The sequence below is a fragment of the Oncorhynchus clarkii genome, chromosome 17 (genome assembly GCF_045791955.1).
Source record: "Oncorhynchus clarkii lewisi isolate Uvic-CL-2024 chromosome 17, UVic_Ocla_1.0, whole genome shotgun sequence".
Taxonomy (NCBI): domain Eukaryota; kingdom Metazoa; phylum Chordata; class Actinopteri; order Salmoniformes; family Salmonidae; genus Oncorhynchus; species Oncorhynchus clarkii.
In genome coordinates this window covers 7150737-7222825 of record NC_092163.1, presented here as the reverse complement: position 1 = coordinate 7222825, position 72089 = coordinate 7150737, and the positions used below count along the sequence as shown (strand labels likewise).

General features: G+C 42.6%; 1 protein-coding gene and 1 pseudogene across 1 annotated transcript in view; both read right to left on the bottom strand.

Annotated features, from left to right (window-relative positions):
- Positions 1–26669: 26669 nt before the first annotated feature.
- LOC139370447 (uncharacterized) lies at positions 26670–49239 on the bottom strand (annotated as a pseudogene).
- Positions 49240–62929: 13690 nt separating this feature from the next.
- The window catches only part of LOC139370443 (B-cell receptor CD22-like), a 15257-nt gene continuing 6097 nt past the window's right edge, over positions 62930–72089 (bottom strand). The window contains 13 exon segments of the mRNA XM_071109919.1: positions 62930–63128; positions 63359–63423; positions 63605–63685; positions 63817–63856; positions 63951–64050; positions 64342–64605; positions 64940–65194; positions 65342–65497; positions 65539–65676; positions 66574–66792; positions 66900–67259; positions 67412–67630; positions 67793–68140. Of these exon segments, the coding sequence (XP_070966020.1) occupies positions 62930–63128; positions 63359–63423; positions 63605–63685; positions 63817–63856; positions 63951–64050; positions 64342–64605; positions 64940–65194; positions 65342–65497; positions 65539–65676; positions 66574–66792; positions 66900–67259; positions 67412–67630; positions 67793–68140 (2444 nt within the window).

The window sequence follows — 72089 nt, the reverse complement described above, 5'->3', positions numbered from 1 at the left end:
CCTCTCTCTCTCTTTCTCTCTCTCTAACCCATCTCTCTCTCTCTCTCTCTCTCTCTCCCTCTCTCTCTCTCTCTCTCTAATTCATCTCTCTCTCTCTCTCTCCCTCTCTCTCTCTCTCTCTCTCTCCCTCTCTCTCACTCTCTCTCTCTAACCAATCTCTCTCTCTCTTTCTCTCTCTCTATCTTCCCGCTCTCTCTGTCTCGCTTTCTCTCTGTGTCTTTCTCTCTGTGTCTTTCTCTCTGTGTCTTTCTCTCTGTGTCTTTCTCTCTGTGTCTTTCTCTCTGTATCTTTCTCTCTCTCTTTCAATTCATCATAAAGAAATCTTTATTATTCTGTTCTATTTTCCTCCCTCAACTTTCTCTGAATGTTTGGAGAGGTCACCCTCAGGGGTGGAATCCTCTTCCACTCCTTCACTCCTCTTCTCCTCTTCTCACCCCTCTCTTCCTCTCTTCAATCGCTCTCGCTTCTCTCTCCCAAACATCAATCCATCCCTTGTCTCCTCCTCTGATCCATTCCCAACATAAATAGAAAGTGTCCTATAGGTTCCTATAAGGTTTGTGTGTGTCTCTCTCAACCTTTCTGCCAGAATACATAGCCCAGGGTGCCAAGAAAATCCCCATATCCTTCTCCTCTCTTCTTTCCTCCATCTTTCGCTACACCCTTTCATGAGTGAGAGAAAAAGAGAGAGAAAGAAAGAGGGTAAACTTGTTCACAAATTGGTGCGGTTACATTTCCACAGGTTTTCTGTTGTTAAAACAAATCACTGCCTTGTGAAGAGAAAACCACCTTCCTGCTGGACCCCCTTACATACACACACACACACACACACACACACACACACACACACACACACACACACACACACACACACACACACACACACACACACACACACACACACACACACACACACACACCTGTAATTGTAGGGACCAGGGACTTGTCCATATGTGGCCCCAGGCCTTCGACTGAGTTTTACTGGAAGTACCTTAGAATATAGGAAAGAGATGGCTGTTATAGAAGTTATGTTCCTTTGTTTTGTCTGCTGTACAGTTAGTTGTTCCTAAACAGATGACCATAGAAAGACAACTTTGACAGAAATAACTGAAAGTACTTTTCAAGAATTGAGTAAATGCATAAGGGAAAGTTTAATATTTCTGCAAGCAAATTTAGGAAAATATTCCTGCAACAGAGTAGAACAAATTTCCCCAAACTTAGTTTTGAGTTGAGCCCACAACTCTTTCCTGTGAGAATATTTGCTCGACTCAGAGGTAAATAGAAATGTCTTGTTGGTTTTTCAGGGGTAAATTAACAGAAATGTGGTTATTTGCAGAAATGTGACTATAATACTAAGAATATAGAGATGTACTGTACATGAAATGTGTCATGGGGAGAGAATACATACACATATTGATGGGGGGTGACAGGGTATGACTGGAGGAGAGGGGAGGAGGGGGGTCAGGGTATGACTGGAGGAGGGGGGAGGAGGGGGTTGACAGGGTATGACTGGATGAGAGGGGAGGAGGGGGGTGACAGGGTATGACTGGAGGAGAGGGGAGGAGGGGGGTGACAAGGTATGACTGGAGGAGAGGGGAGGAGGGGGGGACAGGGTATGACTGGAGGAGGGGGGAGGAGGGGGGTGACAGGGTATGACTGGAAGAGAGTGCTGACAGGGTATGATTAAAAGTGAGGGGAGTAGGGGGGGTGACAGGGAATGACTAAAAGATAGAGGAGGAGGGGGATGACATGGAATGACTGAAAGAGAGAGGAGGAGGGGGGACAGGAAATGACAGGACAGGGGATGACTGAAAGAGAGGGGAGGAGGGGGATGACAGGGAATGACTGAAAGAGAGGGGAGGAGGGGGATGACAGGGTATGACTGAAAGAGAGAGGAGGAGGGGGGGCAGGGTATGACTGGAGGAGAGGGGTGGCAGGGTATGACTGGAGGAGAGGGGTGACAGGGTATGACTAAAAGAGAGAGGCTGTGAGAGAAATATTGAAAAGGGGAAACAGGTGGAGTGGCTAAAAGAGAGAGGAAAACTGAGAGATTGACTGGGAGGTGGAGGTATCTCTGGAATGCACCTTCACTTACATACAGACCAGGAGAGAGCAAACACACACATAACCCACACACACACACATATACCCACACTTAACCCACACACACACACAACTCTGCTTACTCTCTCTCTATTTCTCAATCTCTCTCTCGCTCCCTTTCTTTCTCTCTCTCTCTCCATCTCTCTCTGTCAAATTCAAATTCAGATTTCTTCATTGGCATGAAATATAATTTGTAGGTATTGCCAAGGCAGTATAGTTGTACAGCCTTTCAGTGAATACAGTACAATGCAATGAGGATAATGAAATCCATTTCATTTCAGTAGTAATTATAATAATACATATAATCATATATACAGGTACAACACTACTGCTGTTGTATTGTGGAATCTACAGTCCACACATTTAATTTAAAAAAAATAGATTATAAAAAGAAAAATAAGACTACACAAAAAAACCCCACTGAAATACCTTATTTACATAAGTATTCAGACCCTTTGATATGAGACTCGAAATTGCGCTCAAGTGCATCCTGTTTCCATTGATCATCCTTGAGATGTTTCTACAACTTGATTGGAGTCCCACCTGACAGGGCTTGAGAGGATCTGCAGAGAAGAATGGGAGAAACTCCCCAAATACAGGTGTAGCATCATACCCCAAAAGACTCGAGGCTGTAATCACTGCCAAAGGTACTTCAAAAAAGTACTGAGTAAAATGTCAGAATACTTATGTGAATATGATATTTGTTTTTGCAAAAATGTCTACAAACCTGTGTTTGATTTGTCATTATGGGGTATTGTTTAGATGGATGAGGGGGAAAAAGGAGTTCATCCATTTTAGGATAAGGCTGAAACATAACAAAATGTGGAAAAAGTCAAGGGGTCTGAAAACTTTCCCAATGCACTGTATGCATGTACTGTATGTACAGTACCAGTCAAAAGGTTGGACACACCTACTCATTCAAGGGTTTTTCTGTAGTTTTTACTATTTTCTACATTGTAGAATAATAGTGAAGACATTCAAACTATGAAATAACACATATGGAATCATGTAGTAACCATAAAAGTGTTAAACAAAACAAAACATATTGTATATTGACATTCTTCAACCTTTGCCTTGTTGACAGCTTTGCACACTATTGGTATTCTCTCAACCAGCTTGATGAGGTAGTCACCTGGAATGCATTTCAATGAACAGGTGTGCCTTGTTAAAAGTTAACTTGTGGCATTTACTTCCTTCTTACAGTTTTTTTCAATTGCTAACAAGCATCGGTCAGTACTGAAGACCCTTTTTCATAACTCCTCACACAGTCTGCATTACTAACATGCATCTTGGCCAAACAGTTAATCTCAGATCCAAAACTCACTCAAACCACCAAAACACTTCATACATGTCTCAGCTTGTTCGACCATAACACTGGAAACAAATCTCACTCAGAAAGCATACATTGTCACTCATACCACACTGACCTAAAAAGTTTGAATGATTTTTCACATAATTCAATATTTCATTATTGAATAAGAATAACACTTTTTCACTTTATTGACTGTACTAAAGTTTATGGAACAAGAAGGAATCAGAAATGCAGCAATTTGCTTCAATAACTTTCACTTTTTCTATATCTTTGCATTTAGTAATTTACTTGTGAAAAATACAAAGTATAAACAAAATGCATATTCCTGATCACTCATACTGTACAGTACTGTGAGGGTTCTAGTTCTCATCAACATGTATAGTATAATCACTCATACTGTACAGTACTGTGAGGGTTCTAGTCCTCCCTCTCTCCTGCATTTGACCACAAGTTCTCATCAACATCACATCTTATGTCTTCTCTGGCGATGCATCTTCTGGAATGTCTAATCCAACCCTGGCCGTTTTCAGGAGAAGTGTCTCCACACCCCACATTCATGGCATCCAGTAACGACATCTGGTCATGTGGATAGTGGTCATAAACCGTCCTCCTCCAAGCAGACAAAAAGGAAGGGGGAGTATGGAGGCAGGAATAGTACTGACATCCTGGGATGTGTAGTAAACCAGTCTGTGACGGCAGCAGAGTGGTGGAAGGCCACATTACCAACAACAAAGGTAGGGGAGTTTCTTGCCCCTCTCTCTGCTGGCACAAGTAGATTATGCAGGTCACCCAGAAATGAAATTAACCTCTCTGTATTTTAGGGGCCAATGAGTGGTTTGTGTAACAGCAAACAATCAACATGGTCAATAATTGTGGCCCATATTTCAACAGAGACCACCGCTCTTGGTCTTCCTCTCCTTTGACCTCCACGCATTCTCCCTCTCGCTCCCTGCCACTCTTCTTTCCCCACCAACCTGTCTTCCTTGATCCATGTTTCCAAATTAAATCATTCTGAAGCCGTCCTCTTTTTGTCTGTTTGGTAACCAGACTAAAAACAGGACACTTCGGTAGGCTTTCAGCTGAAATTGCAATCAGCTGTGTTCTGGAATGATTAAATATTCTGCTGAGATTTTCTAAACGTTTCAACCTGGCTACTGCTGAAATGCAGGACATTTACCGTCATTCTGTTTTGAATGTGTTTTTAACAGTTTTGGAAACAGTGTGTCAGCATGCTGCAGATATATAGTTTTGCGGGTGGTGGAATGAGAAAAGAGTTGATGGATTTCAGAGAATGTGGTCATTGAACGCATTGTGTGTGAAAGCAATGAAAAATGATTCACAGTTTGGTCCACATACACTTCTGTTTCGCTGACTGTGTGAAGAGTTTTGACAATGTGACTTCAGTTTCGTCCAATGGATGTTAGCAATTGAGAAAAACTGTAATGCATTTGAGCTAATCAGTTGTGTTGTGACCAGGTAAGGGAGGTTTACAGAAGATAACTTCCCTTGCTTGGCTAATCAGTTGTGTTGTGACCAGGTAAGGAGGGTATACAGAAGATAACTTCCCTTGCTTGGCTAATCAGTTGTGTTGTGACCAGGTAAGGGGGGTATACAGAAGATAACTTCCCTTGCTTGGCTAATCAGTTGTGTTGTGACCAGGTAAGGAGGGTATACAGAAGATAACTTCCCTTGCTTGGCTAATCAGTTGTGTTGTGACCAGGTAAGGGGGATAACTTCCCTTGCTTGGCTAATCAGTTGTGTTGTGACCAGGTAAGGGGGGAAGATAACTTCCCTTGCTTGGCTAATCAGTTGTGTTGTGACCAGGTAAGGGGGGTATACAGAAGATAACTTCCCTTGCTTGGCTAATCAGTTGTGTTGTGACCAGGTAAGGGGGGTATACAGAAGACAGCCCTATTTGGTAACAGACCAAGTCCATATTATCGAAGGAACAGCTCAAATAAGCAAAGAGAAACGACAGTCCATCATCATTTTAAGACGTGAAGGTCAGTCATTCCTTCAAGTGCAGTCGCAAAAACCATCAAGCGCTATGATGAAACTGGCTCTCATGAGGACCACCACAGGAAGGGGAGACCCAGAGTTATCACAAGGCAGAGGATGCGTTCATTAGAGTTACCACAAGGCAGAGGATACGTTCATTAGAGTTACCACAAGGCAGAGGATACGTTCATTAGTCATTAGAGTTACCACAAGGCAGAGGATGCGTTCATTAGAGTTACCACAAGGCAGAGGATACGTTCGTTAGAGTTACCACAAGGCAGAGGATACGTTCATTAGAGTTACCACAAGGCAGAGGATACGTTCATTAGAGTTACCACAAGGCAGAGGATACGTTCGTTAGAGTTACCACAAGGCAGAGGATACGTTCATTAGAGTTACCACAAGGCAGAGGATACGTTCATTAGAGTTACCACAAGGCAGAGGATGCGTTCATTAGAGTTACCACAAGGCAGAGGAAACGTTCATTAGAGTTACCACAAGGCAGAGGATACGTTCATTAGAGTTACCACAAGGCAGAGGATATGTTAATTAGAGTTACCACAAGGCAGAGGATACGTTCGTTAGAGTTACCACAAGGCAGAGGATACGTTCATTAGAGTTACCACAAGGCAGAGGATACGTTCATTAGAGTTACCACAAGGCAGATCATACGTTCATTAGAGTTACCACAAGGTTAGAGTTACCACAAGGCAGAGGATACGTTCATTAGAGTTACCAGCCTCAGAAATTGAAGCCCAAATACAGTTGAAGTTGAAAGTTTACATACACTTAGGTTGGATTCATTAAAACTTGTTTTTCAACCACTCCACAAGTTTCTTTTTAACAAACTATAAATTGGGCAAGTCAGTTAGGACAACTACTTTGTGCATGACACAAGTAATTTTTCCAACAATTGTTTACAGACAGATTATTTCACTTATAATTCATTGTATCACAATTCCAGTGGGTCAGAAGTTTACATACAATAAGTTGACTGTGCCATTAAACAGCGTGGAAAATTCCATAAAATGATGTCATGGCTTTAGAAGCTTCTGATAGGCTAATTGACATCATTTGAGTCAATTGGAGGTGTATCTGTGGATGTATTTCCAGGCCTACCTTCAAACTCAGTGCCTCTTTACTTGACATCATGGGAAAATCAAAAGCATCATGAGGCAGGAAAATGATGTGGATATGATGAAGTAACATCTCAAGACATCAGTCAGGAAGTTATAGCTTGGTCGCAAATAGGTTTTCCAAATGGACAATGACCCCAAGCATACTTCCAAAGTTGTGGCAAAATGGCTTAAGGACAACAAAGTCAAGGTATTGGAGTGGCCACAAAGCCCTGACCTCAATCCTATAGAAAATTTGTGGGCCGAAATCAATAAGCTTGTGCGAGCAAGGAGGCCTACAAACCTGACTCAGTTACACCAGCTCTGTCAGGAGGAATGGGCCAAAATTCACCCAACTTATTGAGGGAAGCTTTTGGAAGGCTACCTGAAACTTTTGACCCAAGTTAAACAATTTCAAGGCAATGCTACCAAATACTAATTGAGTGTATGTAAACTTCTGACCTACTGGGAATGTGATGAAAGAAAGAAAAGCTGAAATAAATCATTCTCTCTACTATTATTCTGACATTTTACATTCTAAAAATAATGTGATCTTAACTGACCTACAGTAGGGAATTTTTACTCGGATTAAATGTCAGGAATTGTTAAAAACTGAGTTTAAATGTATTTGGCTAAGGTGTATGTAAACTTCCGACTTCAACTGTAAACGCTTCACAGAGTTCAGGTAACATACACATCTCAACATCAACTGTTCAGAGGAGACTCCGTGAATCAGGCCTTCGTGGTCGAAATGCGGCAACGAAACCACTACTAAAGGACACCAATAATAACAATAGACTTGCTTGGGCCAAGAAACATGAGCAATGGACATTAGACTGGTGGAAATCTGTCCTTTGGTCTGATGAGTCCAGATTTGAGATTTTTGGTTCAAACCTATGTGTCTTTCTTTGTGATACGCAGAGTAGGTGTACGGATGATTTCCGCATGTGTGATTCCCACCGTGAAGCATGGAGGAAGAGGTGTGATGGCGTGGGAGTACTTTGCTGGTGACACTGTCATTTATTTATTTAGTATTATTTAGGCACAATTAACCAGCATGGCTACCATAGGATTATGCAGTGATACTCATCTGGTTTGCACTTAGTGGGACTATCATTTGTTTTTGTAACGTGTACACTGGCAGTCAGGAAGCAAGTACAGGAAGTGAATAATTTAATAAATACATTAACATGGAACAAAACAAGAAACACGAAAAGCGTAGAGATATGAATCACGAACAGAAACAATAACGCCTAGGGAAAGAACCAAAGGGAGTGACATATATAGGGAAGGTAATCAGGCAGGTGATGGAGTCAAGGTGAGTCTGATGAGGCTCTGATGCGCGTGATGATGGTGACAGGTGTGCGTAATAACGAGCAGCCTGACTACCTCAAGCGCTGGAGAGGGAGTATACGTGACAGTTTGTCAACAGGACAATGACCCAAAACACACCTCCAGGCTGTGTTAGGGCTATCTGACCAAGAAAGAGAATGATGGAGTGCTGCATCAGATGATCTGGCCTCCAAATTTACCCGACCTCAACCCAATTGAGATGGTTTGGGATGAGTTGGACCGCAGAGTAATGGAAAAGCAGCCAACAATTGTTCAGCATATGTGGGATGTCCTTCACGACTGTTGGAATATCATTCCAGGTGAAGCTGGTTGAGAGAAGGCCTAGAGTGTGCAAAGCTGTCAACAAGGCAAAGGGTGGCTACTTTGAAGAATCTAAAATGTGTTTAACACTTTTTTGGTTACTACATGATTTCATGTGCGTTATTTAATAGTTTTGAGGTCTTCATTATTATTCTACAATGTATAAAATTTTTAAAATAAATAAATTTGTAGGTGTGTCCAAACTTTTGGCTGATATACATATATATATATTTTTTACTCAGTCAGGGTCTGAACTTACTGTTGAGAGTTAGAATAGTAGAAAACAAGTCACTGACAGTCACCCAATTAGCTATGTCAGCTAACAAGTTCTAGATTGGTAAGTTAGTATAGCCAGCTATCTAAATTTGTAGTAATCATGACTGATTACCGACCAGGCACACAGGGCATGTGCCTCTAGGGGTCCGCCATTGATTTTGTTAGTCACTTTCACGCAAAATGTATAGAATTGCAGGAAATTAGCTTTAAAACATTATTTTCCTATCTGTCATCAACAAGGGGCCACTAAATGACCCAACCAAATCTCGCTTAGGGCCCACAAAAGGCTAGAGAAGGCAAAGAGTGTGCAAAGCGCGGTGGGAGATTGGGGTAGAGAGAGAGAGAGAGAGAGAGAGAGAGAGAGAGAGAGAGAGAGAGAGAGAGAGAGAGAGAGAGAGAGAGAGAGAGAGAGAGACAGACAGAAGGAGAGGAGAGCGAAAGCACATCATTGACCCTGACAGACAGACAGACAGACAGACAGACAGGAAGACAGACAGGAAGACAGACAGACAGACAGACAGACAGACAGACAGACAGACAGGAAGAAAAACAGATAGATGGAAATAGACACAGACACAGGTGTGTGTGCAAGTGCATGCATGCATATATGTTTGTGCGGAAATGTGTGCGTGTATGAATGTGAGTGTACGTATGCGTGCATGCATGTATGTGTTTGTGAGTTTGTGGATGCTTGACGCGCGTGTTCTCTGTCTGCATCCCCCCTTACACAATCACATCTCGCTGTCCTCTCAACTTCCTGTTTATACTCAGTCACTTCCTGTGGATGGTGTGCGTGTCTTCACACCACCACTGAGTGTCTGGGTAGCAGGGAGAACAGTCTATGACTAGGGTGGCTGGAGTCTGACAATACAGTAACATAGATCTGTTTCTAACTGAAGAAATGACTAGATATATGTCTGAGTCATTAGTGGGTTTACCAAACAGACTGGCTGCATCCCACATGGAATTCTATCCCCTACAAAATGCACTACGATTTATTAGGCTCCATAGGGCTCTGGTGAAATCTAGTACACTGTGTAGGGAATAGGTTGGGACACATCCTCCGAGACAATGGAACGAGGGAACAATCTAACTCCAATGAAATAACATCACAGTAAGGCCTCCTGAGGAACGAGGGAGTGTTTAAAACAGCTGGAAAAGAGAGGTGAAGATAATGACATACATAGAGGGAATAATGAGATCATTGGATCATGCTGGACCTGGAGGAGGATACTGGTGGTTTAGGTGTTGGTATGGAAGTGCCGGGGCTGTGGTTGGAGAAAGAGAGGGAGGAGAGAGAGACAGAAAGAGAGAGAGGAGAAGGAGAGAGAGAGAGAGGAGGAAGAGAGAGGAGAGGGAGAGAGAAAGAGAGAGATGAGAAGGAGAGAGAAAGAGAGAGGAAAAGGAGAGCGAGAGAGAGAGAGGGGGAGGAGAAGGAGAGAGAAAGAGGGGGAGGAGAAGGAGAGATAAAGAGAGAGGGGAGGAGAGAGAAAGAGAGAGGAGAAGAGATAGGGAAAGGGAAAATCCAGGCTTCCTACTCAAACCACAATTGAGAAAGTGGACCTGGAGGCTATACCTGGGATAACTGTGTGCGTGTTTATGTGTGTTGTGTGTGTGCATGCATGAGCAGACATGACAATTAGTCACTCAGTCAGTCATCCCTTTAGGCAGAGTGGTTGACACACACACACACAAACTCTCTCTCTCTCTCTCTCTCTCTCTCTCTCTCTCTCTCTCTCTCTCTCTCTCTCTCTCTCTCTCTCTCTCTCTCTCTCTCTCTCTCTCTCTCTCTCTCTCTCTCTCTCTCTCTCTCTCTCTCTCTCTCTCTCTCTCTCTCTCACACACACACGGCAGAGATGACATAATCCAGGATGATCCCTGTCCTGTTTTCAGAGAGATAAATATCAACACGTTTAGATTACTCTCCTCTCATCTGAACCATCTCTCGCTCCTACTACCTAATCCCTGACCTCCGCTCACATGTCTCGCTCCTACTACCTAATCCCTGACCTCCGCTCACATGTCTCGCTCCTACTACCTAATCCCTGACCTCCGTTCACATGTCTCGCTCCTACTACCTAATCCCTGACCTCCGTCCACATGTCTCGCTCCTACTACCTAATCCCCGACCTCCGCTCACATGTCTCACTCCTACTACCTAATCCCTGACCTCCGCTCACATGTCTCGCTCCTACTACCTAATCCCTGACCTCCGTTCACATGTCTCGCTCCTACTGCCTAATCCCTGACCTCCGTTCACATGTCTCGCTCCTACTACCTAATCCCTGACCTCCGCTCACATGTCTCGCTCCTACTACCTAATCCCTGACCTCCGTTCACATGTCTCGCTCCTACTACCTAATCCCTGACCTCCGCTCACATGTCTCGCTCCTACTACCTAATCCCTGACCTCCGTTCACATGTCTCGCTCCTACTACCTAATCCCTGACCTCCGCTCACATGTCTCACTCCTACTACCTAATCCCTGACCTCCGCTCACATGTCTCGCTCCTACTACCTAATCCCTGACCTCCGTTCACATGTCTCGCTCCTACTACCTAATCCCTGACCTCCGTTCACATCCCTCACTCCCTCATCTTTGTATTCCCACACCACACCAGCCATGGCCAGCCATTCAAATCCATCCCTAGCTCCCTACCTCAAATCAAAATCAATTTTGATTAGTCACATGTGCCGAATACAACAGGTGTAGTGAAATGCTTACTAACGAGCCCCTAACCAACAATGCAGCTAAAAATAAATATGAAAAGAATAAGAAATAAAAGTAACAAGTAATTTTAGACCAGCAGTAAAATAACAATAGCGAGACTATATACGGAGGGGGTACCGGTACAGAGTCAATGTGTCGGGCACCAGTTATTCGAGGTAATTGAGGTAATATGTGCATATAGGTAGAGTTTTTAAAGTGACTATGCATAGATGATAACAACAGAGAGTAGCAGCAGTGTAAAAGAGAGGGGGGGGGGGGGCAATGCAAATAGTCTGGGTAGCCATTTGTTTAGATGTTCAGGAGTCTTATGGACTGGGGGGTAGAAGCTGTTTAGAAGCCTCTTGGACCTAGACTTGGCGCTCCGGTACCGCTTGCCGTGCAGTAGCAGAGAGAACAGCCGATGACTAGGGTGGCTGGAGTCTTTGACAATTTCTATGGCCCTCCTCTGACAACGTCTGGTGTAGAGGTCCTGGATGGCAGGAAGCTTGGCCCCAATCATGTACTGGGTCGTTCCCATCTTGCGGTCGGAGGCCGAGCAGTTGCCAAACCAGGCAGTGATGCAAACAGTCAGGATGCTCTCGATGGTGCAGCTGTAGAACCTTTTGAGGATCTGAGGACCCATGACAAATGTTTTTGTCTCCTAAGGGGGAATAGGTTTTGTCGTGCCCTCTTCACGACTGTCCTGGTATGCTTGGACTATGTTAGTTTGTTGGTGATGTGGACACCAAAGAACTTGAAGCTCTCAATCTGCTCCACTACAGCCCCGTCGATGAGAATGGGGGCGTGCTGCAGTCCTCTTTTTGCCTGGCCATGCAGTCATGAGTGAGCATGGAGTACAGGAAGGGACTGAGCACTCACCCCTGAGGGGCCCCTGGGTTGAGGATCAGAGTGGTGGATGTGTTGTTACCTACCCTTACCACCTGAGGGAGGCCCGTCAGGAAGTTCAGGATTCAGTTGCAGTGGGAGGTGTTTAGTCTCAGGGTCCTTAGCTTATTGATAAGCCCCGAGGGCACTATGGTGTTGAACGCTGAGCTGTAGTCAATGAATAGCATGCTCACATAGATGTTCCTTTTGTCCAGGTGGGAAAGGGCAGTGCGGAGTGCAATATAGATTGCATCAGCTGGAGGCAGGGCTTTCTCCTATAGAGCTCCATTTTTATGGAATGGTCTGCCTACCCATGTCAGAGATGCAGACTCGGTCTCAACCTTTAACTCTTTACTGAAGACTCATCTCTTCAGTGGGTCATATGATTGAGTGTAGTCTGGCCCAGGAGTGTGAAGGTGAACGGAAAGGCTCTGGAGCAACGAATCGCCTTTGCTGTCTCTGCCTGGCCGGTTCCCCTCTCTCCACTGGGATTCTCTGCCTCTAACCCTATTACAGGGGCTGAGTCATTGGCTTACTGGTGCTCTTCCATGCCGTCCCTAGGAGGGGTGCGTCACTTGATTGGGTTGAGTCACTGACATGATCTTCCTGTCTGGGTTGGCGCTCCCCCTTGGGTTGTGCCGTGGGGGAGATCTTTGTGTGCTATACTCGGCCTTGTCTCAGGATGGTAAGTTGGTGGTTAAAGATATCCCTCTAGTGGTGTGGGGGCTGTGCTTTGGCAAAGTGGGTGGGGTTATATCCTTCCTATTTGGCCCTGTCCGGGGGTATCATCGGATGGGGCCACAGTGTCTCCTGACCCCTCCTGTCTCAGCCCCTCCTGTCTCAACCTCAGTATTTATGCTGCAGTAGTTTATGTGTCGGGGGGCTAGGGTCAGTTTGTTATATCTGGAGTACTTCTCCTGTCTTATCCGGTGTCCTGTGTGAATTTAAGTATGCTCTCTTTAATTCTCTCTTTCTCTCTTTCTTTCTCTCTCTCGGAGGGCCTGAGCACTAGGACCATGCCTCAGGACTACCTGGCATGATAACTCCTTGCTGTCCCCAGTCCACCTGGCCGTGCTGCTGCTCCAGTTCCAACTGTTCTGCCTGCGGCTATGTTACCCTGACCTGTTCACCTGACGTGCTACCTGTCGCAGACCTGCTGTTTTCAACTCTCTAGAGACAGCAGGAGCGGTAGAGATACTCTTTATGATCGGCTATGAAAAGCCAACTGACATTTACTCTTGAGGTGCACCCTCGACAACTACTGTGATTATTATTATTTGACCATGCTGGTCATTTATGAACATTTGAACATCTTGGCCATGTTCTGTTATAATCTCCAACCGGCACAGCCAGAAGAGGACTGGCCACCCCTCATAGCCTAGTTCCTCTCTAGGTTTCTTCCTAGATTTTGGCCTTTCTAGGGAGTTTTTCCTAGCTACAGTGCTTCTACACCTGCATTTCTTGCTGTTTGGGGTTTTAGGCTGGGTTTCAGTACAGCACTTTGATATATCAGCTGATGTAAGAAGGTCTATCTAAATACATTTGATTTGATTTGATCATCTGTGGATCTGTTAGTGCAGTATGCAAATCGGAGTGGGTCTAGGGTTTCTGGGATAATGGTGATGATGTGAGCCATGACCAGCCTTTCAAAGCACTTCATGCCTACAGACGTGAGTGCTACGGGTTGGTTGTCATTTAGGCAGGTTACCTTAGTGTTCTTGGGCACAGGGACTATGGTGGTCTGCTTGAAGCATGTTGGTATTACAGACTCAGACAGGGAGAGGTTGAAAATGTCAGTGAAGACACTTGCCAGTTGGTCAGTGCATGCTCGGAGTACACGTCCTGGTAATCCGGCAACCCTGCAGCCTTGTGAATGTTGACTTGTTTAAAGGTCTTACTCACATCAGCTGCGGAGAGCGTGATCACAGTCTTCTGGAACAGCTGGTGCTCTCATGCATGTTTCAGTGTTATTTGCATCGAAGCAAGCTTAGAAGTGGTTTAGCTCATCTGATAGGCTCGTGTCACTGGGCAGCTCTCGGCTGTGCTTCCCTTTGTAGTCTGTAATGGTTTCCAAGCCCTGCCACATCCGACGAGCGTCAGAGCCGGTGTAGTACAATTCTATCTTAGTCCTGTATTGTCGCTTTGCCTGTTTGATGGTTCGGGATTTATTATAAGCTTTGGTTGGGGTATGTACGTACGGTCACTGTGGGGACGACGTCATCTGTGCACTTTTTGATGAAGCCAATGACTGATGTGGTGTACTCCTCAATGCCATCGGAGGAATCCCGGAACATATTCCAGTCTGTGCTAGTAAAACAGTCCTGTAGCTGTAGTCTCTGTGTGTGGAGTAAAGGTGGTCCAGAGTTGTTTTCCCTCTGGTTGCACATTTAACATGCTGATAGAAATTTGGTAAGACGGACTAAGTTTCCCTGCGTTAAAGTCCATGGACACTAGGAGCGCCGCCTCTGGGTGAGCGTTTTCCTGTTTGCGGAATGCAGCTCATTCAGTGTGGTCTTAGTGCCAGCATCAGTTTGTAGTGGTATGTAGACAGCTATGAAAAATACAGATTAAAACTCTCTAGGTAGATAGTGTGGTCTACAGCTTATCATGAGATACACTACCTCAGGCGAGTAAAACCTCGAGACTTCCTTAGATATCTTGCACCAGCTGTTATTTACAAAAATACATAGTCCGCCGCCCCTTGTCTTACCAGACGCCGCTGTTCTATCCAAACGATACAGCGTATAACCAGCCAGCTGTATGTTGATAATGTCGTCGTTCAGCCATAAGATATTACAGTTTTGTATGTCCCGTTGGTAGTTTCATCTTCTGCGTAGGTCCTCAATTTTATTTTCCAAAGATTGCACGTTTGCTAGCAAAATGGAAGGCAGTGGAGGTTTATGGGATCGCCTATGAATTCTCGGAAGGCAGCCACACCAGCCATGGCCAGCCATTCAAATCCCTCCACATCTCCCTCCCTCCATCCCTTCCTCTCTCCCTACCTGCACATATATGTAATGAAAACCTCTGGTTCCTAGTTATAGACCAGTTGTATGTCATGAAAACCTCTGGTTCCTAGTTATAGACCAGTTATATGTCATGAAAACCTCTGGTTCCTAGTTATAGACCAGTTATATGTAATGACAACCTCTGGTTCCTAGTTATAGACCAGTTATATGTCATGAAAACCTCTGGTTCCTAGTTATAGACCAGTTATATGTCATGAAAACCTCTGGTTCCTAGTTATAGACCAGGTATATGTCATGATAACCTCTGGGCCATGCTTGTTTAAATGTCCTCTCTCTCCTGTTGTACATCTTGGTAGTGGGTTATGGTTAGGGTTGGGAATTTCCCCCACAGTCTCACCTGGGATAGTATTGAAGCCTGTGTTATCATTCCAGACCACATCACACCAGATAGAGAGTTGTATCCGCTACTGTATGGAATAGAAAGAGAGAACACTACTACACACACACACACACACACACACACACACACACACACACACACACACACACACACACACACACACACACACACACACACACACACATTCACACACACACACACACACACTCACCCACGTGCACACACACACACCCACGCACCCACACACACACCTCCACACCTCCGGTCTGTATCCCATGTCTTAAGCGATCACCCTTTCCTCTCCCCTCCCTCCTTCCCTCTGTTTTCATTCTCATTCCCAGGTGTCTTCCCTTTCCTGTTCCGACCGGCATGTTCTGACGTTCTGGCTTCGGAGAAGAATCAACTAAGTCTCTCTTCCGATGTGACTCAGGTACTGGCAGTATCCCCACAACCCCCCTCCTCCCTCATCCAACCCACCATCATCCCCCTCTCTCTCCCTCCATCCTTCTCTCTATCCGGACTTCAAAACCTAACGCAGTACGACTTCTGTTTCTCCTCAGAACAAGGAACAATAGAGAGGTTAAGGCTTTGATGGTGGGAACCAAGAGGATGTTGTAGGATCTAGATACTCTCACACACTACCTGATCTGGGTACAGCCACACCTAGAGAAACACACTGAATGCTTTCACAACTCTGACCACAGTGTCTTTTTAATCTGTTTTCAATCTGATTGCAGGGGTATTCATCTCACTGCTTTAGCAGCACACACACACACACACACACACACACACACACACACACGCACACACACACACACACATACACACACACACACACACATACACACACAGACACGGACACGGACAGACAAACACACACACACACGCACACGCACACACAGACACACACACACACACACACACACACACACACACACACGCACACACACACACACACACAGACACACACACACAGTTATCTGTGTGGTCTTGTTTGATAAAAGTGTCATTTGAAACAGAGTCAACAGAGAGTAACAAGTGCAAATCGGAACAATAACAACAGCTGCTCGGCATCATGGATAGGTGAATTTACTGTATGGTGTTTCCACAGAGACCTGGGAGCAATATTGCAGAAGGGGAAGAGATAAGAGAGATAAGGAGAGGTGAGAGACAGGGCAAGACTTGGGACGTGGAGAGAGAAGGAGAGGTGAGAGACAGGGCAAGACTTGGGACGTGGAGAGAGAAGGAGAGGTGAGAGACAGGGCAAGACTTGGGATGTGGAGAGAGAAGGAGAGGTGAGAGACAGAGCAAGACTTGGGATGTGGAGAGAGAAGGAGAGGTGAGAGACAGGGCAAGACTTGGGACGTGGAGAGAGAAGGAGAGGTGAGAGACAGGGCAAGACTTGGGACGTGGAGAGAGAAGGAGAGGTGAGAGACAGAGCAAGACTTGGGATGTGGAGAGAGAAGGAGAGGTGAGAGACAGGGCAAGACTTGGGATGTGGAGAGAGAAGGAGAGGTGAGAGACAGGGCAAGACTTGGGACATGGAGAGAGAAGGAGAGGTGAGAGGCAGGACAAGACTTGGGACGTGGAGAGAGAGAGACAGGGCAAGAGGGGATATAGAGAGAGAAGGAGAGAGAGAGACAGGGCAAGAGGGGACATAGAGGTGAGAGACAGGGCAAGAGGGGATATAGAGAGAGAAGGAGAGAGAGAGACAGGGCAAGAGGGGATATAGAGAGAGAAGGAGAGAGAGAGACAGGGCAAGAGGGGATATAGAGAGAGAAGGAGAGAGAGAGACATGACAGGACTTGGGACATAGAGAGAGAAGGAGGTAGAAAGTAAAGAAAGAAAATGATAGACAGAAAGACAACAAGAGAGAATTGATGGAGGAAAAAATGAGACAGAAAAAGGAGAGAGAATTGAGAGGAGAGATAGATATGTTATAGAAGGTTGCCTATAGAGAAATGGCAACAACTCTGATGTCATCCTATTTAAGTTAACATTTTAAATAGTTAACGGTAGGGGTCAAGGCTAGGGTTTAGGGATGTCCCAAGGATCCCGGATTGCACTAACCATCGAGAAATCGCTCTCTTTTGGAGGTCGCAACCTTCGAACACCGACAAACATGACTCTGTGAACATTGTCTGTCTGTACATCTGTCTGATGTGTTCTCATAAATCTCTTGCTCACACACACGCACACGCACACGCACACACACCCTTCTCATCTATCAATGAATCCTTTGATTGTATGGCATGAGTCTCTTCAGTCTGCTAAGTTCTGTTGTAGTTAAAGTCTCACCTAGCAAGTAGCCTAGTGGTTAGAGTCTTGAACTAGTAACTGAAAGGTTGCAAGATCAAATCCCAGAGCTGACAAGGTAAAAATCTGTTGTTCTACCCCTGAACAAGGCAGTTAACCCACTGTTCCTACGCTGTCAATGTAAATAAGAATTTGTTCTTTAACTGACTTGCTTAGTTAAATAAAGGTACAAAAATAAATAAATAAATAGCAACTCTGACCCACTCTGTCTGCAGTGTGTGTGAGGGCTATCTGTTTTCCTTGTGTCACACATTAACCACCCCCCCCCCCCTGCTCTCTCACCGGAGGGGAATTCCTTATCTGTGACATCACAGGTGTCCAGAGTCCCTGAGCAAGGCAGTTAACCCTCAGTTCTCCCGGGCGCTGATGATGCACCTCTCTGATTCAGAGAGGTTGGGTTAAATGCGTAATGAATGCATTCAGTTGTACAGCTGACTGGGTATCCTGCTTTACATGGGGGATGTTTCTGACGGAACACCGCCAGATAAGGACATTGGTGAATCGCCTGCTTTAACTCTCACGCGTGTTTGTAACCACTTCCTCGTCCTCACATTGTATCAGATGAGTAGTCAGCCGATGGTTATTCTGAGAGCAGAAACTATGTGATGTATTTAAAGCTGCAACATGTAACCTTTTGGACCAAAATCACATAGAAATGTGAGTTATAGATCTGTCATTCTCATTGAAAGCAAGTCTAAGAAGCGCTAGATCTGATGTATTTGCGCTATTTCTATTAAGTTCTGTCATCTTTTACACCAGATTCAAACAGTAGAAAATACCATATTGGTTCTGGAAAATGTGTTTCACCGCAGTTTAGACGGTGCAATGATTTTCTACACTATAATTTCTTGTTTTGTCAGATCAACTGAAATTAGGCCGACTTTGGCGACCAGGAAATGACGGAGTGATTCCTGCATAGTGCATCTAATGAAACCATAACTCATACTGTCCAGTCCACTGATAAAAATATCACTGGTCTACGGTCAGCAGTAACACTGATACACAATAACCCTCACACTGGTCTGAGATCAGCAGTTACACTGAAACACAATAACCCTCACACTGGTCTGAGATCAGAAGTAACACTGATACACAATAACCCTCACACTGGTCTGAGATCAGAAGTAACACTGATACACAATAGCCCTCACACTGGTCTGAGATCAGAAGTAACACTGATACACAATAGCCCTCACACTGGTCTGAGATCAGAAGTTACACTGATACTATTAACCCTCACACTGGTCTGAGATCAGCAGTAGCACTTGATACAGAATAACCCTCACACTGGTCTGAGATCAGTGACCTAATGTGTTTGACAGTGGCTTTGGTCTAAGTCCCTATTCCCTATATAGAGCACTACTCTTGGCTAGCCCCCCATGGGTCTGGTGAAAAGTAGTGCACTATATAGGGAATGGGGTACTGTTAGGGACTCAGCCTTAGTCTGAGGTATAGTCGAGTGTATAAGTAGATAATTAACACAGTGGATCAGTGAATGGTTGTAGAATGACTCACTAGGAGTGTTATGACTGTGTGTGTCACCGTCTGTGTGCTTGTGTCACTGTGTCTGAACGTGCACGCGCATGTGTTTGTGTGTACGTGTGCCAGGGTGTATATGTGTGTGCATCAATGTGTGCCAGTGTGTGTGAGTCAAGCACGTAATGTGTCTGAAATAACAGTCTGTCTATTTCACCATGTCTGTGTTTCTCTCTCTATTTTCACTCTCTCCGTCCCCCTTCCTGATTTTAAAAACAAACATCCTCTCCTCTCCTCTCCTCTCCTCTCCTCTCCTCTCCTCTCCTCTCCTCTCCTCTCCTCTCCTCTCCTCTCCTCTCCTCTCCTCTCCTTATCCCGTCCTACTCCTCTCCTCCCCTCCTCCTCCCCTCCTCCCCTCCTCCCTATGACATCACGTGTTTGTGTTTGCTGGCGTTAGGTCTGGGTCAACCAACAGCAACCAACAACAAAATTTACTTTGTAGATAACTCACTTGCCCGTAGATAAAAAATGTAAAACATTTTTTATGTGATGTTACTTTCATAAAAACTTTGTACTGTCAATTTACAGGTAACTTCCAAAATAAAGGAAACACCAACATAAAGTGTCTTTATAGGGTGCTGGGGCACCACGAGACAGAACAGCCTCAATGCACCTTGCCATAGATTCTACAAGTGTCTGGAACTCTATTGGAGGGATGCGACAACATTCTTCCACAATAAATGTGGTGTTTTGTTGATGGGGGTGGATAACACTGTCTCAGGCACTGCTCCAGAGTCTCCCATAGGTGTTCAGTTGGGTTGCGATCTGGTGACTGAGGCGGTCATGGCATAAGGTTTACAAACCATTCAGTGACCCCTCGTGTCCATGAGAAAGGGGACATTGTCATCCTATGGTGGCATAGCCATGGTAGCCAAAATTATGGGCAAAATAATGACATTTTTATACATGACCCTAAGCATGATGGGATGTTAATTGTTGAATTAACTCAGGAACCACAGCTGTGTGGAAGCACCTGCTTTCAATACACTGTGCCCCTCCCTCATTTACTCAGGCTAATTTTATTTTGTCAGTTGCCTGTATATGCAATCTGTTTATCTAAAATGTGTATTCCAAAGGTCTACAATTTGGTTACTATTCTTATTAATCTCTCTCTCTCTCTCTCTCTCTCTCACTCTCTCTCTCTCTCTCTCTCTCTCTCTTTCCCTCCCCCCCTCTCTCTCTCTCTCTCTCTACATCTCTCTTTCTCTCTCTCTTTCCCTCCCCCCCTCTCTCTCTCTCTCTCTCTCTACCTCTCTCTTTCTCTCTCTTTCTCTCTCTCTCTCTCTCCCCCCTCTCTCTCTCTCTCTCTACATCTCTCTTTCTCTCTCTCTTTCCCTCCCCCTCTCTCTCTCTTTCTCTCTCTCTTTCCCTCCCCCTCTCTCTCTCTCTCTCTCTACATCTCTCTTTCTCTCTCTCTGTCCCTCCCCCCCTCTCTCTCTCTCTCTCTCTACCTCTCTCTTTCTCTCTCTCTTTCTCTCTCTCTCTCTCTCTCCCCCCCCTCTCTCTCTCAAGTCTGCCAGAGGAAACTGCTGTATAATGATAACAGATTCCGAGACAATGGGCTCGAGACACACACACACACACCGAGGACCAGTTTAGCTCATAGGTCATGGGGTCTGGTCTGCACGGCTGATAGGCCTTTATTTATCAAATATGGAACAACCAGGAAATACCAAGCACTTTTCTGAGCGCTTAAAAAAAAAATGGCTCCCAGAAAATCCCCTGACGTCTTAGTCCTGTTGTCTGGATGTATTCTGGACGTTGAGTTAGTAGTCAGTGGGATTTGACTGTAATGTCTTTGTTATGATTTCATAACTGATAACAATGATAATCCTAACTCCAGATTGATTCATGGAATCAGGTGTGTTGGTCCTGGGCTGGAATAAAACCATATTGTGGGTCTCTAAGACCAGGATCAAAGAACAGTGGGTTGGATTATCTTACATAATATACCAGTCTTCACAAAGTTCAAAGGTCACCTCCTGAAGGTAAAAGGGAACCATAATAGAAGGTCATTGGAAGTTCATCTGAAGGTCATCTGAAGGTCGCGGCTGTGACCGTTGGGCTTTCGAAGGACTAGAGTGTTTGGCCCACCAATGGAATGAGCCCGGTACAATAGAATCTGAACGACCAAAGTGCATTGTTGGTTTGTCTAGCCTGAGGTCTGTGTCCAAAACCTTAGTTAGGGAGACTTCACTTTGTAGACTGTCCCAAAATCTGCCTTCATGTACATATCTGCCTCAAATACCTTGTACCTCTGCACACAGATATGGGTACTCCCTGTATATAGCTCCATTCTTGTGTATGTTACTATTGTCATTGTTATTATAATTGTTTAACTCTGCATCATTGGGAAGGGCACGTAAGCAAGCATTTCACGGTTAAGTCCACACCCATTGTGTTCGACGCATGTGAGAAATAAAATAAGATTTCGATTGATTTTGACTTGATTTGATCTAGAAGACATAAAATGCTCTCTTATAAGACATTTGTAGACAACATCGATGTGGTCTACACAGGAGGGAAATGTCTGGGGAAGTCCCCTCTCATGTAGTGAGACCTCAGGTGCATTGTGCAATATGGCTTCTGTGTATCAACCTTGTGTTGCTGGAGCAACACACGAAGGGTAGAAGAACCAGTGATTTATCACAATCCAACGCAGAGCAAGGCACTTAACCCTAATTGCTCCTGTAAATCGCTCTGGAAAAGGGCGTCTGTTAAATGACTCAAATGGAAATGTAATCCAGCCAGGTCCTGGACTAAAAACCGTGTTCTACAGAGATTTAGATCTAGGACTATGCAAAATGTGTGTCTGGGAAACTGGCCCTTTGAGTTAGTTTTGAGTTAGATGCCTACTGTAGTCACATAGATTATTGTATGTACAGTATGTATGTATGTATGTATGTATGTATGTATGTATGTATGTATGTACGTATGTATGTATGTATGTATGTATGTATGTATGTATGTATGTATGTACGTATGTATGTATGTACGTATGTATGTACATACTGAGGACTACTGCACAGTAGGTGACATAGATTATTGTATGTGTTGAGGCCTACTGTAGTAATATAGATTATTGTATGTGTTGAGGCCTACTGTAGTAATATAGATTATTGTATGTGTTGAGGCCTACTCTAGTAATATATATTATTGTATGTGTTGAGGCCTACTCTAGTAATATATATTATTGTATGTGTTGAGGCCTACTCTAGTAATATATATTATTGTATGTGTTGAGGCCTACTCTAGTAATATATATTATTGTATGTGTTGAGGCCTACTCTAGTAATATATATTATTGTATGTGTTGAGGCCTACTCTAGTAATATATATTATTGTATGTGTTGAGGCCTACTGTAGGTGACATAGATTATTGTATGTATTGAGGCCTACTGTAGTAATATAGATTATTGTATGTGTTGAGGCCTACTCTAGTAATATATATTATTGTATGTGTTGAGGCCTACTGTAGGTGACATAGATTATTGTATGTGTTGAGGCCTACTGTAGTAATATAGATTATTGTATGAATTGAGGCCTACTGTAGTAATATAGATTATTGTATATGTTGAGGCCTACTGTAGTAATATAGATTATTGTATGAATTGAGGCCTACTGTAGGTGACATGGATTATTGTCTGTGTTGAGGCCTACTGTAGTAATATAGATTATTGTATGAGGCCTACTGTAGTAATATATATTATTGTATGAATTGAGGCCTACTGTAGGTGACATGGATTATTGTATGTGTTGAGGCCTACTGTAGTAATATAGATTATTGTATGTGTTGAGGCCTACTGTAGTAATATAGATTATTGTATGAATTGAGGCCTACTGTAGTAATATAGATTATTGTATGAATTGAGGCCTACTGTTATAATATAGATTATTGTATGTATTGAGGCCTACTGTAGTAATATAGATTATTGTATGATTTGAGGCCTACTGTAGGTGACATAGATTATTGTATGATTTGAGGCCTACTGTAGGTGACATAGATTATTGTATGAATTGAGGCATACTGTAGTAATATAGATTATTGTATGAATTGAGGCCTACTGTAGGTGACATAGATTATTGTATGAATTGAGGCCTACTGTAGTAATATAGATTATTGTATGAATTGAGGCCTACTGTAGGTGACATAGATTATTGTATGAATTGAGGCCTACTGTTATAATATAGATTATTGTATGAATTGAGGCCTACTGTAGGTGACATAGATTATTGTATGAATTGAGGCCTACTGTAGTAATATAGATTATTGTATGAATTGAGGCCTACTGTAGGTGACATAGATTATTGTATGTGTTGAGGCCTACTGTAGTAAAATGTGAGTAACCAATGTGACAAACAGTGACACATTCAATAGAGCTAGGGTGATATAATTACATTTGACAAATTCAGGTCGTACCATCCCCGTTTCATTCCGTTTACTTTAGTTTAACAAATGTTAAACATCGTTGTCAACATATTAGCTAATGTCATAGTCAACATAGCTACTCAAACTGACCAAGAATCAATGTGTACAATCACACAGTATAGTGTACAGCAAATAGTTAAGCAGTTAACACACACAGTTGACACACACAGATGCTCCACTGCCCCCCCCCCCCATGATCCTTGATGGGTCTAGGAGCCTTAGAAGAGCCCTAGAAGAGGATGTATACCACAACAATAGCAGAAATCGGTTGGGTTGTTCTGTAGTTCCGACCAGAGAAACCTCTTCAAGGGTAGAGGTTTGTATCTGGATGGCCCTAAGTGTAGTTTATACACATATGAAAGATCTCTTTCAAGATCAAACGGAAGTCTCACAACCGTTTTGTTATTCTTTTGTTTGAAAATTGAGATGCCCATGTAGATTGGGCAGTGGGAGATAAAGAGGGAGAGCAGGGGAGGAGGAGGAAGAGGGGAGGAAGAGGGGAGGAAGGGGAGGAGGGGGAGGGGGGGAGTAAGAGCAGAGGAGGGGGAGGAAGGAGGATGAGGGGGAGGAGGAGGAGGAGGAGGAGGAAGAGGGGTGGAAGGGGAGGAGGGTGGGGAGGAGGGGGAGGGGGGGAGTAAGAGCAGAGGAGGGGGAGGAAGGAGGATGAGGATGAGGGGGAGGAGGAGGAGGAGGAAGAGGGGTGGAAGGGGAGGAGGAAGAGGAGCAAGAGGAAGAGGAGAGGAAGATGAGGAGGAGGTGGGGTGAGGAGTAGGAGGAGGTGGAAGAGTGGAGGAAGGGGAGGAGGGTGGGGGGAGAAGGAGGAGAAAGAGGAGGTGGATGATGAGGATGAGGAAAAGGACGAGGGGAGGAAGGGGAGGAGGAAGAGGAGCAGACAGACAAACAGACATTCATTCTTGGCTCTAATAGACTGCTAAGTGACTAACAAGTCCTGAACAATGAAAGTATTCAACTTAATTCTCTATATCTACCACCTATTACCAAGCTTCTACACTTTGTGTCAGTGTGTGTGTCGGGGGACTAATTTCTAATTGTTTTTAGTTTCTCTGTCATCAGAGTCTAACTATAGCCTATGATGTGCTGCCCTGGCTGAGGGGGCGGCACACCCATTACACACACATGGACGCACACGTGTGTGTGTGCTGATGAACAGTTCTAGGTAAGGGCAGTGGAGTATCCCTGGCTAGCATACAGCCTAGCCACTCAGGCTTATATGGTTCAATGGTGACATCATGTGTCCAATAGGCAGAAATACAAGAAACAACAGCAGAGTGGAAATAGTTATGAATCAATGTATTAATAGTTCATCAAATAGTCCATTTATTGTTTGGTTCATTTATTGTCTTACTTTGAGCTGATTTACAACATTATGTTTATACTCTATTGACAATTAACCACAATGTAAGAAATGCACATGTAAAATTGTCTTTAATGTATCTAAAATAGGTAATAATTACAAATGAGACAATAAAACAAGCAATATCATGACACTGAACAATATGGTATTACCTAATATAAAATATAAAATGACCAGTAATGACTGACAGCAATACAAAGTAAAACATATTTTAACACATCAGGAGAAACTTGGTCCAAGAGCAAAATATATTAAAAAAACTGTTATCAATATTATCCACATTAATCACTGAGAATGTGATCACAAATCATGAAATTGGTAAAATCACACAGAAAAAGAGCAGAAGCATAAACCAACCCATTTTTCACCAATATACAGAATTATAATTACAAGTTAAGAGAATTCAACTGAAACGTTAAAGTCTGGAAAATATGAGGCTGTAAGGGATGAGAGAGCCAAGCCTATGGGTTCGTAGCTTCAACCTCACAGCAAACACACACACTTACTGATTAATGGACTGCTGAATGTCATTTATTTTTAAATTTAGCTTTGTTTGCTGTTTTCCATATTATGTCTATCTCTGATAAGCTACCCAGGAAAGGGCTGAAAATAGCCCATATTAATATATGTAGCCTTAGAAATAAGGTTCATGAAATCAATAACTTGCTACCATCAGATAACATTCATATATTAGCCATTTCTGAGACCCACTTAGCTAATTCATTTGATGATACAGCAATAGGAATAATAGGGATATAGCATCTATAGAAGAGACATGAATGCTTTTGGGGGAGGTGTTGCTGTATATATTCAGAGCCATATCCCTGTAATGCTAAAAGACGATATTATGTCAAGTGTTATTGAAGTGTTGTGGTTGCAGGTTCACTTGGCTCATCTAAAGCCTATTCTTCAGTAGGTGTTGCTATAGGTCACCAAGTGCTAACAGTCAGTATCTAAATTATATGTGTGAAATGCTTGATGGTGTATGTGATGTAAACAGAGAGGTCTACTTTCTTGGGGAACTGAATATTGACTGTTTTTCATCAAGCTGTCCACTCAAGAGGAAGCTTCTCACTGTAACCAGTGCCTGTAGCCTGGTTCAGGTTATTAATCAACCTACCAGGGTGTTTACAAACACTACAGGAACAAGATCATCCACATGTATCGGTCACATTTTTACTAAAAGCGTAGAACCATTGGCTGCAGAGTATCCGTACGCTTTGGCTGCAGTGATCACAATATAATGACTATATCCAGGAAAGACAAAGTCCCAACAGCTGGGCCTAAAATAGTGTATTAAAGATCATACAAAAGATTTGCTGTGACGTGACTCTTATAAGTGTAATTAACATAATACCAAAATCCCCATCAAAATCCATCTGTTAACAATAGAGATATCTTTTTAATGGGCTGCGTCTCAATCCACCACATCCGCCGATATCGCCCTTCCGCATCTGTGCTGAAAGGTGGCAGAGCTAGAGTGGTGTTTGTCAGATCATGGGACATCCCGAAAATTGGTCTTCTCACAAAATCGTATGTACAATAGCATCCGAAGGGTTTGGCCTTTAAACTCTGACCTCTCTGGGGCTCAGACTCTAGAGGGTTTTATTAACCTGGTTGATCATCTCATAAGTCCCTATACAGGAGTAACTGGCTGAATAATAACTATTGACAGAGTATTGTTGGGAAGTGGGCTCATCTAGACGTTGTCCGTTCTTGCACCAGATGTAGGTGGGGTTGTCAGTCAGAGTACAGGTGGTGATACAGGTCAGTGTCTTCTGTCCCTCTGCAGCAGGAGTCACCTTCACCTGCAGACCTGAAACAATATGTATAAAACCACATACACCTCTGTGTTAACAGGATGGTTAATATATTTTCTCCTGTAATTCATTATGATTTACAGTTGTATCATACCTGTGACAGACAGAGTTGTTCCTGGGAAACTATGACCCCATTCAAAGTTGTGAGTTTTAAAAGTGAAGCTATACTCAGCTGAGTCCTCCTCTCTCAGATCTGAGATTCTCAGGGTGGAGCGACCTCTCTCCTTCTCTTCAGCATACTGTATCGAACTTCTTCTTCGTCTGATGAGGAGTAGGAAGGATCGGACCAAAATGCAGCGTTGTAAGTGTCCATGATAATTTATTATCTCAGAACACGAAAAATAGAAAATAACAAAGTGAAGGAACGTAATGAAAATCGAAACAGTCCTGTATGGTGCAAACACTGAAACTGAAAACAACTACCCACAACCCATAGTGGGAAAGCAGGCTGCCTAAGTATGGTTCTCAATCAAAGACAACGATTGACAGCTGCCTCTGATTGGGAACCATACCAGGCCAAACATATAGAAATATAACACACAGAACAAAACAGAATGCCCACCCCAACTCACGCCCTGACCAAACTAAAGAGATACATAAAAAAGGAACTAAGGTCAGGACGTGACACAAACCAGAATGATGATGTGACGACATCATAACCACTGTCATAAGTACAGGATATATCCACTGTTGACCCCTTCAAGGCACATATTCTCTTCCTGGTGTAAAACACTCTGACCCTGAACACCTGTAATATAATGCCATGAGGACCTTGTCATAGTTCTTTCTAGAAATGCTAATAGTTGTCAAATGACACAGAAGTTATACAGTATATACAATTCTGAATTAAAGAAACACTCACACACTGCAGGAGAGAGGAGATCCTCAAGACCTTTTACAGCACAGGAGTAGCTGTCTTCATAGTTACTGGAGACTGGGTCTTTGTACTGGGGGGAGGTGCTCTCATCTAGATGTTGTCCGTTCTTGTACCAGATGTAGGTGGGGTTGTCAGTCAGAGTACAGGTGGTGATACAGGTCAGTGTCTTATCCTGATGTCCACCAGTCACCTTCACCTGAAGACCTGGAGAAAAACAATATCACTGTAAATCCCTTTATCACTGACTTATCACTCTAATACAAAGATGGAGGAAATCCTATGTTATACAGACATAAATACAAACCAAGACAATTGTCCTGAACTAAATGGAATTCAACAGTTTAACTATATTTAATGTTACTGTACACGTTATAGTGATTATACATTACAGACCCATTTCCTCACACTAACAGCATTTGTCCACACTGTGTTGCCGTACTCTACTAGCTGAGTGTGAATGGAAACCACAGAAAGGACCTAAGTGTTACTCAGTGAGGTGTGAAAGACAACTATTCCAGAAAAGAAGAAGCCCCTAGCAGACGATGTCACTGAACACAACAGAATAACATTAAGATAACATTACTAAAACATTATGAATGAGACCAAACCTGTCACAGACCAGACAAAGACCCCCAGCACACTTCCTGCTGTTCTCAAGGACATTGTTGCATCTCCCACCCTGCAGTCTTAGAAACATAAACAACAACTCACTCTATAGCTGGTGAATAACTCCACCTGATACATTGAAGTATAAACTGTAAATGGGGTCCAGGGCCTCATCACTGAAAATGAACCAGACTCATATTGTGTTGTGTTGTATTGTGCTATATGGTTGTCTATGTGAATACTGTCTGTCTGTAAGTCTATTCCACTATGTATGTAATGTGTGTGATGTGTTGCATGTCTGTCTACATCTGTCTATTTAAGATGATATGCTGTATGATGCAAAAATCATTTCCGAATAGATACAATAAAGTCATCATCATCATTAACAACAACAACAGATCTGTATAACTGTAAACACATATTTCTACATTGATTATTCTGAAGCTGTTTCATTCTCAGAACCCCAAATATGAGAGGATAAATGTTCAATCCTCTACGGTCCGTCAAGCTGTACAGCAGCCTAAAGACTGACCACCAGGTTCAATGATAGCTCCTACCCCCAAGCTGTGAGGCTAAACAGTAAGTGACTCTCACACACACACACACACACACACACACACACACACACACACACACACACACACACACACACACACACACACACACACACACACACACACACACACACACACACACACACAATCTGTATTGAAGGCCCATAAGGCCCATGGAGTCTGTTTCAAAGTCTAGAGAGCTGGTTGTTATGGATGTAAAAAAGTTAAAACACACATCCTACACAGTATAGATGTCAACCTTACTCCCTGTCAGTCTGGTCCTGAAGGGCCCTTAGCTAAATCCACTGCGTGCAACACACACACCCTTTTATTTCTGAATTATTTGGACCAGGAGCCCTGAACCGAGATCAGCGCTCCTACTCTGAGACACTTTGTGAATACGGACCCTGATATAACAACCTGTTATGTCCGTTGTTAGAAGGAGACCAAGGTGCAGCGTGGTAGGCGTACATTATACTTTCATTTTAATTGACTCCAAAAAACAATAAAATATAAACGACCGTAAAGTTCTGCAGGGCTAACAGCAACTGTGCAAAAACAAGATACCACAACAGAAAGTGGGAAAAAGGGCTGCCTAAGTATGATTCACAATCAGAGACAACGATAGACAGCTGCCTCTGATTAGGAACCATACTCGGCCAAAAACAAAGAAATAGACAACACACCCTGACTTAACCAAATAGAGAAATAAAACGTCTCTCTAAGGTCAGGGCGTGACACTGAGACAGTGTTTACTGCATAACTTCCGGTGTTTCAAACAAAGTCTCTTGACATAGATTGCAAGGTTAACCAATGGCCTGATGTCCTTGTTCAACTTCAATGGCCATCAGGCAAAGCGGGGATTAGGAAACAACTGTGTACTCTGTCAACGGTACTGACAAACATGTCATTATTCTGTAGTATATTTTGTAGTAATAACTGGACGGTTTGAGCCCTGAAAGCTGATTGGCTAACAGCCATGGTATATTTAAGCAATATTGCATGAGAGCCCATGTGTTATGATGACATTTTTATCATGGCTGTGAGTGTCATAACCTTAAAAGCAAAGTCCTCTGGGTTTTGTTGTACCGTAACCACACAATACATGATTAATCTGTATCCAGGCATGCTGAGTTGCGTTGTGCATCAAAGCCTGTACTACACCCTCCACTTCTTAAGGACCGAACCTCTTTTTTCCATTTTCGCCTAAAATGACATACCCACATTTAACTGCCTGTAGCTCAGGACCTGAAGCAAGGATATGCAGATTAGATTTGGTAAAAGATACAAAGAAATAAAAATCAGTTTTTTGGTGTTTTCTTTGTACAATCATTATTGAAATGCAAGAGAAAAGACATGATGTATTATTCCAGCCCAAGCGCAATTTAGACTTTGGACACAAGATGGCCGCAGTGTATGTGCAAAGTAGACTGTAGACTGATCCAATGAACCATTGCACATCTGTTCAAGATGTTGTATCAAGACTGCCCAAATGTGCCAAATTGGTTTATTCATACATTTTCAAGTTCATAATTGTGCACTCTAGCCTTTAGCACAATGCAGATGTTGCCTGTAATCCATGGCTTCTGGTTGGGATATGTAGGTACGGTCACTGTGGGGACAACGTCGTCGATGCACTGATTGATGAAGACAATAACTGAGGTGGTATACTCCTCAATGCCATTTGATGAATCCCGGAACATATTCCAGTCTGTGCTAGAAAAAAAGGTCCTGTAGCGTAGCATCCACGTCATCTGACCACTTCCGTATTGAGCGAGTCCTGGGTACTTCCTGCTTTAGTTTTTTCTTGTATGCAGGAATCAGGAGGATATAATTATGGTCAGATTTGCCAAATGGAGGGCGGGGTGCTCTACTCTACTGTATTGTGGGATACTTGTATAAATTCATCTTTTTAAGATTTTCAAGTTAACAGATGATAAAGACAGACTAGGCTGTAATATTTAAAGCAAAATTTTATTGCTTTAAAGTTTAAAACATTTTATTGTCCTAAACTTTGAGCTAATTAACAACAAAATGCATAATTTACACTGAATCACACTGTATTGGAAATAATCATAAAAATGTCACCATAAATCAAGTGTGATTGTGATATTATTAATATTCATAAATGCCATGGCACAATAATGTCTGACAGCAATACAAAGTCAGTCAATTAACACATCAGGAGCAACTAGGTGCGAAAGCAAAACATGTTAAAAGCTGTTTTCAATATTATAGATATTTTACAATGGGGAAATGTCCCATTGTAAAAGAGTAGAAGTATAATCCATCTTATTTATCTTCAATATATATAATTAACGTTACAAGGAAAAAACATTACACTTCAATGTTTGTGGAGAAGTTAAAGTTCATTGTCTGGAAATCCTAGGTCCATGTTCTGCATAGATTATTTTAATGCAAGGTTCTGTGGTGGTTGTCTTCAATCCAGGTTCTGTGGTGGTTCTCTTCAGTCCAGGTTCTATGGTGGCTTAGTATCTATTTGAGGGGGATGTGTCACTGGGTGAGTCTCTCACATTCTGAACAAAGACACACTGAAGGAGCACTTTATACACCACTTCATAAAATGTTTAGGAACAAACACAAACACACACACACACACACCTACTACCAGAGTGTAACTCTGGTGACCTGATATTCTTCTTCAGAGATGTGCACATGTCACTGTTAGGGTCAGGATGGACACTCTGTAGAGAGAGAGAGGGAGGGAGGGAGGGAGGGAGGGAGGGAGGGGAAATGCATGAGCACTTTGAGATACCTCTATAATTTTCTCTAAACACAAACACATAATAAGATACTTACAGCCAGAGTGTCGTAGTCAGTTGAACTGGTCTTCATGTCTGTGTACGTGTCACTGTTAGGGTCATGGTGGACACTCTGGAGAGAGCGGGAAATGGAGAGAGAGAACATAGTAAAAGTGAAAATAGTGTGAAAGAGACTGAAGTAGATTAATGTCACCAGGTGTGAAGGTGGAGGTGTAACTGATATAATCACCTGTGTGTCTGTTGTGGCATCACTTCCTCCTGTGGATCTCCTGTAAAGAGGAACAGAGTGAGTTATGCTCTCTACTGACCTCTAGTGGAGGTTGATGTGTTACTAATGCAGTATATCTCAATGAAAGACTCACCTCTTCAGAGTGCAGTAGATGGTAACTAGAAGAACTCCAGCAGTCAGGACAGCCCCCACCCCCATTACAGGAACCCAGGGAAACACTGCTGCAGGATCATGGGTTGAAGTGTCAATAGGTTAGAACATATATCTGTTAAATCAGTCATATCACAGAGGACCCGAAATAGACAAAACATGACATACTTACACATGACATTAATATGGACAGGGATGGAAGTCTCTGTCCCTTTAATGTTTCTAGCTTCACAGTAGTAATCTCCTCTGTCCTCAGAGCTGATGTTAGTGATGCTGTAACTCTGTCCTGATGCTTTTGGTGAGGCTATATTCTTCTTGTACCAGGTGTATTTGTCCGCAGGTGGGTTGGCATCACTGCTGCAGGTCAGAGTCACTGAACTGCCCTCCACTATTTCACCAGAGGGACTGACTGATACTGAGGTGTTCCTTGGACCATCTGGTGTAAAATACATTTGATATAGTAAAAGTACAAATGAGGTCAGTTAAATATTATATTAACTTTCCACAAATGTACAGTTGAAGTACACCTTAGCATACACCTTAGCCAAATACATTTAAACTCAGTTTCACAATTCCTGACATTTAATCCTAGTAACAATTCCCTGTCGTAGGTCAGTTAGGATAACTACTATTTTAAGAATGTGAAATGTCAGAATAATTGTAGAGAGAGTGGTTTATTTCAGCTTTTATTTCTTTCATCACATTCCCAGTGAGTCAGAAGTTTACATACACTCAATTAGTATTTGGTAGCATTGCTTTTATATTCTTCAACTTGGGTCAAACATTTCGGGTAGCATTCCACTAGCTTCCCACAATAAGTTGGAGGAATTTTGGCCCATTCATAACGATGGTCATTATGGCCAAACAGTTTTATTTTTGTTTCATCAGACCAGAGGACATTTCTCCAAAAAGTATGATCTTTGTCCCCATGTGCAGTTGCAACCCGTAGTCTCGCTTTTTTTTTATGGCGGTTTAAGGAGCAGTGGCTTCTTCCTTATTGAGCGGCCTTTCAGGTTATGTCGATATAGGACTTGTTTTACGGTGGATATAGATACTTTTGTACCCGTTTCCTCCAGCATCTTCACATCACATTTTAACTTTGCTGTTGTTCTGGGATTGATTTGCACTTTTCACATCAAAGTACGTTAATCTCTAGGAGACAGAACGCATCTGCTTCCTGAGCGGTATGAAGGCTGCGTGGTCCCATGGTGTTTATACTTGAATACTATTGTTTGTACAGATGAACGTGGTACCTTCAGGTGTTTGGAAATTGCTCCCAAGGATGAACCAAACTTGTGGAGGTCTACAATCTTTTTCTGAGGTCTTGGCTGATTTCTTTAGATTTTCCCATGATGTCAAGCAAAGAGGCACTGAGTTTGAAGGTAGGCCTTGAAATACATCCACAGGTACACCTCCAATTGACTCAAATGATGTCAATTAGCCTATCGGAAGCTTCTAAAGCCAGGACATCTGAAATTGTGTAATTTTCCAAGCTGTTTAAAAGGCACAGTCAACTTAGTGTATGTAATCTTTTGACCCACTGGAATTGTGATACAGTGAATTATAAGTGAAATAATCGGTCTATAAACAATTGTTTGAAAACGTACTTGTGTCGTGCACAAAGTAGATGTCCTAACAGACTTGCCAAAACTATCCAGTGCCTTGCCAAAGTATTCAGCCCCTTGGCGTTTTCCTAATTTGTTGCATTACAACCTGTCATTTAAATGGGTTTTCCTCAAAAATAGGCAAAATTGGTGAAGTGAAATGAAAAAAATGAAAAAAAATTCAAACGGAAAAGTGGTGCGTGCATCTGTACTCACCCCCTTTGCTATGAAGCCCCTAAATAATATCTGGTGCAGCCAATTACCTTCAGAAGTCACATAATTAGTTCAATCTAAGTGTCAGATGATTTGTCACATGATCTCAGTATATATACACCTGTTCTGGAAGGCCCCAGAGTCTGCAACACCACTAAGCAAGGGGTACCACCAAGCAAGCGGCACTATGACTACCAAGGAGCTCTCCAAACAGGTCAGGGACAAAGTTGTGGAGAAGTACAGATCAGGGTTGGTTTGTAAAAAAAATCATAAACTTTGAACATCCCATGAAGCACCATTAAATCTATTATTAACAAATGGAAGGAATATGGCACCACAACAAACCTGCCAAGAGAGGGTTGCCCACCAAAACTCACAGACCAGGCAAGGAGGGCATTAATCAGAGAGGCAACAAAGAGACCAAAGATAACCTAGAAGGAGCTGCAAAGCTCCAAAGCGGTGATTGGAGTATCTGTCCATAGGACCACTTTAAGCTGTACACTCCACAGAGCTGGGTTTTTAGGAAGAGTGGACTGAAAAAATCCATTGCTTAAAGAAAAAAATAAGCAAACAAGTTTGGTGTTCACCAAAAGACATGTGTGAATAGTTATGCACGCTCAAGTTTTCAGTTTTTTTAAATTATTTCTTGTTTGTTTCACAAGGAAAATATTTTGTATCTTCAAAGTGGTAGGCATGGTGTGTAAATCAAAATTTACAAACCCCCCCAAAATATATTTTAATAGCCTCCTGGGTGGCGCAGTGGTTAAGGGCGCTGTACTGCAGCGCCAGCTGTGCCACCAGAGACTCTGGGTTCGCGCCCAGGCTCTGTTGTAACCGGCCGCGACCGGGAGGTCCGTGGGGCGATGCACAATTGGCCTAGCGTCGTCCGGGTTAGGAGGGTTTGGCCGGTAGAGAAATTCTTGTCTCATCGCGAATCCTGTGGCGGGCCGGGCGCAGTGCGCACTAACCAAGGTTGCCAGGTGCATGGTGTTTCCTCCGACACATTGGCTTCATGGCTTCCGGGTTGGATGGCGCTGTGTTAAGAAGCAGTGCGGCTTGGTTGGGTTGTGTGTCGGAGGACGCATGACTTTCAACCTTTGTCTACCGAGCCCGTACGGGAGTTGTAGCGATGAGACAAGATAGTAGCTACTAAAAACATCGATACCAAAAATGTTGATACCACGAAAAAGGGGTAAAAGAAAATAAAAAGATATATATATATATTTATTTTAATTCCAGGTTGTAAGGCAACAAAATAGGAAAAATGCCATTTTACAAGCCACTGTAGTTTATTAAAACTTCATATGCCTGCCAAGAGAGTAGCTTGGATGAAAGGTGCCGAGAGGTGCCCAGAGTAAACGGCCTGCTCCTCAGTCTCAGTTGCTAATATATGCAAATTATTATTAGTATTGGATAGAAAACACTCTGACGTTTCTAAAACTGTTTGAATGATGTCTGTGAGTATAACAGAACTCATATGGCAGGCAAAAACCTGAGAAGAAATCCAAACAGGAAGTGAGAAATCTGAGGTTGGTATATTTTCAACCCATTCCCTATTGAAATCACATTGGGATATTCTTCCTAGGGCTTCCACTAGATGTCAGCTGTCTATATAAACTTGAATGAGGCTTCTACTGTGTTGTGGGACTGAATAAGAGCGGAATGAGTTAGCTTACTGGCAGAGAGCCATTTCCTGGTCACGCGCATTGCACATGATATCTTCCTGTGTTCCGTTCCTCCTCAAGACACAAAGGAATTCTCCGATTGGAACTTTATTGACGATTTATGATAAAAACATCCTAAAGATTGATTCTGTACTTAGTTTGAAATGTTTCTTCGACCTGTAATATAACTTTTAGAAGTTTTTTTCCGAAGAAATGGTCGACCAGCACCAGCGTTTGGATAAGTGTACCAAACGCGCTAACAAAAGTAGCTGATTGGACATAAATAACGGACATTATCGAACAAATCAAGCATTTATTGTGGACCTGGGATTCCTGGGAGTGCATTCTGATGAAGATCATCAAAGGTAAGGGAAAATATATCATGTAATTTCTGGTTTCTGTTGACTCCAAAATGGCGGCTAATTGCATTATATTTCTGAGCGCCGTCTCAGATTATTGCATGGTTTGCTTTTTCTTTTTTTTTTTTTTTTTAATCTGACACAGCGGTTGCATTAAGGACAAGTATATCTATAATTCCATGTATATAACTTGTATTATCTACATTTATGATGAGTATTTCTGTTAAATCGATGTGGCTATGCAAAATCACTGGATGTTTTTGGAACAAGTGAACGTAACACGCCAATGTAAACTCTTTTTTGGATATAAATATTAACTTTATCAAACAAAACATACATGTATTGTGTAACATGAAGTCCTATGAGTGTCATCTGATGAAGATCATCAAAGGTTAGTGATTCATTTCATCTCAATTTGTGCTTTTTGTGACTCCTCTCTTTGGCTGGAAAAATGGCTTGGTGGTGGCTTGGTGGTGTCTTGGTGGTGACCTAACATAATCGTTTGTGGTGCTTTTGCTGAAAAGCATATTTGAAATCGGACACTGTGGTGGGATTAACAACAAGATTACCGTTTAAAACGGTATTACATACATGTATGTTTGAGGTATTTTAATTATGAGATTTCTGTTGTTTTGAATTTGGCGCCCTGCACTTTCACTGGCTGTTGTCATATCATCCCGTTAACGGGATTGCAGCCCAAAGAGGTTTTAACAAGACATTTGTGGAGTGGTTGAAAAGCAAGTTTTAATGACTCCAACCTAAGTGTATGTAAACGTTCGACTTCAACTGTACTCCTCCACACAATGACTCTTAGATTCACCCTTTTATTGAGGATGATCAATTCAAGTATCATGTGGAGCTAATGTCTGTCAATACAATGTTATAATACCAAACTAAAGGTTTAAACTTACATCTGACCGTGAGAGTCTCTTCAGCAGAGGGGAGATCCTCATGGCCTTCTACAGCACAGGAGTATCTGCCTGTATCCTCACTGCTGACTGAGAATAGGCTATAGACAAGAGAGTAGGTGTTGCTGTTTGGTATAGGTTGTCCATTCTTATACCAAATAAATGCTGCGATTGGGTCCAGCATACATTTGGTTCTACATGTCAGTGTGACACTCTCACTCTCTGACACAGATGTAGGAACCATCTCCAACACAACATCTAGAGTAAAAATAAAATAAAAAATATTGTCCTCCTATACAGTGCATTCGAAAAGTATTCAGACCCCTTGACTTTTTCCACATTTTGTTACGTTACAGCCTTATTCTAAAATGTATTCAAATAATTGTTTCCCTCATCAAAGCAAAAACAGGTTTTTAGATTTTTTTTTTTACAAATGAATAAAAAAAATACCTTTATTTACATAAGTATTCAGACCCTTTGAAATGAGACTCGAAATTGAGCTGAGGTGCATCCTGTTTCCATTGATCATCCTTGATATGTTTTTACAACTTGATTGTGGTACACCTGTGGTAATTCAATTGACTTGACACGATTTGGAAAGGCACACACCTGTCTATATAAGGTCCCACAGTTGACAGTGCATGTCAGAGCAAAAACCAAGACACGAGGTCGACGGAATTGCACGTCGAGCTCCGAGACAGGATTGTGTCGAGGCACAAATCTGGGGAAGGGTACCAAAACAATTCTGCAGCATTGAAGGTCCCCAAGAACACAATGGCTGCCATCATTCTTAAATGGAAGAAGTTTGGATCCACCAAGACACTTCCTAGAGCTGGTCGTCTGGCCAAAGTGATCAATCGGGGGAGAAGGGCCTTGGTCAGGGAGGTGACCAAGAACCCGATGGTCACTCTGACAGAGCTCCAGAGTTCCTCTGTGGAGATGGGAGATCCTTCCAGAAGGACAAACATCTCTGCAGCACTCCACCAATAAGGCCTTTATGGTAAAGTGGCCAGACAGAAGCCACTCTTCAGTAAAAGGCACATGACAGCCCGCTTGGAGTTTGCCAAAAGGCACCTTCCAACAGGACAACAACCGTAAAGCACACAGCCAAGACAACGCAGAAGTGGCTTTGGGACAAGTCTCTGAATGTCCTTGAGTGGCCCACCCAGAGCCTGGACTTGAACCCGATCGAACATCTCTGGAGAGACCTGAAAATAGCTGTGCAGCGACTCTCCATATCCAACCTGACAGAGCTTGAGAGGATCTGCAGAGAAGAATAGGAGAAACTCCCCAAATGCGGGTGTGCTAAGCTTGTAGCACCATACCCAGGAAGACTCGAGGCTGTAATTGCTGCCAAAGGTGCTTTAACAAAGTACTGAGTAACGGTTATGAATACTTATGGAAATGTGATCTTTAATCCATTATAGAATAAGGCTGTAATGTAACAAAATTTGGAAAAAGTCAAGGGGTCTGAACACTTTCCACATTAACTGTGTATTATGTCCTCTTATGTGCAATACTAAATTAGGTACTTTTCTGTGACATAACACTACTGTGTCTGTATGACTGCCCTTAATAAGGTAATTATAGTAATAGCATCTTGTCAGGCTGTATCACTGCCTGGTACAGCAACTGCTCCGCCTGCAACTGCAGGGCTCTCCAGGGGGTGGTGCGGTCTGCCAAATGCATCACCTGGGGCACACTGCCTGCCCTCAAGGACAACAACAGCACCTGATGTCACAGGAAGGCCATAAAGATCTTCAACCACCCGAGCCACAGCCTGTTCACCCCGCTATCATCCAGAAGCTGAGGTCAGTACAGGTTGGTCAAAGCTAGGACCAAGAGACTGAAAAACTGCTTCTCTCTCAAGGCCATCAGACTGTTACATAGCCATCACTTCAGTTTTATTGATCTTCTGATCTTGTTTGAAGATAATGTTCTATGCACTGATCTTTACAGGAAACCTACTGATCGTAACAGTTTGTTCCCTTGAAAAACAGCCAATTCTGTCGAATCAAAAGAGTTTGTAAAAAAAAAGAGACAGAAATATGGCTGAGACGCAGAGAACATTCAAGGAGAGGGGGTACAAAAATGGTCCGATTAATACAGTCATTGAGAAAATTCAAAACATAACGAGACAACCTTTTTCAAGGTGCTCTGAACAAATTAATGGAATCGTTCACAAACATTGGCACATTCTAAGATACAATGATAGTATCGGTAACGTGTTTTAGGACCTTCACTTGGTCGTATTCTCACGGGGCAGAAACCTCAGATCAATTGGTACACTCTGATTTACCACCCCAAGATATCCCTGCACCACGTCTATTTGCGCCCCTAATGGATGGAAACTACAAGTGTAATGGCTGTGCTCAATCCAATGGCACTTATAAATGTAGATCCTTCAAACACCACCAAATAGGGAAATCGATCCCAATCAAAGGTGTTATTACGTGCTCCACTAAGGCAGTTATTTATCTTATAACTTGTCCTTGTGGTAAAAATTATGTGAATAAAACAAAGCGCAAATTAAAAGTAAGTATCGTAGCACCATTAGGTGCAAAAACTCGTCTCTGCGTTATATTGGATTCGAACATGTCACCCTCCCTAGGAGAGGGGGTGACCTCAACCATTTATTGTTAAAACGAGAGGCTGCCTGGATCTTTAATTTAAAGACCCTTGCTCCCTTCGGTCTCAATGTGGACTTTGATCTGAAGCCATTCTTGTGATTATTGTGATTTTGCTATTGTAAATGTTTGTGGGCTTATTTGTCCAAATTGTATCTATGATCGTACGCTCTCCATTTAGGTTTTTTGTATGCTATTTTAATATATGAGAGTTGACCAATGATATCAGGCCACACCTGGTCATGATTACAGACACCTGCGCGTGTCTTTTGACACTATATACATTTGGAAAGTTGAGAAATAAATACAGTATAGTAGGCCTAGCCTATAGAAAGCTGAGGGGATCCTCCTCTTTTCAATAGAGGCCATCACTCAGTTCTCACGCAATTGTACAGCCTATAGAAATGTTGCACAACATGAGCTCATGTTTGGTTAGATTTTCGATCACATTTGCATTGATGTCAGAGTTATTAGAGGGACAAAATATTGCTGAGTACCAGGCAGTTAGAAAGGCTACTAACGACCATCAGAAGCATCTGAGCTTGGAGAAGGCTAATTACCGTGACTAAACGGTCACGTGGAATTTGACAGGCCTCATGACTCATGACTGGCTGTGTGGTGGTAATATGGTCACCGTAACAGATGTGTGACAGATTACCTGTGACAGTCAGGGAGACAGGTGAGCCAGCAAACTTTTCTCCAGATGTTATCTGAATCTGTACCCAGCAGAGTCACTCAATCTCAGATCTGTGATTCTCAGGGTACCCTCACTCTTCTTATCCCCAAGGTACTCTATATGACCCTCATACCCTGGCGCTGAGCTCAGATCTTCAGCATCCTTATCAGACCATTTAGTAAACCAGAAAGCTGTTTTGATCTCATGATAACTGGGATATGTGTAAGAGCAGGATATGTCCACTGCTGACCCCTTCAAAGCACAGATACTCTGATGGGTGTAAGTCACACTCCAACACTTCTGACCTGAAATACAAAAAGACAAAACACCTTACATAAATATTTCATTGCAATACCTACCAGTATACACTCATGTTGTTAATAAAGTAGGAAAACAATTAGTAGTGAAAACCATAATGATATGCTGTGAAAGTAACCAGGAAGTGACTACTCTTTCAGCGTTGTAGTTTTTAAACTTTAAAAATAAATAAAAATGAAAGGGTGTTCAATGTGTCAACATATTGAGTAAATGTCTTCATAAAAGGCATCTGGTAGAAGTAAATTCACCCACAAACATGAATATATCTTATGAATTTGATATACAATCTTGAAGCCCTACGAAGATACGGAACTAAAGCAGAAGTGGACGGCACATTAACAGCAAATGAAATTATAATCATTTCACAACCGGAAACAACATTTCATTTGTATGAAAATTTTATTTAAAAGTCCACACTCACACACTGCAAGAGAGTGGAGATCCTCATGGCCTTTTACAGCACAGGAGTACCTGTCTGTATCACTAAAGGAGTCTGAGTCCAGGCTGGAAGTGTCCTCCTTTACTTTGTGTCCGTTCTTGTACCAGATGTAGGTGGGGTTGTCAGTCAGAGTACAGGTGGTACTACAGGTCAGTGTCTTACCAATCACCTTCACCTGAAGACCTGGAGAAAAAACAATATCACTGTAAATCCCTTTATCACTGACTTATCACTCTAATACAAAGATGGAAGAAATCCTGTTATACAGACATAAATACAAACCAAGACATTTATCCTGAACTAAATGGAATTCAACAGTTTAACTATATTGAATGTTACTGTACCTGTGACAGACAGAGTGACTCCAGGACTGCCCATATATTTCCCTCCTTCCTGATTTGTCATAAATCTGAACTTGTACTCAGCACAGTCACTCTCTCCCAGGTCTGTTATTTTCAGGCTTTGACCATTCTTCTTGTCTCCATGATACTCCAGACGACCTGAATACTCTGGGTCCTGACCTAGACTGTCAGGTTCTACACCAGTCCCCAATTCAGTGAACCAGAAGGCTGTTGTGACTTTATGACCACTGGGATATGTGTAAGAGCAGGACAGCTCCACTGAAGACCCCTTCAAGACACAGATTCTATTCTTGGTGTAAGTTACACTCCAGCCATCCTGACCCAGTACCACTGAAAAAGTCATGCAACACAATTGTATCAAAATTAAGCCAAGGTCTGTTGGCACAGACTAAGGGACGGATCGAGAGACAACAGATCAAGGTGTGCTGTGCTACTATAGTTAGTGAGGACTAGCCCACCGTAAAACTTAAATTAGTTTGGGCGTTTTATTTGATTACCGGTAAATAACTGAACACAACAAATGCTTTATTACAGACAGGCTTCTACTTGAGCCAGGCATATATTTCCTTAATGTACACAGCTCTCGCTCATTTGCATAGTTAATAGTTTCATTCCAGCACTCACTTCCAGCATTTTAATAAATTTCTTAATTTCCTTCACTAACGTGTTAGGGACACATCACAATTTACGGGGGGGGGTCCAAAATAGGGGAGGGTTATCAAACTTGTTTAGTTGCTTTGGGGAGGGTTGTCAAACCTTTTCAAATCAAATCAAATTTTATTTGTCACATACACATGGTTAGCAGATGTTAATGCGAGTGTAGCGAAATGCTTGTGCTTCTAGTTCCGACAATGCAGTAATAACAAGTAATCTAACTAACAATTCCAAAACTACTGTCTTGTACACAGTGTAAGGGGATAAAGAATATGTACATAAGGATATATGAATGAGTGATGGTACAGAGCAGCATAGGCAAGATACAGTAGATGGTATCGAGTACAGTATGTACAAATGAGATGAGTATGTAAACAAAGTGGCATAGTTTAAAGTGGCTAGTGATACATGTATTACATAAGGATACAGTCGATGATATAGAGTACAGTATATACGTATGCATATGAGATGAATAATGTAGGGTAAGTAACATTATATAAGGTAGCATTGTTTAAAGTGGCTAGTGATATATTTACATCATTTCCCATCAATTCCCATTATTAAAGTGGCTGGAGTTGAGTCAGTGTTAGTGGTGGCTGTTTAACAGTCTGATGGCCTTGAGATTGAAAAACAGCTTCTGTCTCTCGGTCCCAGCTTTGATGCACCTGTACTGACCTCGCCTTCTGGATGATAGCGGGGTGAACAGGCAGTGGCTCGGGTGGTTAATGTCCTTGATGATCTTTATGGCCTTCCTGTGACATCGGGTGGTGTAGGTGTCCTGGAGGGCAGGTAGTTTGCCCCCGGTGATGCGTTGTGCAGACCTCACTACCCTCTGGAGAGCCTTACGGTTGAGGGCGGTGCAGTTGCCATACCAGGCGGTGATACAGCCCGCCAGGATGCTCTTGATTGTGCATCTGTAGAAGTTTGTGAGTGCTTTTGGTGACAAGCCAAATTTCTTCAGCCTCCTGAGGTTGAAGAGGCGCTGCTGCGCCTTCTTCACGATGCTGTCTGTGTGAGTGGACCAATTCAGTTTGTCTGTGATGTGTATGCCGAGGAACTTAAAACTTGCTACCCTCTCCACTACTGTTCCATCGATGTGGATAGGGGGGTGTTCCCTCTGCTGTTTCCTGAAGTCCACAATCATCTCCTTAGTTTTGTTGACGTTGAGTGTGAGGTTGTTTTCCTGACACCACACTCCGAGGGCCCTCACCTCCTCCCTGTAGGCCGTCTCATCGTTGTTGGTAATAAAGCCTACCACTGTTGTGTCGTCCGCAAACTTGATGATTGAGTTGGAGGCGTGCGTGGCCACGCAGTCGTGGGTGAACAGGGAGTACAGGAGAGGGTTCAGAACGCACCCTTGAGGGGCCCCAGTGTTGAGGATCAGCGGGGAGGAGATGTTGTTGCCTACCCTCACCACCTGGGGGCGGCCCGTCAGGAAGTCCAGTACCCAGTTGCACAGGGCGGGGTCGAGACCCAGGGTCTCAAGCTTGATGACGAGCTTGGAGGGTACTATGGTGTTGAATGCCGAGCTGTAGTCGATGAACAGCATTCTCACATAGGTATTCCTCTTGTCCAGATGGGTTAGGGCAGTGTGCAGTGTGGTTGAGATTGCATCGTCTGTGGACCTATTTGGGCGTTAAGCAAATTGGAGTGGGTCTAGGGTGTCAGGTAGGGTGGAGGTGATATGGTCCTTGACTAGTCTCTCAAAGCACTTCATGATGACGGATGTGAGTGCTACGGGGCGGTAGTCGTTTAGCTCAGTTACCTTAGCTTTCTTGGGAACAGGAACAATGGTGGCCCTCTTGAAGCATGTGGGAACAGCAGACTGGTATAGGGATTGATTGAATATGTCCGTAAACACACCGGCCAGCTGGTCTGCGCATGCTCTGAGGGCGCGGCTGGGGATGCCGTCTGGGCCTGCAGCCTTGCGAGGGTTAACACGTTTAAATGTCTTACTCACCTCGGCTGCAGTGAAGGAGAGACCGCATGTTTTCGTTGCAGGCCGTGTCAGTGGCACTGTATTGTCCTCAAAGCGGGCAAAAAAAATATTTAGTCTGCCTGGGAGCAAGACATCCTGGTCCGTGACTGGGCTGGATTTCTTCCTGTAGTCCGTGATTGACTGTAGACCCTGCCACATGCCTCGTGTCTGAGCCGTTGAATTGAGATTCTACTTTGTCTCTGTACTGGCGCTTAGCTTGTTTGATAGCCTTGCGGAGGGAATAGCTGCACTGTTTGTATTCGGTCATGTTACCAGACACCTTGCCCTGATTAAAAGCAGTGGTTCGCGCTTTCAGTTTCACACGAATGCTGCCATCAATCCACGGTTTCTGGTTAGGGAATGTTTTAATCGTTGCTATGGGAACGACATCTTCAACGCACGTTCTAATGAACTCGCACACCGAATCAGCGTATTCGTCAATGTTGTTATCTGACGCAATACGAAACATCTCCCAGTCCACGTGATGGAAGCAGTCTTGGAGTGTGGAGTCAGCTTGGTCGGACCAGCGTTGGACAGACCTCAGCGTGGGAGCATCTTGTTTTAGTTTCTGTCTGTAGGCAGGGATCAACAAAATGGAGTTGTGGTAGTTTTTTTGGGTCGCTGCATAGGATCCACTCCGTTGTCCTGTTTGTAAGGCAGAACACAGGGTCCGCGTCGCGAAAAACATATTCTTGGTCGTACTGATGGTGAGTTGACGCTGATCTTATATTCAGTAGTTCTTCTCGACTGTATGTAATGAAACCTAAGATGACCTGGGGTACTAATGTAAGAAATGACACGTAAAAAAAACAAAAAACTGCATAGTTTCCTAGGAACGCGAAGCGAGGCGGCCATCTCTGTCGGCGCCGGAAGTTCTCTAGTTGCTTTGGGGAGGGTTGTCAAACCTTTTAGTTGCTTTGGGGAGGGTTGTCCAACCTTTTTAGTTGCTTTGGGGAGGGTTGTCCAACCTTTTTAGTTGCTTTGGGGAGGGTTGTCCAACCTTTTTAGTTGCTTTGGGGAGGGTTGTCCAACCTTTTTAGTTGCTTTGGGGAGGGTTGTCCAACCTTTTTAGTTGCTTTGGGGAGGGTTGTCAAACCTTTTTAGTTGCTTTGGGGAGGGTTGTCAAACCTTTTTAGTTGCTTTGTGGAGGGTTGTGTGTTTTTTTATTGGCCACAGGGGAGGGTAGTGTGTTGTATCTCTGGATAAAATTAGTTATTTTGCAGGTTTACTTTATAATGTCTTCCATGCTAGCTAAATGTCCTCCTCATCTTGTATGCGCCTCTCCTATATCAAGGTGTTTTGGTACTTCCATTGTGCACTACACTTTTACACACACTAACTTTTACTATACCACAGGTCAGTATAGTCTACCTACCACAGGTCAATATAGTCTACCTACCACAGGTCAGTATAGTCTACCTACCACAGGTCAGTACTGTCTACCTACCACAGGTCAGTATAGTCTACCTACCACAGGTCAATATAGTCTACCTACCACAGGTTAATATAGTCTACCTACCACAGGTTAATATAGTCTACCTACCACAGGTCAATATAGTCTACCTACCACAGGTCAATATAGTCTACCTACCACAGGTCAGTATATTCTACCAGTCTAACTGTCTATCCTGCCCTAAATCCACCATTCATAGTGACAATAGTGGTATGTGGATTGTTTGTCCATATCTGTAATGGGCTAATTAGCAATCATACCACACATAAAATCATTCAAAGCTGCACCCATTTTCAATCTGAATCCACAAGAAAACATGAATAGCTGATAGGCAGCAGAGAGACCAGGTGCATCATTGCGCAAGAAAGAACATGAGACGCACAGTTTAAAAAGCCCCCCAATGATCTTGTTTAGGGACAATACAATGATCCTACCTAGACTAGACTACCAAACAACAATGCAATGAATAGTTGCAATGTTGTTTTTAAGTGAGTACACATTTCTACTGTACTGTAGACTGTGTGAAAATGTCATTTGAATAACGGCGCAAAAGCCCTGTGATTTGAATGTTTCCTTCCATTTGGATCAGTTGTGGGTCATCGACAATTTCTAAGGTCTAGGAAGGCACAGTAGCAGGCCAGTCTGGCTGTGTTTCTGATACTGAGATCCGCTGTCTGTTTCAGAGCATCATTCTCCCAAGTCCTCCTATGATAATGTGGCCATGTATTCTCCCGGCAGGCCCAGTTATTCATGTAGGCTTAAAACCAGTTGCTACGAGCAATCCCGTATCCGGGATCGTAATCATAGCCTCAAAAGCATTAGCATAACGCAACGGACATAAATACCCCTAGAAACTTTTCCTATTCATGAAAATCGCAAATGAAATTAAATAAATATATTCAAACACAAGCTAAGCCTTTTGTTAACAACACTGTCATCTCAGATTTTCAAAATATGCGTTACAGCCAACGCTAGACAAGCATTTGTGTAAGTTTATCATGGCATAATGCTATGCTAGGCTCTGCTGGTAGCAGGCAACATTTTCACAAAAATAAGAAAAGCAACCAAATTAAATAAATTTACCTTTGAAGAACTTCAGATGCTTTCACTCAGGAGACTCCCAGTTAGATAGCAAATGTTCCTTTTTTCCCAAAATATTATTTTTGTAGGCGAAAAAGCTCCCGTTTCTTCACCATGCTTGGCTGAGAAATCAATCAGGATCTGCCTCCTCTGCAATCCCGAGCCAGCTATTCCTCGCGTACATTAGACGTAAGGCTTCAATATAGCCTAAATAATCATTTAAAATGTATTACCTTGTATATGTGGATTTAACACAACCAGTCACAATGTTGTCATCTGATTAGGCAACTTCAGACGTCTCCTTTAGGCATGCGCACCTTCGTCCAAAATGTAATTCCAGAATCCTCAAAATGGCCTGACATTAACAAGGTTCCCAACCAACTTTTTTTATGCGAATTAAAAGTACATGTTGGATAGAAAATGGTACAACATCATGGGAAAGCATTAGGCTACAGATGAAATATATTATGATGAACTTCACAGGGGGGTGATGAACTTCACAAGGGGGTGAAAGTGCACGGAGATGAGCTTGATGCTCCTTTCAATAACTATCGAGGGTCTTATTCTGGTGACATGATTGATGCTTGGCTGCCGTTTGACATAAAGATAATTGTACACTTTTGTCCATAATAATCTCATCATGTAGGCTACACCTGCACTGTCTCTGCAAGCTGTTGGCTGGAGAGCACATGCCAATAACAGAGTTGGCACATTCAATATATACTGCAACATTTATATGTGACAAAACCATCAGAAGGCCTGTAAATATTAATAGAGTTGGAAACCATCAGAAGGCCTGTAAATATTAATAGAGTTGGAAACCATCAGAAGGCCTGTAAATATTAATAGAGTTGGAAACCATCAGAAGGCCTGTAAATATTAATAGAGTTGGAAACCATCAGAAGGCCTGTAAATATTAATAGAGTTGGAAACCATCAGAAGGCCTGTAAATATTAATAGAGTTGGAAACCATCAGAAGGCCTGTAAATATTAATAGAGTTGGAAACCATCAGAAGGCCTGTAGTTTAAAATATTAATAGAGTTGGAAACCATCAGAAGGCCTGTAAATATTAATAGAGTTGGAAACCATCAGAAGGCCTGTAAATATTAATAGAGTTGGAAACCATCAGAAGGCCTGTAAATATTAATAGAGTTGGAAACCATCAGAAGGCCTGTAAATATTAATAGAGTTGGAAACCATCAGAAGGCCTGTAGTTTAAAATATTAATAGAGTTGGAAACCATCAGAAGGCCTGTAAATATTAATAGAGTTGGAAACCATCAGAAGGCCTGTAAATATTAATAGAGTTGGAAACCATCAGAAGGCCTGTAAATATTAATAGAGTTGGAAACCATCAGAAGGCCTGTAAATATTAATAGAGTTGGAAACCATCAGAAGGCCTGTAAATATTAATAGAGTTGGAAACCATCAGAAGGCCTGTAGTTTAAAATATTAATAGAGTTGAAAATGAGATGGAAACCCATTTACCTTTGTATTTTTTATTTGCTACATGGGAAGTTAATCCCAAAGGTCATTTATATGTGCACTAAGTATTTACAGACTTATGTGCAAAAAGTCCATTTGTTGGAAACACAACTCTGATGGGAAAATGTGCATACATTTTTATGCAGATTTTAAAATATGTTTCACCAGCAGCCCCAAACATCTAAAGAATAAGTGACAGACCAGCCAAAGGCTTGTAAGAATTGTAGAACTCCCCCTTCATACTCATCTGTAGGTCAAGTATTTTTGTCTGCATTTCTGCAATTGTGTATGCATTTATGTTAAAGATAGGGACCACAATGGAAATACGTCCCTGAATGTATTGTGCAATCCTGGTCAATTTTAAGTAACTGTGTATATACAGTGCCTTGCGAAAGTATTCGGCCCCCTTGAACTTTGCGACCTTTTGCCACATTTCAGGCTTCAAACATACAGATATAAAACTGTATTTTTTTGTGAAGAATCAACAACAAGTGGGACACAATCATGAAGTGGAACGACATTTATTGGATATTTCAAACTTTTTTAACAAATCAAAAACTGAAAAATTGGGCGTGCAAAATTATTCAGCCCCCTGAGTTAATACTTTGTAGCGCCACCTTTTGCTGCGATTACAGCTGTAAGTCGCTTGGGGTGTCTCTATCAGTTTTGCACATCGAGAGACTGACATTTTTTCCCATTCCTCCTTGCAAAACAGAGATAGGTGGGATGGGCTGAGGGAAACAGAGTTGGGATGTGGAGTGGAGTGTCTGGGTGGGGGATAGAATGACGGTCAAAGACAAAAGTAGAAAATTCAGTCAAAATAAACAAAACTTTTTTGAATGACACTGAGGGGCAACGCTGTTACGTCCAATGCATGTTTTGAGTGAGGATGGTTGAGGGGCAGCTCTCTGGGAACTGTGGGGGGAGAATCTTTGATTGTTGGCAGTTAGGAGCTTGGGCCGGTGGCCGAAAGGTCGTTGGTTCTGGGCCCCGAATTGACTTTGTCAAAGTGCCCTTGGGCGTGGCGCTTGACCTTTGTTGCTCTGCATAGGCTTGTCTGCTAGATGACTGACTAAATGTTTTGTCCACTGTCGCCATAGTTGATGAGTTGAGTGAATGGAAATCACAGATACGCATCACTTGAAAGATAACTATTTAAAGTGAAGTGGAGACTAACAGAACACACCAGATTAACATTATGATTCTTATCCTTTTAGACATGTCTGTAGATTGATAAACAGAGCAACTAAAAGATAAGAATGAGACCATACCTGCTACAGACCAGAAAAAGACCACCAACACACTTCCTGCTGTTCTCAAGGCCATTGTTGCATCTCCCACCCTGCAGTCTTAGAAACATAAACAACAACTCACTTTATAGCTGGTGAATAACTCCACCTGATACATTGAAATATAAACTGTAAATGGGGTACAGGGCCTCATTACTGAAAATGAACCAGGCTCATATTGTGTTGTGTTGTATTGTGCTATATGGTTGTCTATGTGAATACTGTCTGTCTGTAAGTCTATTGCACTATGTATGTAATGTGTGTGATGTGTTGCATGTCTGTCTACATCTGTCTATTTAATCTGACAAAGTATGATACAAAATAAATTCCTAATGTATACAATAGTCGTCATCACCATTATCAACAACAATCAATTATTGAAAACACATTTCTACATTGATTGTTCTGAAGCTGTTTTATTCTCAGAACCCCAAATATAGGAGGATAAATGTTCAAACCTCTACGGTCCATCAAGCTGTACAGCAGCCTAAAGACTGACCACCAGGTTCAATGATAACTCCTATCCCCAAGCTGTGAGGCTAAACAGCAAGTGACTCTCTCTCTCACACAAATACAGACACCATCTGTAGGGAAGGCCCATAAGGCCCATGGAGTCTGTATTAAAGTCTAGAGAGCTGGTTGTTATGGATGTAGAAAGTTGAAACACACATCCTACACAGTATAGATGTCAACCCTACTCCCTATCAGTCTGGTCCTGAAGGGCCCTCAGATAAACCCACTGTTTCATTCACACGCACACTGAGCAGAGATTCAAATGGTTGTTTGCACGTCTATTTTACCCTGGTTAATCATCTCATCTCTATGTAGATCAACACTCCTACACTGAGACACTTTATGAATACTGGCCCTGATGAAACAACCAAAACACAGCTCAAAACATGAGTAAAATGATACATTACCCTCAATAATATGACTTACAAACTAATAACCAAAAACTAACAAAGTTATTGTCAAGAGTACTTAGAGTGAAGGGGAGCGGTCTTGTACAGGGAGTCAACTGGTTGATACATATTTAAAGTGGTCGGGACACAAGTAGCTGTTGCAGAACTGTCCTTTCCTCTTTTAAGTTCCTCTTTAAGTCATTAATATACAAGAGGACCAGAACAGCACTCATCTCTCAGCATGTCCAGCCCAGTCATTATCTCAGCCAATCATGGCTAGCGGGAAGGTTCTGTGGCTAAACCAACTAGGCTCGTAATTTAACCATTTTATTCGTATGTACAGTTGGCATACAAGTTTGTTATTAAGGCACATGAAAGTTCACATGTTCCAGAAGGCATTTCTGACAAAAAAAACGCATTTTGTATAAAAAAGTTTATGTTCAAATGGCTCTCCTGTGTGACCCAGGTCTAGTTTCCTGAAACGAGTCAGTCTAATGTAGCATGTTGTTCATATACTAGTCTGTGAATATGAAGTGCTAATTAAGTACATACAGGATAATGTCCATATAAACAACACTATGGTTCAGGCTGTGGAGGTCTACAGATGACAGGAAGGTGATGCTGGCAGTACATAGAAACAAGAAGTAGCCTACTGTAAGTGTGAATTCTGTGGTTGACACATTTTAAAAGTAGCCCAGTCAAGGCGTTAAGACATTAACACAGCACAAACAACATGTCAGAAAATAGTTGCCTTTGAGAAGTGGGCCATACATTTTTAGAGGCAAAATGTTACTAAATCCCATCACTCCTCATCAGCTGCTACTGAAGGTTCCAGTGTTGCAGGCGCCGTGCTCTACCAACTCAGTTACAGAGGACCATATTCTGCCTTGTCTAATGTGTCTCATGTTAATACTACTCCTAAACACAACCCACCGTCACTGTGTCTCATGTTAATACTACTCCTAAACACAACCCACCATCACTGTGTCTCATGTTAATACTACTCCTAAACACAATCCACCATCACTGTGTCTCATGTTAATACTACTCCTAAACACAACCCACCATCACTGTGTCTCATGTTAATACTACTCCTAAACACAACCCACCATCACTGTGTCTCATGTTAATACTACTCCTAAACACAACCCACCATCACTGTGTCTCATGTTAATACTACTCCTAAACACAACCCACCATCACTGTGTCTCATGATAATACTACTCCTAAACACAACCCACCATCACTGTGTCTCATGTTAATACTACTCCTAAACACAACCCACCATCACTGTGTCTCATGTTAATACTACTCCTAAACACAACCCACCATCACTGTGTCTCATGTTAGTACTACTCCTAAACACAACCCACCATCACTGTGTCTCATGTTAATACTACTCCTAAACACAACCCACCATCACTGTGTCTCATGTTAATACTACTCCTAAATACAACCCACCATCACTGTGTCTCATGTTAATACTACTCCTAAACACAACCCACCATCACTGTGTCTCATGTTAATACTACTCCTAAACACAACCCACCATCACTGTGTCTCATGTTAATACTACTCCTAAACACAACCCACCATCACTGTGTCTCATGTTAATACTACTCCTAAACACAACCCACCATCACTGTGTCTCATGTTAGTACTACTCCTAAACACAACCCACCATCACTGTGTCTCATGTTAATACTACTCCTAAATACAACCCACCATCACTGTGTCTCATGTTAATACTACTCCTAAACACAACCCACCATCACTGTGTCTCATGTTAATACTACTCCTAAATACAACCCACCATCACTGTGTCATGTTAATACTACTCCTAAACACAACCCACATATACACACAAAAACATGCACATGAATAAACTGAACTAAACTTAACACATCAACATAGTCCAGGGTCGGTATTCAGAAAGTGTATCAGAGTAGGAGTGCTGTTCTAGGATCAGTTCTGCCTTTTAGATCAATTATTTGGATGAGGTGAACCTGATCCTAGATCAGCCCTCCTATTCTGAAACATCAGGGCCAGTATTCATAAAGTGTAACAACCAAAACACAGCTCAAAACATCACAAAAATGAAACGATACGGTAAGTCTTACCCTCAAATATGATATATTACAAGAAAAACATGACAAACTACATTTCAAGATATTGTCAAGAGTACTTACAGAGTGAAGTGAAGAGGTCTTGAACAGTTAGTCAACTTACTGTCACTGCGTGGAAAAAAGAAGTAGTCTACTGTAAGTATTAGAAGAAGCAGGCGTAACCTAAGTGTGCGTTCTGTGGTTGATACATTTTAAAAGTAGCCTAGTCATGGTGTTAACATGTGTGAACAGCATGTCACTACAGCGATGTTACTGTTTCTAAATATAAAATGGAAAAAAGTCAGCATATTTGCATTTCTTTCTTTGAGTGGGACTACATTTATTAAAGACCCATCAATCCCATCACTCCTCATCAGCTGCATCAATGTGCAACTGAAAGTAGACTATATAGTATGTTTGGCTCCAGTCGTCTAGACTAGACCGCCCCCTACTGGCATTTCAACATTACTACAGTCTTAATATGTCTCTACTAGTCTAGGAAATCCCACACCTTAGTGAAACAGCAAGGACATTGTTAACATTGTGGGAGGCAACCTGTCTGCCTAGGGAGACTAATATGTCCCAATCATATCCTCATCCACTTGGTTCAATAACAAAATAACACACTGGCAATAAGGGGCCTGAGAGTTCCCCATTCTCCACCCTTTCCCAAGTGTGCGAGTGCACACTTCCCATCATGGAATTGGTGTGAACATTGACTGGCTTGAGTTTCCATCTTTGTTAGCTAAATCCATGCGAAAAAGTATGCAAGTGCACACTTCAGGAAGGGTGGAGAATCAGGATGCTGTCAGACAGGGCTGTGGCCAGGGGGCTGAGAATAAGAGATGAAGCTGAAATCTTTGCCAGGGAACAAGGAACAGGATGAGGGATTCACATTTTCCAAAAAGTATTTCATCAATGCTGTTGTTTTGCCTTGATTGGTCCTGAATCAAAATTAATTCAAACAATCCAATCAGAGCGAAATATGCAAATTTATGCCACTCAGCCCGCCTATTTGTTTTTTTATATCGGGACAATCTGTGAAGTGAGCGGAGTCAGAGGATCAAATCAAATTTATTTAGATATCAGCTGATGTACGAAGGGCTATCTCAAAGTGCTGTAGAAGCACGGTGGCTAGGAAAAACTCCCTAGAAAGGCCAAAACCTAGGAAGAAACCTAGAGAGGAACCAGGCCATGTGGGGTGGCCAGTCCTCTTCTGGCTGTGCCGGGTGGAGATTATAACAGAACATGGCCAAGATGTTCAAATGTTCATAAATGACCAGCATGGTTGAATAATAATAAGGCAGAACAGTTGAAACTGGAGCAGCAGCAAGGCCAGGTGGACTGGGGACAGCAAGGAGTCATCATGTCAGGTAGTCTGAGTAACGTGACCCACCTAATCGAACTCCAGGGGGCTGAGTTCTCCCTGCTGCTGAGAGATGAGGGTGGCTCCAAGACCCCCAAGGAGGCTGGAGGGGGGAGCAGAGGGTGCTTCTTCAACTTCCTCAAACACAAAGGTGAGAGGTCATCAAACAGAGGTGTATTCACACACACACACCTCTTCTCAAGCACCGATGCATTCACGCTCACCTCAAAGTATCAGATACCATCCTGCCCGTTACATTTTGTTTTACAAACTTCACCCCACAAAATATAACACTGGCAAAAAAAAACTAAAAAAAGATAGCATTGAATTCCACAGTTGACATCACTGGCACTGTCACACCATGCCCATGACCAGTGATACACATATTGAACTGTTTGTCTGCCTGTCTGCCTGCCAGTCTGGGATTATTGTGTCATTGTGTGTGGATTGTATATGTGTGCCTTTCAGGGGTGATTGGAAAAGGGTACCATGTTCCTATTTTCTACAATCAGTGTATATTATTATATCACTTAGTTCAAATATATGGGTCTATATAGAGAGTTTTGTTAAACTTGTTGTGTTCAGGTCTTCCTGGTTCTGGGTTTGTTGTGTTCAGGTCTTCTTGGTTCTGGGTTTGTTGACTGTACTGTAGAGGAACAGAGGAGTCCTCCTCAGCTGCTTGTTCCACCGTGGACCTGGAGAAAGAAAGACGTTAAACTGAATGAGAGGGCCAAATGGCACCCTACTCCCTTATAGTGGACTACATTGACCAGTAGTGAACTAAATAGAGAATAGGGTGCCATTTGGATTGCAGACAGAACAGTTCCTTAAAACCAACATCACATCATTATACGCATGTCATAGTAATTGATCTTGAGATGTCCATTGTACAGTTTGTATTTTCAGGAAATGCCATTTGGCCTGAAGAATACTCCTGGAACTTTTTAGACATTAAAACAGCAACTCTTCAAAATGTCCACTGTTACACCATAGTATGAATTCAATGAAATGTCATTTGACTTGAAGAATGCTCCTTCAACCCTTCAGATAGTGAAGGAGGGAATCATCCTCCTCATCCCTCAGTAGGAGGGAGAATTCAGCCCCCGGGAGGTCGATAAGGTGGGTCACGTTACTTTTGCATATTGATGACATCAATGTCTACTCCTCCAATAAGCAGCGACATATGAATGACCTTGATGCTGTCTGTGTGTTTCACAATGTTCTAGCGTTGACTCCATGTTGTAATGGCGGAATATGCTCACAGGGTGGCAGCACTGGGGTGGCTGAATTTCACAGCAGCGTACTGGACATCCACATCCTGTTCCTGAGGTTGAGGCATTTGGACGATGAAGTCCAGAGGCACTTCCTGGTTTTTGGAGCGATAGAATTTAACACTGGTGTAGTCTCCCTGATGGAGAGAGAGAACAGACAACATAAATAGAACTGGGGACAGACAGCATGAAGAGTGGATGTTTCCCACAAAGCAATAAAAATGATCTTACATATGTTTGAACAGACTCACCTGTCCGTTGTTGTAACAGCTGTCGTGTGAAGAAGGTGAGGACCAATGCATAGCGTGGTACATGTTCATCTTATTGAATGAAAACTGAATAACAAAACAACAACCGAAACAGTTCTGTCTGGTGCAGCCGCACAAAAGACTGAAAACAACCACCCACAAAACACAATAGAAAACAGGCTACCTAAATATTGTTCTCAATCAGGGACAACGATTGACAGCTGCCTCTGATTGAGAACCATACCAGGCCAAACACAGAAATAGCAAATCTTAGAAAAACTAACATAGACAACCCACCCAACTCACGCCCTGACTATACAAAAAAAAAAAGACAAAACAAAGGAACTAAGGTCAGAACGTGACAGTTGTCTACTGTGTCTCTTGTGTCAGAGATGGATTTTGAGAACTTCTAACTGTTTTGTAAACAAATTAATTAATATATGAATAAATCATTGTTAATACAGTGGATTCATTTTTTGAAAGATGCTTTTTCACTTCACAACATAACCACATGAAGCCAGAGAGACAGAATATGTGAACCAGAACAACCACTGTGACTCCAACAGCTGATAACTGATGTTTGTGTCACGCCCTGATCTGTTTCACCTGTTCTTGTGATTGTCTCCACCCGCTCTAGGTGTCGCTTATTTTTCCCAGTGTATTTATCCCTGTGTTTCCCGTCTCTCTGGGCCAGTGTATTTATCCCTGTGTTTCCTGTCTCTCTGGGCCAGTGTATTTATCCCTGTGTTTCCTGTCTCTCTGGGCCAGTGTATTTATCCCTGTGTTTCCCGTCTCTCTGTGCCAGTTTGTCTTGTATGTTTAAATCAAGTCAAGCAGTGTGCTTTTTCTAGTCCTCCGGGTTTTGACCCTTGCCTGTTCTCTGGACTCTGTACCCGCCTGCCTGACCATTCTGCCTGCCTTGACCACGAGCCTGTCTGCCACTCTGTACCTCCTGGACTCTGATCTGGTTTTGACCTTTTTGCCTGTCCATGACCATTCTCTTACCTACCCCTTTGGATTAATAAACATTGTAAGACTCCAACCATCTGCCTCCTGTTTCTGCATCTGGGTCTCGCCTTGTGTCATGATCGTTTGTTTGCCTAACAGACACAGTAAAACAGAAGATATGAGTACATGTTATTATGAACTGAAAATGAATACAGTGCCTTGCGAAAGTATTCGGCCCCCTTGAACTTTGCGACCTTTTGCCACATTTCAGGCTTCAAACATAAAGATATAAAACTGTATTTTTTTGTGAAGAATCAACAACAAGTGGGACACAATCATGAAGTGGAACTTACTGCAGCCAAGTTGATAATAGCTGGGGTATTTTTTGGTTGATTTTCCCCCTGTAGAGACCTGTCTAAAGCATTCACAGCATTGTACTGGACATCCAGATTTGGTTGTAAACAAGCAAACTTCTCCTTTAATGCTATGTGTTCCCAATGTTCTAGTATTGACTCTATGTTGTTGTAATGGCAGAATATGCTCACTGGGTGGCAGAACTGGGGAGGTTGAATTTCACAGCAGCGTATTGGACATCTTCGTCTTGTTTCTGTGGTTGAGGCAGCTGGACGGTGGAGTACAGAGGCACTTCCTGGTTTTTGGAGTGAGAAAAGTGGACACTGGCGTAGTGAATGTCATCCTAGTCGTCTGTGTCCGCTGTCTGTGCTGCAGTAGGGGTCATGGCCGTGTCCCACAAAGAATACACAGTAATCACAGTCATCTTCGGATTCCAACAGACTCACCTGTCCATCATCTGCTGTGTCTCTTGTGTTGGAGGTGGGTGTGGAGACCTTCTTCCTGTTTTACACATGAATGAATGTACGAAGATATCAATCAATAAATAATCAATGAAGTTACTAAAGTGCAATTATGCAATTTTGTAGAGTAGAGTGTTGGAGGCTATTTTATAGATGACATCACCGAAGTCGAGGATCGGTAGGATGGTCAGTTTTACGAGGGTATGTTTGACAGCATGAGTGAAGGATGCTTTGTTGCGATATAGGAAGCCGATTCTAGATTTAATTTTGGACTGGAGATGCTTTATGTGAGTCTGGAAGGAGAGTTTACAGTCTAACCAGACACCCAGGTATTTGTAGTTGTCCACGTATTCTAAGTCATAGCTGTCCAGAGTAGTGATGCTGGACTGGCGAGCAGGTGAGGGCAGTGATCGATTGAATAGTATGCATTTAGTTTTACTTGCGTTCAAGAGCAGTTGGAGGCCACGGAAGGAGAGTTGTACGGCATTGAAGCTCGTCTGGAGGTTAGTTAACAGTGTCCAAGGAGGGGCCAGAAGTATTCAGAATGGTGTCGTCTGCGTAGAGGTGGATCAGAGAATCACCAGCAGCAAGAGCAACATCATTGATGTATACAGAGAAAAGAGTCGGCCTGAAAATTGAACCCTGTGGCACACCCATAGAGACTGTCAGAGGTCCGGACAACAGGCCCTCCGATTTGACACACTAAACTCTATCAGAGAAGTAGTTGTTTATCGAGACGAGGCAATCATTTGAGAAAGCAAGTCTGCCAATAAGAATGTTGTGATTGACAGAGTCGAAAGCCTTGGCCAGGTCGATGAATACGGCTACACAGTAATGTCTCTTGGCGGTTATGATGTCATTTAGAACCTTGAGTGTGGCTGAGGTGCACCCATGAACAGCTCTGAAACCAGATTGCATAGCGGAGAAGGTATGGTGGGATTCGAAATGGTCAGTAATCTGTTTGTTAACTTGGCTTTTCGAAGACCTTAGAAAGACAGGGTAGGATAGATATAGGTCTGTAGCAGTTTGGGTCTAGAGTGTCACCCCCTTTGAAGAGGAGGATGACCGTGGCAGCTTTCCAAACTTTGGGAATCTCAGACGATACGAAAGAGAGGTTGAACAGGCTAGTAATACGGGTTGCAACAATTTCGGCATACATTTTAGAAAGAGGGGGTCCAGATTGTCTAGCCCGGCTGGTCCAGATATTGCAGCTCTTTCAGAACATCAGCTATCTGGATTTGGGTAAAGGAGAAATGGTGGGGGCTTTGGCGGGGTGCTGGGCAGTTGACCGGGGTAAGGGTAGCCATGTGGAAAGCATGGCCAGCCGTAGAGAAATGCTTTTTGAAATTCTCAATTATAGTGGATTTATCAGTGGTGACAGTGTTTCCTAGCCTCAGAGCAGTGGGCAGCTGGGAGGAGGTGTTCTTATTCTCCATGGACTTTACAGTGTCCCAGAAACTTTTTGAGTTAGTACTACAGGATGCAAATTTCTGTTTGAAAAAGCTTGCCTTAGCTTTTCTAACTGCCTGTGTATATTTGTTCGTAACTTCCCTGAAAAGTTGCATATCACGGGGGCTATTCGATGCTAATGCAGAACGCCACAGGATTTTTTGTTGTGCTGGTCAAGGGTAGACAGGTCTGGAGTGAACCAAGGATTATATCTATTCCTAGTTCTACATTTTTTAAGAGGGGCATGCTTATTTAAGATGGTGAGGAAGGCACTTTTAAAGAATAGCCAGGCATCATCTACTGACGGGATGAGGTCAATGTCATTCCAGGTTACCCCGGCCAGGTCGATTAGAAAGGCCTGCTCGCAGAAGTGTTTCAGGGAGCTTTTGACAGTGATGAGGGGTGGTCGTTCTGTTGCAGATCCATTACGGATGCAGGCAATGAGGCAGTGATCGCTGAGATCTTGATTGAAAACAGCAGAGGTGTATTTGGAGGGCGAGTTAGTTAGGATGACATCTATGAGGGTGCCCGTGTTTACCGATTTGGGGTTGTACCTGGTAGGTTCATTGATAATTTGTGTGAGATTGAGGTCAACAAGCTTAGATTGTAGGATGGCCAGGGTGTTAAATCTCTAGTGACTCCCCATCCCGCATGAGGGAGAGTAATCATCAACTGACACTAATTAGCATAACGCAACGGACATAAATATTCCTAGAAAATATTAATATTCATGAAAATCACAAGTGAAATATATTGAGACACAGCTTGGCCTTTTGTTAACCACCCTGTCATCTCGGATTTTCAAAATATGCTTTACAGCCAAAGCTAGACAAGCATTTGTGTAAGTTTATCGATAGCCTAGCATAGCATTTTGTCCAGCTAGCAGCAGGTAACTTGGTTACGGAAATCAGAAAAGCAATCAAATTAAATCGTTTACCTTTGATGAGCTTCGGATGTTTTCACTCACGAGACTCCCAGTTAGATAGCCAATGTTCCTTTTTTCCCAAAATATTATTTCTGTAGGCGAAATAGCTCCGTTTGTTCTTCACGTTTGGCTGAGAAATCGCCCGGAAATTGCAGTCACGAAAACGCCGAAAAATATAAAAAATTAGCTCCATAATATCGACAGAAACATGGCAAACGTTGTTTATAATCAATCCTCAAGGTGTTTTTCAAATATCTATTCGATAATATATCCACCGGGACAATTCGTTTTCAGTAGGACCGATTGGAATAATGGCTACCTCTGTATTTTACGTGAGAATCTCTCTGGGAGCATCAGGTGACCACTTGCGCAATGTAGCAGCTTACGAGTATTCTTCAACATAAATGCGTAAAACTACGTCACAATGCTGTAGACCCCTTGGGGAATACGGAGAAAAAGTCATCTGGTTGATAGTCCATTCACTGCTCAATACGGACGCATTGGAACACAGTGCTTTCAAAAAATGAGGCACTTCCGGATTGGATTTTTCTCAGGCTTTCGCCTGCAACATCAGTTCTGTTATACTCACAGACAATATTTTTATAGTATTTTTTATATAATATAGTAGCACAAACTCTGAAGATAGATGTGGGGCAATCAATTCACATATGGTATCGAGGGCACAGCTGGGGGCAGAGGGAGGTCTATAGCAAGCGGCAACAGTGAGAGACTTGTTTCTGTAAAGGTGCATTTTTAGAAGTAGAAGTTCAAATTGTTTGGGTTCAGACTGAGATAGTAATACAGAACTCTGCAGGCTATCTTTGCAGTAGATTGCAACACCGCCCCCTTTGGCAGTTCTATGCTGGCGGAAAACGTTATAGTTAGCGATGTAGATTTCAGGGTTTTTGGTGGTTTTCCTAAGCCAGGATTCAGACATGGCTAAGACATCTGGGTTGGCAGAGTGTGCTAAAGCAGTGAGTAAAACAAACTTAGGGAGTAGGCTTCTAATGTTAACATGCATGAAACCAAGGCTTTTACATTTACAGAAGTCAACAAATGAGAGCACCTGGGGGTTGGGAGTGGAGCTAGGCACTGCAGGACCTGGATTAACCACCACATCACCAGAGGAACAGAGGGGAAGTAGGATAAGGGTACGGCTAAAGGCTATACGAACTGGCCGTCTAGCACGTTCGGAACAGAGAGTAAAAGGAGCAGGTTTCTGGGCCCGATAGCATAGATTCAATGCATAGTGTACAGACAAAGGTAAGGTAGAAGGTGAGTACATTGGAGGTAAACCTAGGCATTGAGTAATGATGAGAGAGATATAGTCTCTAGAGATGTTTAAACCAGGTGATGTCATTGCACATGTAGGAGGTGGAACAACATGGTTGGTTAAGGCATATTGAGCAGGGCTAGAGGCTCTACAGTGAAATAAGACTGTAATCACTAACCAGGACAGTATCTTTTAAAAGATTTTGCTAAACCTCAACATCTAAATACTCTCCTGCATCCCGCCTCACCCAATGTAATGTGGATCTGCTTTTTTTTCTAAAGTATTTCTATTTACTTTGGATCTGGAATCCCTCAACTGAAGCTAGCCAGCTAACTACCAGATATTCACCACCTATAGAGTTTGTTGTTGTTTATGTTTCTAAGACTGCAGGGTGGGAGAAGCAACAATGGCATTGAGAACAGCAGGAAGTGTGTTGGTGGTCTTTCTCTGGTCTGTAGCAGGTATGGTCTCATTCATATCTTTTCGTTTCTCTTTTTAACAATCTAAAAACATTTCTAAAAGGTTAAAAATCCTAATGTTATTCCGATGTGTTCTGTTAAGTGTCTCCATTTCACTTTAAATAGTTATATTTCAAACCTCACTGAGGTTTCATTCACACTTCTGCACATCAGCAGCAGGAGCTGAATAAGAATGATGTCAACCACAAGCAAGTTGTTCCATTTCAATTCCACTCAATTCAGGAAGTAGATTGAAATTCTAATTCCAATTATCTTCAAAGCTTTTCAATGAGTGAAAATGTAGAATTGGAATTTGGTTTACTTTCTGAATTGACTGGAATTGACATGGGATTGACACCAATGGTAACAATGTATTTGACACAGTGTCATAGCACGGTATGACTTTGTCATGACCATGTCAGAATATGTCATAACAGCTGACATAACGTATCATAACCTGTCATAATATGGTTCATAACACTCTCATGACCTATATACTTACACCTGCTGTGACATATATTGTGTTATTTTATGGCTGATTATGACACCTACTTAAGAGTGTCAAAACCCACTTTTATTGAAATGTGTTTTTTCCCTGCCAAGAAGTTACATTTCGTTTGAAAGTTTGTAATGAATTATTATTTACAGTCATGTTTCTTTTCATCATATTTTAAAACCTCTTAAGGATCGGCCCCTTTTCTTCAATTTTCGCTTAAAATGACAAACCCAAATCTAACTGCCTGTAGCTCAGGTCCTGAAGCAAGGATATGCATATTCTTGGCACATTACCATTTGATAGGAAACACTTTGAAGTTTGTGGAAATATGAAAGGAATGTTGGAGAATATAACACATTTGATCTGGTAAAAGATAATACAAAGGAAAAATCTACGTTTCTTTTTAATTTTTTTTGTACCTTCATCTTTGATATGCAAGAGAAAGGCCATAATGTATTATTCCAGCCCAGGTTCGATTTTTAGCCCCTCGATGGCAGCAGTGTATGTGCAAAGTTTTAGATTGATCCAATGAACCATCGCATTTCTGTTCAAAATGTTGTATCAAGACTGTCCAAATGTGCCTAATTTGTTTATTAATAACATTCATGTTCAAAATTGTCCACTCTCCTCAAACAATATCGTGGTATTATTTCTCTGTAATAGCTACTGTAAATTGTACAGTGAAGTTAGATTAACAAGAATGTAAGCTTTCTGCCAATATCAGGTATGTCTATGTCCTGGGAAATGTTATTGTTATTTACAACCTCATGCTAATCGCATTAGCCTACATTAGCTCAACTGTCCTGTTGCGTAACGATGACATTTTGGAACAGTGAGGTCATTCTGACATCACGTGCATAAAAAACTTATGCTGGGGCAACCGTTAGAGATATTGGAACTCATGTGAAAAGGTTAATGTCTCAATCCGCGCTGCCCTCAAACTAAGGCACGCTGCCTGCTTTTATGTATAGGCTGTTTCAACTTGTCAAATTCATCAGATTTTCTAACAAGTTTTATTTTCTAACAACAGTTTGAATTGGGGGTCCTCATTAATTCAGAGTAGGCCATTTCACTTTTTCTGACAAGTTACTTTTGGGGGAATTACTGAGCCTGACAAACTTTCCCAAGCACCTCCCAATTGTTTCTGCAGATCAAGTATGCAGACATTTGCGCATCTCCAGTCAGAACAGGACCTGCACAAACTTTTTCACATTTTCCAGCTGGTGCCCGCATCGCCTTCATTGTTGTTTTCATTACTACATGAGAATAACTTTGGACATTTTGGGGGGAAATGTCCCATTGTAAAAGAGTAAAAGTATAATCCAGCCTATTTATCTTCAATATATTTAATTAACGTTACAAGGAAAAAACATTGGGGGTTCTCTTCTCTTCGGACCAGGTTCTGTTATGGTACTCTACAGTCCAGGTTCTGTGTTGGTTGACTTCAGTCCAGGTTCTGTGGTGGTTCTCTTCAGTTCTGATAATCGGAGGTCTCAACATCTATCTGAGGGTCTGTGTCACTGTCCAGGTTCTGTGGTGGTTTGCTCCAGTTCTCATAATCGGAGGGCTCAACATCTATCTGAGGGTCTGTGTCACTGTCCAGGTTCTGTGGTGGTTCGCTCCAGTTCTCATAATCGGAGGGCTCAGCATCTATCTGAGGGGCTGTGTCACTGGGGGAGTCCCTCACATTCTGAAAGAAGACACACTGAATGAGCACTTTACACACCACTTCATGAAGTGTTTATGGACACTTACACTTACACACTTACACACACACACACACACAAACACACACACACACACACAAACACACACATGCACACAAACACACACACGCACACAAACACACACACGCACACAAACACACACACACACACACATACCTACTCCAGGGTGTCACTCTGGTGATCTGGTCTTCTTCTTCATAGCTGTGCACATGTCACTGTTAGGGTCAGGATGGACACTCTGTGGAGAGAACGAGAGAGTGAGAGAGAGGCAAAGAGAGAGCGTGAGAGGGAGGGAGGGAAGGAGGGAGGGAGTAGAGAGAGAGAAATGCATGAGCACTTTGTGACACCACTCTCTCTATAATTTTCTCTAAACAAATTCAAATACTGTATAAAACACAAACACATAATACGAGACTTACTGCCAGAGTGTCGTAGTCAGGTGACATGGTCCTCATGTTCAGACCTGTGTACGTGTCACTGTTAGGGTCATGATGGACACTCTGTGTAGAGAGCGGGAAATAGAGAGAGGGAGAGAACATGGTAACAGTGAAAATAGTGTGAAAGAGACTGTTGTGATACTGTAAATTATTGTCACCAGGTGTGGAGGTGGAGGTGTAGCTGAAAAAATCACCTGTGTGTCTGTTGTGGCATCACTTCCGCCTGTGGATCTCCTGTAAAGAGGAGCAGAGTGAAATATGTTCTCTACTGACCTCTAGTGGAGGTTAATATACATTTCACATTTAACCCTGGCTAGAAAATCCTCACCTCTTCAGAGTGCAGTAGATGGTGAGGAGCAGAGCTCCAGCAGTCAGGACAGCCCCCACCCAGACCACATGAACCCAGGGAAACACTGCTGCAGGATTTACTGGGTTTAAGTGTCAAGAGGTTAGAACATATATCTGTTTGTAGTTGTGTTTATTATGGATCCTCATTAGCAAAATTTAGGCAGTAAAATTAAGGCAATTATTCCATTTTAAAATCATTACAATGCATTCACTACAGATTGCACAACACATTATGTATATGACCTTAGGCCCATACTCTACTACCACATATCTAGAACACAAAATCCATGTGTACATGTGTTTATAGTGCTTATCTGTTAAAACAGTCATATCACAGAGCACCAGAAATAGACAGAACATGACATACTTACACATGACATTAATATGGACAGGGATGGAAGTCTCTGTCCCTCTAATGTTCATAGCCTCACAGTAGTAATCTCCTCTGTCCTCAGAGCTGATAGAAGTAATGCTGTAACTCTGTCCTGATGCTTTTGGTGAGGTTACGTTCTTCTTGTATCAGGTGTATTTGTCCACAGGTGGGTTGGCATCACTGCTGCAGGTCAGAGTCACTGAACTGCCCTCCACTATTTCACCAGAGGGACTGACTGACACTGAGGTGTTCCTTGGTCCATCTGATGTAAAAGACAGTGGATTTAGTAAGAGAACTAATTAGGTCAGTTAAAAATATTCTATTAACTTTCCAACAAATGTACTTTTCCACACAATGACTTTTAGATTCAGTTCAGTGACTCTGACCTGCAGCAGTGATGCCAACCCACCTGTGGACAAATACACCTGATACAAGAAGAACGTAACCTCACCAAAAGCATCAGGACAGAGTTACAGCATTACTTCTTTTAGATTCACCCTCTTATTGAAGATGATCAATTCAAGTATCATTGGAGCCAATATCTGTCACTACAATGTTAATATACCAAACTAAAGGTTTAAACCCCTTGTACTTACATGTGACATTGAGAGTCCCTTCAGCAGAGGGGAGATTCTCATGTCCTTCTACAGAACAGGAGTATCTGCCTGTATCCTCACTGCTGACTGAGAATAGGATATAGACAGGAGAAGAGGTGTTGCTGTTTGGTATAAACTGTCCATTCTTATACCAACTGTAGGCTGTGATGGGGTCCAGTGTACAGTTGGTTCTACATGTCAGTGTGACATTCTCCCCCTCTGACACAGATGTAGGATCCATCTCCAACACAACATCTAGAGTAAAAGGAAACAAATCATTAATATCCTCCTATATATGTCCTCTTATGTGAAATACTAGATTTGTATTTTTCCATCACATACCACTACTGTGTCTGTAATAAGGTAATTACAGTAATAGACGTGAGATGTGTGACAGATTACCTGTGACAGTCAGGGAGACAGGTGAGCCAGCAATCTGATCTCCGGATGTTATCAATCTGAATCTGTACCTAGCAGAGTCTCTCAATCTCAGATCGGTGACTCTCAGGGTACAGTCACTCTCCTTATCCCCAAGGTACTCTATATGACCCTCATACCCTCATACCCTGGTGCTGAGCTTAGATCTTCAGCATCCATACCAGACCATTTAGTAAACCAGAAAGCTTTTTTGATCTCATGATAACTGGGATATGTGTAAGAGCAGGATATGTCCACTGTTGACCCCTTCAAGGCACAGATACTCTGCTGGGTGTAAGTCACACTCCAACACTTCTGACCTGAAATACAAGAAGACAATAGAACACCTTTCATAAATCTTTAATGACAATATTTACCAGTATACACTTACATTTTTAATAAAGTAGGAAAATAATAATTACTTCCTAACCGTTTGTAAAACCATAATTATATTCTGTAAAAGTAACGAGGAAGTGACCACCCCTTCAGGTTTGTAGTTTTTCAACATTTGTAGTTTTCATTTTATGAAAATTGAAAGGGTGTTCTATGTGCAAAAACATAGCGCAAAGGTCTTCAAAAAGTAAATTCTCCCAGTGACATGAATGCACCCCGAAACAGCAGATGGCTCCAAGTGGAGGTAATTAGGGAAAGTGCCAACCGGCCGCGGAGGCCACATAAAATGAACACTTTGGCACACCGCGGGAGAGACCCGGGAGAGACCGACACAGAGCCAAAGCTGAGAAGAAGGACCGAGCCAAACCTATGTGATTTTCTTTGTCATGTTTATTTTATGGCCTAGTAAAGTTATGTTTATTTTATGGCCTAGTAAAGTTATGTTTATTTCATGGCCTAGTAAAGTTATGTTTATTTTATGGCCTAGTAAAGTTATGTTTATTTTATGGCCTAGTAAAGTTATGTTTATTTTATGGCCTAGTAAAGTTATGTTTATTTCATGGCCTAGTAAAGTTATGTTTGCTGACTAAAACCTCCTGTTAATCTCTGCACGCTCAACCCAACACCCCACAGTTTACCACAATTTTAATAAATTACCACATTTTCATGAATTTGATTATATATTCTTGAAGCCCATTCAACACAGCTTGGGAATAGATACGGAACTAAAGCAGAAGTGGACGTCACACTCAAAGCATATACAAATATGGTTGTCCCTCAACTGAAATGTTGTATGACATGTTGTTTACAAGGTCAACACTCACACACTGCAGGAGAGTGGAGATCCTCATGGCCTTTTACAGCACAGGAGTAACTGTCTGCATCACTAATGTAGTCTGAGTACAGGCTGGAGGTGGCCTCTTTTACTTTGTGTCCGTTCTGGTACCAGATGTAGGTGGGGTTGTCAGTCAGAGTACAGGTGGTGATACACATCAGTGTCCTCTTCCCTGCCTTTCTGGCAGGAGTCACCTTCACCTGCAGGTCTGAATACAGAGTCAATGACAATAACATCATTAAGTATTGAGTATAAAATATAAAGAAACCAACAGTGAATATACTTCTATGAGTATGATAATATGTTCTGTGTTACCTGTGACAGTCAGAGTTGTTCCAGGGAAGCTGTGTCCCCATCTTGATGTCTGTGTGTTGAATATGAACTTGTACTCAGCAGAGTCCTCCTCTCTCAGATCTGTGATTCTCAGGGTGGAGCGACCTCTCTCCTTCTCTCCAACATACTCCACACGACCTGCATACCCTGGGTCTGTGGTTAGATCCTCAGGTGTCGACTTATCCCTCCACCTGTCACTCTGTTTAGGACTAAACCAGAGTGATGATGTGACTGTATCATAACCACTGCCATAAGTACAGGAAATGTCCACTGATGACCCCTTCAAGGCACAGATTGTCCTCTTGGTGTAAGTCACTGTGTTGCAGTCCTGACCCTGGACACCTAAAACATAATGGAATCACATAAGTACATTATACAGTATTTTCAGTTATTTTCATAAAAGCCCCATCAAATTATACAGTGAGACCTAAAGGACGTAGTACAATCATTCTGTATACTTGCTGTATTAGATTCCATGTTAGATTAACACTCACACACTGCAGGAGAGAGGAGATCCTCATGGTCTTTTACAGCACAGGAGTAGCTGTCTTCATAGTTACTGGAGACTGAGTATTTGTACTGGGGGGAGGTGCTCTCATCTAGATGTTGTCCGTTCTTGTACCAGATGTAGGTGGGGCTGTCAGTCAGAGTACAGGTGGTGCTACAGGTCAGTGTCTTATCCTGATGTCCACCAGTCACCTTCACCTGAAGACCTGGAGAAAAACAATATCACTGTAAATCCCTTTATCACTGACTTATCACTCTAATACAAAGATGGAGGAAATCCTATGTTATACAGACATAAATACAAACCAAGACAATTGTCCTGAACTAAATGGAATTCAACAGTTTAACTATATTGAATGCAACTGTACCTGTGACAGACAGAGTGACTCCAGGTTCACCAGTATACCTCCATGTTCCAGTCTGATCTGTAAATCTGAACAAGTACGTAGCTGAGTCACTCTCTTTCAGGTCTGTGATTGTCAGGGTGTGACCATTCTCTTTATCCTTACGGTACGTCACACGTCCTTTGTAGTCTGGGTCATCCTTCAGACTCACATAATTCTCCTCAGCATATATTTTAGTGAACCAGAAGGTTGTTTTGATTGTATAACCACTGGGAAATGTGTAAGAGCAGGTCAGCTCTACTGTTGAGCCATTCACGGTACAGATACTCTGAGTGGTGTAAGTCACACTCCAGCCATTCTGACCCAGTACCACTGAAACACAGTCACACAACACAATGGAATCAGAATTAAGGCAAGGTCTATTGGCTCACACTGACAGTCAAATTTTTCCAGACTTTGCTGCCGTAGTTGCTGAGTGTGAATGGAAACTGTAGAAAAGCATCACTCAGTGAGGTGTGAAAGATAACTATTTAAAGTGAAGTGGAGACTCCTAACAGAACACACCAGAATAACATTATGATTCTTATCCTTTTAGAAATGTCTGTAGATTGTTAAACATAGCAACTAAAAGATTAGAATGAGACCATACCTTCTACAGACCAGAGAAAGACCCTACCTGCTACAGACCAGAGAAAGACCATACCTGCTACAGACCAGAGAAAGACCCTACCTGCTACAGACCAGAGAAAGACTATACCTGCTACAGACCAGAGAAAGACCATACCTGCTACAGACCAGAGAAAGACCACCAACACACTTCCTGCTGTTCTCAAGGCCATTGTTGCATCTCCCACCCTGCAGTCTCTGAAACATAAACAACAACTCACTCTATAGCTGGTGAATAACTCCACCGGATTCCTAATGGATACAATAAAGTCATCATCAACATCATCAACAACAACAATCAGTTATTGAACATATCTGTAGTACCCTAAACACATATTTCTAAATTGATTGTTCAGAAGCTGTTTTATTCTCAGGAGCCCAAATATAGGAACTCTCTGCGGCTCGGCAAGCTAAACACTGACCACCAAGTTCAAGGATATTTCCTATCCCGAAGCTATGAGGCTAAACAGCAAGTGACACACACACACACACACACACACACACACACACACACACACACACACACACACACACACACACACACACACACACACACACACACCCCATTGGAGCCAAGGGAGGACCATCCTCCTCAGTGAATTTCATATAAATAAAAATAGTAAAACATGAAAAAAGTTATACATTTTAACAAAACTATACTAAATCTATTCTCATGTGTCCAAATAATTAATTAAAACACACTATTTTGCAATGAAGGTCTCCAGTAGCCTCAGCAGTACTCTGTAGTGTAGCACTATGGTTCAAATCTAGGAGGCTCATTATTCTCACTCCTTTCCATAAACTTACACAGTAACTATGACAGCTTCCGGAGGACGTCCTCCATCCTATCAGAGCTCTTGCATCATGAACTGACATGTAATCCACCCAATCAAGCGATCAGAGAATGAATCTAGTCCTGAAAGCATAGGCTAGCACTGCAGTACATAAAATGTGGTGAGTGGTTGACTCAAAGAGAGAGAAAGACAATAGTTGAACAGTTTTGAACAAATTAATTTCTTCCAAAATTAATAATAAGCAAGAGAGAGAGAGAGAGATAGATAGCTAGAGAGAGAGAGAGAGAGAGAGAGAGAGAGAGAGAGAGAGAGAGAGAGAGAGAGAGAGAGAGAGAGAGAGAGAGAGAGAGAAAGAGAGAAAGAAAGAAAGAGAGAGCAATATTTGGTTGTATTTAAAAAAAATAACTTTCCCTTTCACTTAGCTACCTAGTTTAGCCTACTTAAACACCTGGCTCAAACAGAGGGCGTGTCACGCCCTGGTCTTAGTATTTTGTGTTTTATTTTTTATTTTGGTCAGGCCAGTGTGTGACATGGGTTATTTATGTGGTGTGTTTTGTCTAGGTTTTTTTTGTAGGTCATGGGATTGTGGTGTAGTATAGTTGTCTAGAAAAGTCTATGGTTGCCTGGAGTGGTTCTCAATCAGAGGCAGGTGTTTATCGTTGTCTCTGATTGGGAACCATATTTAGGCAGCCATATTCTTTGAGTGTTTCGTGGGTGATTGTTCCTGTCTCTGTGTATGTTTGCACCAGATAGGGCTGTTTTGGTTTTTCACGTTACGTTTAGTGTTTTGTATTGTTCGTTATTATCTTTATTAAAGATGTATCAAGATAACCACGCTGCGTTTTGGTCCGCCTCTCCTTCGAAGGAAGAAAAGCTTAACAGAATCACCCAACACAACAGGACCAAGCGGCGTGGTGACAGGCAGCGGCAGCAGGAGCAGCGAAGTATGGACTATACGACTTGGGAGGAAATAGACAGGTGGGCGGTCGACCCAGGGAAAGTGCCGGAGTCCGCCTGGGATTCGCTGACGGCTCTGGCAGCTCCTGGCTGGCTGGCGGCTCTGGAAGCTCCTGGCTGACTGGCGGCTATGGAGGCACCTGGCTGACTGGCGGCTCTGGCGGCTCCTGGCTGACTGGCGGCTCTGGCGGTTCAGGACAGACTGGCGGCTCAGGACAGACTGGCGGCTCAGGACAGATTGGCGGCTCTGGCGGCTCAGGACAGACTGGCGGCTCTGGCGGCTCAGGACAGACGGGAGACTCTGGCGGCTCAGGACAGACGGGAGACTCTGGTGGCTCAGGACAGACGGGAGACTCTGGCGGCTCTGGACAGACGGGAGACTCTAGCAGCTCTGGACAGACGGGAGACTCTGGCAGCTCTGGAGAGATGGGAGACTCTGGCAGCTCTGGAGAGACGCGAGACTCTAGCAATGCTGGACAGGCGGGAGCACCTGTAGGCAAACGACGGAGAGACAGCCTGGTGCGGGGGGCTGCCACAGGAGGGCTGGTGCGTGGAGGTGGCACTGGATAGTACTCCTAAACACAACCCACCATCACTGTGTCTCATGTTTATACTACTCCTAAACACAACCCACCATCACTGTGTCTCATGTTAATACTACTCCTAAACACAACCCACCATCACTGTGTCTCATGTTAATACTACTCCTCAACACAACCCACCATCACTGTGTCTCATGTTAATACTACTCCTAAACACAACCCACCATCACTGTGTCTCATGTTAATACTACTCCTAAACACAACCCACCATCACTGTGTCTCGTGTTAATACTACCCCTAAAGCTCTTACGAAGCATCCACCCAATCACTATAACTCTTACTTTAGGCCATTTTAAAAAATGCCTCATAACAATCTATTACTCTCAGAGACCTTAAAATAGCATGCTAAAGTATTGTATGTGAAACAACATGTACAATACTGTATCAGATTAATATGCAAAAATGCATATACAAAATGTACTGTACATAACAGAAAAACAAAACAACATACAATACAATAGCATCACCATGCACATAACAGGATTTAGGTGTTCATGGTTACAAACAAATTGTAAAATATAAATATTGTAAGATATCGTCAAGCATACTTACAGAGTGAAGGGGAGATGTGTTGTAAGTGAACTTACTATCAGTCTATATAAATAGACACTGAGTGTGAGGTTGGAGGTTTGAGGTCTGTGGTTGGCCAACTTTGAACTAGTCAGGGACAATAGAGTTGAATAGTTGGCACAATTGCTTCAAAGCCATTGAATACACCATTTCAGCTGGACTGTCATTTAACTTGTGGAAGTTGAAGAAGACATTAACTACTTTAAAACGGAGATAGCCCTCAATGATGCTGCTCATTCTGTCACAGAAGCCATCATGACAAAGGTGCAAAAATGTACCCTCTACCCAACTCTATGTCAGGGACCAAGAAGCTTATGCAGAGGGCTTCCTTCAGCAGTCACTCAGACAGTGTTTGAGAGCATCAAAACTGTGATGTATCATGGGTAAATTGTGACTGACTGAGTGATCTATAAATAATATTGAGTAGTTATTCATCAAGCAAGGTGATTTGTAGATCTCGACTTGCCTATGAAGTCAGCTACAATGTCGAACACTCCTACATTTGCATAACGTTATAGCCTTTGTAGCAAAAATCCCATTCAAGTCATAAGACCGATATTAGTAGCACATCATGTTCAAATCCTCTATAAGTGACTTGTTGAGCTTCAATGATATGTGGAAAATGCTAATATTGGTCGCATGGCTTGAATGGGATTTGTGCCACAAATGCTAAAACATTAGCAAGTGGTAACTGTGCCAAGGGAAACCAAACCAAAGCATGGATTGTTGTCC